This window comes from Ictidomys tridecemlineatus, chromosome 1, assembly GCF_052094955.1.
Source record: "Ictidomys tridecemlineatus isolate mIctTri1 chromosome 1, mIctTri1.hap1, whole genome shotgun sequence".
In the NCBI taxonomy this organism is placed as follows: Eukaryota; Metazoa; Chordata; class Mammalia; order Rodentia; family Sciuridae; genus Ictidomys; species Ictidomys tridecemlineatus.
Genome location: NC_135477.1, coordinates 117365075 through 117437163, shown reverse-complemented (window position 1 = coordinate 117437163; position 72089 = coordinate 117365075). Strand labels below are relative to the sequence as shown.

The 72089-nt window shown below is 37.5% G+C and overlaps 1 protein-coding gene across 4 annotated transcripts; it reads left to right on the top strand.

Moving 5' to 3' along the window:
* Window positions 1-18754: 18754 nt before the first annotated feature.
* On the top strand, window positions 18755-46120 carry Nrep (neuronal regeneration related protein). 4 transcript variants are annotated; one of them, XM_040272258.2, is made up of 5 exons: window positions 18755-18910; window positions 19302-19345; window positions 20682-20745; window positions 40315-40392; window positions 45114-46120. In XM_040272258.2, the coding sequence occupies exons 3-5, from the start codon at window positions 20743-20745 to the stop codon at window positions 45237-45239; spliced, it is 207 nt and encodes a 68-aa protein (XP_040128192.1). In that variant the 5' UTR covers window positions 18755-18910; window positions 19302-19345; window positions 20682-20742; the 3' UTR covers window positions 45240-46120. The 4 variants fall into 4 exon arrangements, with proteins under 4 accessions (XP_040128192.1, XP_077901662.1, XP_013215028.1 ...); XM_078045536.1 differs by lacking the exon at window positions 18755-18910 and adding an exon at window positions 19010-19128; XM_013359574.4 differs by lacking the exon at window positions 18755-18910 and having other exon boundaries at window positions 19150-19345.
* Window positions 46121-72089: the final 25969 nt, after the last annotated feature.

Sequence of the window (72089 nt, the reverse complement as noted above, 5' to 3'; positions counted from 1 at the left end):
TAAATCTCAGATTGTGGTAGTGACTGTTCTCATCTTTATTACTATAAACGCATCTGGAAATATCAACACAATTTTCTTGGTATATGAAGAGCCTGGTGTGCTGACGAGAGACTGGCAAGCAAAGACCATTCCCTTTTCTGGGGTGTGTGTGTGTGTGTGTGTAAATTATATTGTTATATTGTGTGCATGTATGAATATGTAAAAACAACAAATGCTACCATTATGTCAACTATAATGCACCAATTTAAAAATGTGACAAAAAAGATGGAAGGATTAAACTGGCAAAATTTGGTCTGTACAAAAATCCCATAGTTTCTGCCATCAAGTCTCAATTTCTTTGGCTTTCTTAAGCCTATTTTATTCATGGGAAAAAGAGAGAATCTATTTTGATATTTTACTGACTTATCTTTCATGTTACTAGCAAAACACTCAAAATCCAAGAGCTACCCTCCCCTATTGATATGCTCAATCATCAACCTGTGTGATGTGAGCCATCACGCAAGCCGTCAGGTGGCAGTTGAACCAGATGAAAGATAGTAATCCAACCTGCTTCCTGTTGGAATCTCACCATGCTTATCCATATCCCAGACAAATTTCCCCCTTTCTTCTCCACAAAGGCAATTTTACAAGACATATTGCACCGTGTCCTCAAAACCTTTGCCTTTTCTTTCTTGGATCACTCTAAATAAACAGCATTTTGAACTTAAAAACTGAGCTAGAAACTCTTCCATTGCTGAATACCACAAGCATACATATCATGATAAATGTGCAACTACACCAAAGCATTATTTTAGTTATTCCTATACTTCTCTCTTTCATACTCCCACTATTCCATTTAGAAGGAAATTAGTGTGTGTTTACATGCACATAGTTCAGAATTCAATTTGTACATAATGGGTCCTGGTGAGTTATCCAATTCCCTTTCCAGGGACAATCACTGCTAGTTTCTTGTGATAAATATACATGTAAGAAACACACATACAGAAAATGTAGCATAGGTACACACTGAGAGTCAGGATTCTTTTGAGAGAATTAAGCTCTCATACTCTAAGGCATCCCTCACATGTAATAAATTAACTTTTCTCCTAGGCATTAGGAATGGTATTAATTATATGCTCCATGGGAGAATTGAGGAAACAGTCACCAGTAATTTTCTGTGTGCTGTGCTTCAAAGGAGAAACTCTAGTTGAGAAGTGCTTTCACTTCACAACCTAGACTGGAGATTTTATATGCAAACATATATACATATTCGTATGCATATGTATATCTACATACTTGTTTGGGTACATATAGAGTTGCTATACTGCTATACTCTTTTTTTCTCCTCATTTTCAATATCTCTTTCCTGTTTTCTTTTTGTCCATTTTTATTGAGTTACGAATTAGAAAGTGCATTAATCCTAGGTATACTTACCTGATGAAGTTTATGTATTTATATACTCATGTGTTCACTATTCAGATCATGATGTAGGAAATTTCCATCCCCATAGAAACCTCCTTCATGCCCTAGAGGCAATCTCCAGTCTAACTTCTATCATTATATAAGCTGATTTTGATGATAAAAGTTAGGCTAGAGATTTCATATAAATGAAACTGTATGTAGATTTTTCTTTCTCTCTACGTGTCAGAGTGCTTTTCCATGTGTAAATTAATGTTTCCGTCCATTAATTCTTTCTATTGCTGAGTATTATTCCATTATATGAACAGGCCCCTATTTATTTACTCATCTTTCTGTTTATGGGAATATGGGATATTTCCAGTTTGGGGCTATTTTGAAAAAGGCTGCATTGGAAAGATTTTTCCATGCCTTTTGGTGGATATATGTAGGAGCGGACTGGGTCATGAGATAGCCATGTGTTCGACTTCAGTAAACATTGCCAAGTTTCCAAAATTGTTGTTCCAATTTTGCTCATTCTTTTTAACAGTTGCATAGCATTATATGGACTTTTCCGTGAGTTACTTAAACTAGCCCACTAATAGTGGAAAAGTAAGCTGTTTTTAAACATTTGCTTGGAACAAAAAATGTCCCAAATATTATCCTTTATCTAAATCATTTGCACATATACAAGCTTATTTAAAGGAGAAAGTATAAGAAGTGAGTTTGCTGGACCCAGTGATATTTGTAGTTTTAATTTTAGTAGATATGGCCAAATTGCTTCCCAAAGTGTTTCAACAAATGCATGATTCTGCCAATTTTGCAGTTGCTTCACCTTGTACTTACACAGTAGATAATCAAATATTTGGAACTTATCCATTCAATAGGTATTAATTATGGTTTGTTTTTGTAGTTTTTGTTTAAAAGCCTCTTACTATAGGTGATAGTATATTGTTATAAGATTTGAACATTTGCATTTCCTTTCCTGTGGCCTCTCTTTTGATACTCTTGCCATTATTCTATTAGGTTGCTAGTATTTTCTATTAAAGAAATTAAATCCTTTCTTTGAGATATGAGCTGCAAATACTTTTCCCTTAAATTGTTTGTCTTCTGTTTCTATTGATAGTTGAGGACTAATTTGGAGTATTTCCTTGGCATTGGATTTCCATAGCATATTTTATAAAGCCCCAGTCTATCTTTCTTCCATCATCCACAAGATGCATCTTGATTGTTATTAATGAAAAAAATTATGTTCTAAATACACTTCTCCGGATTATTGAAAAATAATCTTGCTTTAACACACATTCCATAAACTTAAAAGGAAGCCTGCATGTTAAAAGCAATGGTATAGGGGTTGGGGTTGTTGCTCTGTGGCAGAGCACTTGGCTGGCATGTGTGAGGCTCTGGGTTTGATCCTCAGCACTGCATATGAAAATAAATAAAATAAATGATGTCCATCTACAACTACAAAAAAAATTTAAAAAGCAATATATAAACATTGATGTGGCTGTGTCACTGTAGTATGCTGATTTTAAGTCCTTTGGCTATAAACCTAGGAGTGGGATGACTGGGACAAATGATGGAACCAGTCCAAGTTTTCTTAGGAATCTCCATACTGCTTTCCAGACTGGTTCACCAATTTGCAGTCCCACCAGCAATGTATGAGTGTACCTTTTCCCCTGCATCCTCACCAACATTTATTGTTGCTTGTATTCTTTATGATTGCCATTCTGACTGGAGTGAGATGGAATCTAAGTATAGTTTTGATTTGCATTTCTCTAATTGCTAGAGGTGTTGAAAATTTTTTTCATATATTTATTATCAACTGGCCACATCAATGTTTACAGCAGCTCAATTCACAATAGCTAAACTATGGAGCCAACCTAGATGGCCTTCAACAGATGAATGGATAAAAAAACACTGTGGTATATATACACAATGGAATATTACTCACCCTTAAAGAAGAATGAAATTATAGCATTTGCTGATAAATGGATGGAATTGGAGAATATTTTGCTAAGTGAAATAAGGCAATCCTAAAGAACTAAAAGCCACATGTTTTCTCTGGTATGCAGATGCTAATTCATAATAAGGTGTGGTGGGGAAAATGGAGGTATTTTGGACTAAATTAGTAATAACAGAGGGGAGTGAAGGGAGGGGAGGGGTATAGGGGTAGGAATGATAGTAAAATGAATAGGACATTATTACCCTATGTGCATATATGATTACATGACCTGTGTAACTCTACATTATGTACAACCAAAAGAATGAGAAGTTATACTTCATTTATGTATGATGTGTCAAAATGCATTCTACTGATATGTATAACTAATTGGAACAATAAGAAAAAGCAAAGGTAAGTAGACAGAGCATAAGTGTGGCTCCTATGTTGACAAAATTCTCAAGAAAACAAATGGCGAGTTGCATTACTAGCAAGATTTTGTGTTGGGTTATTTATTCCTATTTGGGAGGTATATGTGGCTATCTGGTGCCTCAGGCAACTCTAAGGCAGCCTACAAGTTCCAGAGTGATTGCTAGGCACTGTGCACTGCTCCCAAAATTCTTGGTCAATTTGAATTGTCCTTTAATTGAGGATTGAGCTGGAAGGTGTAGCTGAGTGTTAGAGTATGTGTGTTGCATGTGTGAGGCCCCGAGTTTAATACTCAGAGCGTGCGTGCACACACACAGACAACAGACACACACATGTGCACAAAGAGAATTGGTATAAAAGGTTAATCTAAGTAGTGATATCTCTGAGCTTCTTAAACTACTCGTGTTATTTTTCAGGAACATTTCTCGAGACCCACTGGCCTCTCCCCTTAAATGATGTCACCCGATGACATTCACTCACCTCCCCCATCAGATTCTTTGCAAACAGGGACCATTTATCGTTTGAACCAGTTTTCTATTGCTGCCGTGGCAGACCACCACACCTTTGTAGTTTCAACAATACTCGTTTTTCATCTCATAGCTCTGCAGTTTAGAAGTCCAGGTCACCAAGGCTCATGTGAATCTTCTGCTTAGTCTCATCAGCAGAAATCAGGGTGTCGGCATGGTGGCACTCCCTTCCGAAGGCTCAAGCCTTGAATCCACATCTCAGCCCTTTCAGGTTGTCATCAGAATTCACTTCTGGGGCCCCATTGCCTTGTTGACTGTCAGCTGGGATCCTCTTTCAGTTCCTAAGGCCATCTGAATTCCTGCCTAAACTGTCCACTCCATCTTTGAGCCCACAACAGAGGCTTGACTTGCCTTGACACCTTGAGTGACACTTTGAGTCCTTCTGGAATCCCCTGTCCACGGCCTCTCTCGGCACTACAACTGAAGGGAGGTTCACTGCTTTTAAAGGCCCATAAGGTTGGGTAGGTAACCCAGGATGATCTTCCAATGTTAAGATCTATAACTTCAATCACACCTGCAAAATCCCTTTTGCGAGGTAAGGTCACATATACGGTGACATTCAGAGTCTGCAGGGATAGAATGTGGACACCTTGGAGAGGTCCTCATTGTTGCCTCCTCCCCTTTCTCCTTCCTCCCCATTTGCAACACTTGGCACAAGGCTGGAATTGAAATCTGAGGAGAACTAAATGAATGTTGACTGGTTAAACGATGTCTTGGAGTTTTCTGTGCTGAGACTTTGTCTAAGTTCTGGGACTACATATTGAACCAACCATTTGTCAGGTTGTCTGTAACTTCCCAGAAGTCCACAGTAGAACCCAAGGGAGGAGCTTACTTCCCTCCACCTTTCCCCTCAGCCTGAGCGGAAGGGCCTGCCTGGTCCAGGATTGTGATTCTGTATCTCTTGCTCAAAGTTGCACCCTTTGGGTTGCCCTAAAGAACTCAAGATTGCAGGACTCTGCGGGGAGAACAGACTGAACTCTGTGACAACACAAGCTATTTGGACCTGACAGTGTTTTTAAAAAAAAACAGGAAAGAATATTGGGTACTCTATAGAAGAATACTGGGTAATAACATTGGGATATATATCCAACTTTAGATAATCTCAAACCTTGTCTTTGGTCCTCAAGCCTTCCTTGTACAGAGTAAAGAGACATCCCTGCATTAGAATTTTGACAACTTACCAGAGGCAAGTTCTTGTGAATCTTTGTTGCACAACTGAAAATAAAGTAAATAAGCATCTCCAAATTGTTTGAGCAGAAAGATTTTGACTATTTAACTCTCAGTTCTTGATTTGAATGAAATAAAATGAGTGTGTTATCTCTGTTTTCTTGGTGTGGTCAAGGACTAATAAGTAACCTCTACATATTACTTATTATTGTGTCTGTTTGAGAGAACTGGATATTTACCAGTTTTTAATACATGTTTATAATTTTATCTCTCTACTATTTTTTCCTTCCTTGAACAAGGGATACATCTTTAATCCAAGAACATAGTACAGTGCAGGGTATATGGTAATTTCTTCAAAAAATTAAAAATAAATAAAAGCTTTGAAAAGTAAACTAAAGTTCTGGGCTCTATATCTCATGCACTCTTCTGCTGTCCATTGGGTTCCACAGCTGGAGACGTAGAGGTGATACATGAACAGACTTAAAAAATGAAAGAAAATTTACATTACAGTAAAATTCTGGGATTTTTAAAACTATATTGACTTATTTGACTATAGATAAACATGGTACCTAAAATAAATCATTCAAGAATCATCATTTTGTTATTTAAGAGAAACGAAGCAGCAGTAACTATTAGTAACAAGATAACAGTATCTAATCCAAAAACTGTCATGTTATGAAACACAGAATAATTTATATTAAACTCTTATGATTAATAATACATAATAAAGAAGATTCGTGGGAAGAAACATTTTAGGAAAGCAACATCTTTCAGGTGCTGAGTCAAAGTGATAGTTGTGTTCCTCACGGGAAATTTATGACTCTCCTGGCCAAAGTCTACAATTGTAGGACAGGAGCATATATACTGGTGCATTTGGTAAGGGACTGGATGAGACAACTTGATCTTTCGTCTCTGAAGCAGTGCACCTGTTCCTTCACACAGGGCCAGACTGTGCATGCTCATAAAGTGCATAAAGATGTTGCTGCAGAGGATCACACGTTCAAAGCCAGAGTCAGCAACTTAGCTAGGCCCTAAGCAACTTAGAGAGACCCTGTCTCAAAAAAAAAAGGGGGGGGGCTAGGGATGTGGCTCAGTAGTTGAGTGCCTCTGGGTTCAATCCCTGGTACCACTGGGGGGAAAAGAAAAAAAAAGATGTTCCTACAAACTGATCCATGATTTGCTTATTGCAGCTAAACTTACAGATTTTCAGAAATTAAAGTATTTCTTGAGTAGAAATATAATTGCATTTTTTAAACAAAAGTTTTTCCGTTAATGATAAAAATATCAAAATTATTTCTATAAATATAGTAAAATAAGGATAGAAAAGACAAGAAAATTCTTTCAAAACTATTGAGGAATTTTAAAAAGTGAATCACAAACAAGCAAACATAAAACTTATCTGTCCTCTCATTTCTAATTATTTATCAGGAGTGCAAAAGTGAGGACTTTAACTAAATAACTATGTTTGAGATAATTGACAAGCCACAGCTCAAGGGCAATTAAAGAATTGCAGTAAGTGGAAGAACTCACCTGTAAATTTTCACACAGTAATTCCCTTTCAAGTTCTTAAGTTACAGAGTTTAGAGTGTTAGAACTGAAAGGGATTTGGAGAACTTGCTACTCTAAATAAACCTTGTGTTGTACAGATCATAGAATTTTTAATAATTTCATTTCCCCTAAGTTTTTTTCTAATTACATTATAATTGCATTATTTTACAGTGGCATTTATAACAAACTATCAGCTAATTGATTTTAATAAGAGATTAAAATAAATTACACAGCCATGGTTCTTTTGCTTCAATTCTTTACCTAAAAATTGAAGACATACAGAACACTCTCAGGGATTATGGTATAATTTTTAGTTTACATTAGGATAGGGAAATGCTGAATTTTGATGGCACAATAAAGTTATGGCTCTAAACGTTCTATTGGCACATACGTGCATACATAATATATACATACACATGCAATGTATATTATATTAGTGTGAATTTAAAACTTCATTGTTTTAAATAGACAATACATACATATTTACATATATTAATATGTATGTAAAAAATCTATGAAGCTTCTGGTTAGACAATGCTGCTTTTAAATTCTCTCTCTCTGTCGTCTATCAACTGTGTATGATCTCAGGCCGATTATTTACTCAGTAATTCCAGATAAGTTAAACTGAGTGATAGAAGGCTAACCTGAAAATTTTATGAAGCCTAAGGGAGATAATACAGATGAAAGTACTTAGCATAATACTTTTCAAAAACACCTGCTCAATAGCCTCTCTTTTCGTCTTTTCCTTCTTCACCTACTCCTCATAATCAGCCTGCATCATTTCATTCTTTCTGAATGAAGTATGGGTGCTCTTCTTCTAACAGGTGTAATACGAAATATTATAGTAAATATCAACATAGATTAGAATAAGTTTGAGCACTTTGTTCTTCAGGTGAAAACAAAATTTTCTATACTTAGTGTCTGTTGAGAGACACAGAGAGAGGGGGGGTTCTATTCATAAACTTTGGAAAATACTTTGAAAAAACTCACTCAGTCCAAGCTACAGCTCCTTCTTCTCTAGCTGTGTCAGGAATAATTAGGAATAATTCATTATTTTTTCTTCCTGAAGTCTAGTCAAGTTAGCATCAATTTAATTTCAACTTTGGTACTAAATTGAGCCTGATCTTGGTTAATTAAAATAAGAAAACTCATTCTAAGACCTTGAATAATTTTGAAGTTAAAAAGCTTCCTTTATAGCCTAAAGAAAAAAATTATAGTTTCTTATAGTTCTTCACAAATTTTGTGCATGTTTAAAACTGAATATTGATTGTTTAATTTATTATTTAATTTACAGTGATTATTTATATAATCACTATAAACTATTTTAAAAATCCAAATTCTTTCATATCTATACATTAAGCAGATATTTTGCCTACGTAGTGTCATGTTTTTGTGTCAGACATTAGGGAAATAAAAACACAAAATAATGATCCCCAAACTCTGCAGGTGAGACAGCAAATACAACAACTCATAATATAGAAGGTGTGTGCTAAACTAGAAGGATGCTTTCCTTTCTGATCTCGTCTTTCTTACTCTGTTCTCTTGATATCTATGTTCCAGCCACATTAGCTCATTTGCACACACCTCATCTCTTGAACATCCCCAGTGGTTCACTTGCCTTCTCACCTGGTAGGAATGCTCATCTCTTTCTTTCTTTCTTTTTTTTTTTAATTCAATGAAAATAGCTTTAATGTTTTAAATTTTTGTTGTGTGGTTATCTTCCTTGTATGTATCACTAATCTTTTTTAAAGAAGGGTCAGTATAAAATGAATAAAACTTCTAAATCTGCCTCATATGAAAGGAAAATTGTAAGTTTTTTTATTTAATTGATTTTATTTGTTTTACACACATAACAGCAGAATGCATTACAATTCTTATTGCACATATAGAGCACAGTTTTTCATATCTTTGTATATAAAATATGTTCATGTCAATTTAGTTGTTGTTGTTGTTGTTGTTTTGCATTACAATTCTTATTACACATATAATTGCCAGCTCCATTTCTTGATTCAGATCTTAGCTCTGGGTCAACCTAAAGAGAACTTCCCTGAATACCATTTCCCTGAATACCACTAATTTGCATACTTATGTCCTGAATTTGTGATTGTAATTGTAGAATTAAGTCCCATTAAGACAAGTGTTCCTGTTCTATCTTGTCCATTGCTCTATCTCCTGTGTTAGACCTTGCCTCAAATGCAATAAGTCCATACTCAGTAAATATTTATTGAAGATGAATGAATGACATGTACATGGAAGTACAGGAGGTACTGTGATGCTTGAGCTGAGGCTTGAAGGTGCAGGATTCACACAAATTTGGGACTGAGCGGAAGAGGGATATGAGGAAGTTTTCTGCTTTGATTGAGTACATGAAAGTGTGACCACTGGCATAAACAGGGAACAGAAAAAAAATCTCACCTTTCCAAGGAAGATGATGATTTCAGTTTTGGATAAGGTGAATTTGTGATGCTTGTGAGTCCTTAAGGTGGGGATGTGACATGAACAACTTCATATAAGGAAATAAGTTTGCATTGAGCTAGCTATTTCTGCTACTTTTTACCTTGCAATGCCACTTAAAATCGTTACCAACGAACTTCACCAATGCTTATATTCTTCAGAAACTGCTTTAAAACATAAGATATTTTTTGGTAGTTGACAGCACATTTTGTGAGAATCGCTGAAAATATACTTTAAATCTAGATTTTCAAAAACTTACATCTTGTTTATTCAATTAACTTGTTTTAGAAAATATGCTTATATATATGCTAAAAAAAAAAAAAACCAAAACAGTTCTATCTAATCTCAATCCAGCCTAAATCAAGTTGAAATCTAAATTCTTGACTGCCTGGATTCCTGAGGATATTTTTATATCTCACCCGTTGAGGCTTTGTTCATAAGTATTTAAATCCCTGGAGTAGCAAGGGTGTTAAAGAAAATTGCAACTTATGAAGTGTTCAAAAAGAATTCAGGACATTTAAACCCACAAAACTGTAAAAAAAAAAAAAAAAGTAAATCTGTTGACAGAGGAATGAAGATGTTTCTGAACTTACCAATCAATAAAAGCTTATACTCCTTTGATTTATGACAAATAGAAATTTTCTTCCCTTGCCAAGCCCCTCCAGTGGAAATGCACTTATTGACCCCATTCCCAAGTCTTTGGTCCTTCTTCCCCACCAAAACTGAAAACCCAGCTTCCTGGAGGAGAAAGACAGTTTGAATTTGAAGTTGTGAGGAAAGAGGAGAGACAACGTGTTCAGAAGGCCTCAGAGACAATGGGGAAGGGAGCTCCCAGAAGAGAGATAAACTCCTTTTGGTTGTGTATCTGAAGGGGACCTAGTACGTGAGAGGTAACTTGGTGAATAATAGCAAATTATCTTGTCCTATCCTCTGTGTTTGAATTTTTGATTATCTAAACCATGAGATTTTTCTAATGAGAGACGTTTTACCCTTTCAATACTCAGGAATAATAGCCAGATATTTTAAAACACTGACATGTTGGTACAAAATGAGGTAAATTCACTCTAATGAAAGCCTGATAATTTTTCTTGGAACTGTCCTGATTTCAGCTTTTAAATATGAACAATCTCAGAAGTCTCAGGGATGCTGTGTGGATCTTCCCAATCACAGTATCAAATTATTAGGATGCTTTGAAAACCAACAAGAGTTAAAATTTTACAATGTTTTAATAATGACTGGGAAACATTTTTTATTCTAGCAAAACCATTCATTTAGGTTGAAAAGATCGTACTGAATATCAAAATCAAGATAAACTTGAAAGTGCTAAATCTGTGGACATTTTAGCTGGCACCGTGGCATATCCCTATAATCCCCGGGGTTTGAGAGGCTGAGGCGGGAGGATCACAGGTTCAAAGCCAGGCTCAGCAACTTAGTGTGACTCTAAACAAGTTAGCCTCAAAAAATGACAAAGACTGGGGTTGTGGTTCAGTGGTTAGGTGCCCCTGGGTTTAATCCTTGGTACAGAAATAAATAAGTAGGAACTGTAATATGTGTGTGGAGTAAGAAAATCTGTTTTTCAGTTCTGTTTTCTGACCAATGTTGTTATTAGTCTTTGCTGGATTAACTGGTAAATAGTGTGTTTGAAAAACTATTTGTGATATAATAACCTCAAAGAATCACAAGCAGATTTAGGGACACTTTAGGTGCCATTTTCACAAATTGTTCTGTCTAAAGAACCCTCTCATTCTAGGAAAATGCCAGAATTTATGTGGTAGTAGAAGGAAGATGAGTCTTTGAGAAAGTGGAGGAGTACTAGTTAGAGAAGCAGTCACGGGTGAATAATTTAAGAGAAATCAAAACAGAAAGGACTAATTATGCCCAATGGATCTACAGAGCTCTGAGCTTTTAGTTACAGTAAGAGTGGTTCAAGAGCACGATGGTCAAGAGACTGGATTTTGCTAAACATGAGTTTTCCCATTCCAACTCTACCGCCTGAACTGTGTAAAGTACAGTTGGCCCTCTGTCTCTGTGGGTGCATTCAACCAACCTGGGAAGGGAAATATTCAGAAAAATGTCGTATCTATACTGAACATGCACAGATATTTTCTTGTTATTTCCCCCTAAATGATATAGTATATCAACTATTTACATAGCATTTATACTGCATCAGGTATTATAAGTAATCTAGAGGTGATTTGAAGTATATAGGATGATGTGCTTAGAAGATATGCAAATACCACGCCCCATAGATTTGGGTATTTTTAGTCAGGAGCCCAGGAACCAATCCCTATGGATACCAAGGGATGACTGTAACCTTCCTCTACTTCAGTTTTTTTTTTTTTTTAATCTGAGAACTGAAGATACTGATGACACAAATGTCATAGCACTGATTCAAAAACTACGGAGCTCTTAAGCTAACAATGCCTACCCATGAAGAATATTTGTTTTAAATGCGATTTTCTGGAGAATTAGGGCTTTTATGAAAAGTAAAGCAGTGTAGAGTCTCCACACTGATGATGTAGAGGGTCCAATCAGTGTTACTAACTAGAGCGGGGATCCCAAGTGACTCCCTTCATTTATTCTGTTTCCTCATCTGTGAAATAGGAGTAGTGAAGTCTTCTTGCAGCTTATAAGACATATACTAAAAGATTCTTACAAGTTAGAACACACAGTACAACAGACACGTGATATTATTGTCGAATGCATGATATTATTGTCAAATACAAACACCTTCGTTACTTCTTATTTGTGTTTTTCGGTAAGTTCCAGGGACCATACCACCTGACAGCTGAAGTTTCTGGCTGGGGGACACCTTGTGAGTCTTACCACAAGGAGAGCCTAATGTTGGAAAAAGAAGAACTTCATTCCAAAGGCCAAGATTCTCTGTCTTCCAGCCAGCCATTTCTGTTACAGGACAACCTCCTCCTTCCACCTCTGCCTCTAAAGTGAACAATACCATATTGGAAGTTAGGCAAAGAAGGTGCATAAATGAAAGTGCCCTAAACCCTATCCGTGACTACCTTGGGCTCTACTGAATCTTGCAATTGGAGGCTAAGCCCACTATAATAGGAGCCACTATAACAGGACAAAATGTTGCTCAGCGGTCTAGGTTCTTGAGTGAATTTTAAAATTAGATTCAGTATATGTAGAATTTTGTTGTAATCATGATCAGAGGATATGTAAATTTAGAGGCTTTTATGTTGTTGTTAATCTACTTCTTGGTTGAGAAAACAAGCAGTGCTTTGCTAAAACAGAATAGTATATCAGCTTCTTACAGCACATTTCTGTTCTTTTCTCAGTGTTATGGAAAACATCCATTTCTTAACTTTTAGTTGATTTTAAAATTCATATTTTCCCTGGGGGAAAAACATTCTTCATTGACGCAAATTAGTTAGCACATGCACATACATGTGTGTGCACATATGCACACACTGGGATTCTAAAATAATTTTCTTTTACTTATTTTGGAATGGCATTAAGCAGCAGTATTATTTTTGAAGTTTTGCAACAGAATTCAGGTCAGTTTTAAGGTAAGCAGAAGGACAAATTTTAAATGCGTTTCATATGCTTTGTTTTGTGTGGTAGGATAATCTGGATAAATTTTTTCTTTGAGACATTCCTTTCATTTATCTCTTTGTTTCTGCAACAGCCTCCTTGTTCTTCACCTCCAGGAGAAATAACTTGTCTTTTCCATGGATTTTCAATTGTTTGCAGATGTTGGACAAGATACAAGTTTGAAAGCACTATGGTTTTCAAAATTTCCTCACCTCTTACCTGTATCCTTCATCTTTTAACACCTTGTTCATCATTTTGTTTTGCAGACTGATGTAGGGTACAAGTCATGCTGTATCCACTTTTGTGTTCATATGTTACATTTTGCTAAATTCCCATCCATTTTTCCTTATATTGCCAACATGCTCAATGTCAGTGTTTCAGTTCTTAGATATTTTGTGTTCCTTCCTGAAGCTTAGAGAATTCTCAAATTTGAAGGCAATTTTCTGAATATATTCTCAGTGTGGGTTTCTCAGTGGCAAGGTGGAGAGTCTCTCATCAATGCTGCCCTTAGCAGCTGTGTAAATACAGCTGGAAAGTCGCAAGTGGACAGAGTCAATTGTAAATAGGTTTTCTTTCCTTTATGTGTTTTGGGATACTGCTCTGAGAACCACAAACCATGAATTTCATTTGAGTCTCCATGAATGCAACTTTCATACACATAGTTAAGTGGCCTTCTGGGTTTAAACAAAGCCTTGTCCTGGGTGGGATATATCTTCTTCAGCTATACAATATCCCAAATCTCCTAACAAACACATCTACATATTTTGTGTACATATTTTGTGCAAAGGAGGTATATTCATTTATTAGGGCTGCCATAACAAAGTACCACAGACTATGTGGCCTGGACAACAGACATTTATTTCCTTATAATCTGTAGGTTGGAAATCTGAGATCAAGATATCATCTATATAGGTTTCTATGGAGCTTGGCTTGTTGATAACTGTCTTTGCCCTGTGTCATCGCATGGTCCTCTCTCTGTGTCCTCATTGCCTCCTATTAGAAGGACATGATTTCAAATTGGCGACCAATTGTATGACCTCATTTTATTTTAACTCTCTCTTTAAAGACCTACCCTTCAAACGCAGTTACAATCTGAGGCACTGAGGGTTAGGGCTTCAGTATATAAAGTTGGGGGCGACACTGTTCAACCCGTAAAAGGAAGGAATCATATGGAAAATGGAGACAGTGATAAGAAAATTAGTCCAGCTCTTAGAACATTAAATAGGTGGGATTTACATTCAACAGATACAAAACCAAGCTCACTATTACCCACTTCTCTGCCCAAATCTAAAGTTATTCCTGTATTTTCTGTTTTATGAAAGGCCACAATCATCCAAGAAGGCACAAAAACAGAAACCCGGAATCATCTTAGATTTTTTTCTCCAGTTAATTTTCCATGTTCTATGAAGGCCACAAGGAGTTCTGCAATTCTACCTCCAAAATTAACTACTCCCCTCTTCCTTTCCATGGCTTCTACCTTAATTTGGGTTATTCATAATTACTCACCTGGATTATTCAAATAGTCATAAATAAACAAACATACACATACACACACATACATAAATTGCTCTGAGAATAATATTTTTTTTGGAAGAAAATCTGTTCATGTTACTTTCAGTTTAACTTTTAAAATAGTTTATATTACTTTAAGGCTTGCATTCAAATTTCTTAATTCAAATATACAATGTGATTCTTTCCCTTTAGTCTGATTGGTTGAACTTAGGTCACAAGCTCAGTCAGTTATCAGATCCAGGTAATTCAATACACTTATTAGCTAAAATAGTTAAGATCTTTTTCTAAGAATCACCTTTCTGGGCCTCATGGGCTATATGGTGAAGGATGGAGACCAGGACAAAATCAAGGTTTCATTAAAGAGGAGGAAAGTGCCAGAGGATGTTAGGTAGGCAACCAGTAATGTCTAGTCTATTTCTTCATGACATTTATGGTCTAATGGTGAAGACAGAAAAATAGAGTCAACGTTAGAGTCTAGTGTGATGAATGCAAGTGGAGAGTTCTGCACAGGGTGTACTGTGAACACGAAGATTCCTTCCTAAGTGAGATTAGGGGCTCAAAGACAGTTTTCTAAAAGAGGAATGCCTATTTTTTTTTTTTCCAGTGCTGGGGATTGAACCCAAGAACTTGTGTGTGCTGAGTCTACCACTCAGCTATACTCTCAACACTTAAGCTAAATTTTTGAAGGAGCAAAAACCAGCAAGTTGAAGAAGGGAAAAAGAATATTCCAGTCGGGGGATCAGCTAGTGAAAAGGCCCAGGAGTTGTGCAACAGTGTGAGTCACTGGGGAGCTACACATCATCCAGCTCACCAGAGAGGCAGGAGCTGAGCAGAGGGAGAGGCCCAGACAGACCATGAAATATCTTGTAAGTTTTATTCTAGAAACCTACCTGTAACACCTATTTTTATCATGTATATAATGCTATGTGCCAAGCACTGTCCACAATTTCACCTAATACAATACTTTGGTACTGTGGTATGAACCCCAGTTGAAAGATGAAGAAACTGACAGGTTTCTGTTAAATAACTTATCCAAGAGCATATAGACCCAGATGTAACTACTTTTCTACATTAGCCTTTTGCCTGGAACTCAAATTCATGGAACTTGTTACCCCAAGCAATGACATTGACTGAAAATTAACAAAGTTGCAGGAATATATATTTATGAGAGTTTGGGCTATATCAGGATACTTTTGAGAATATATTATCTAAAGGAGAAGTAAAATCCTATATTTATAGTACATCCTCTCCTTTTGCCCAAATAATGAAATATTCTTTTGCATAATTGCCAAGGATAGAATGAAAGGGTCAGATTCTGATCCAGGATTTTAATTTTTTCATACCACCTGGATATTACCATCATCAGTCAAATCTCTTAGCTCTGTCCCAGCTTCTGCTTGAAATGCCCCCTTCCCCCTTCTTCAATTTGGTGATTCTTGCTTATTCTTCACAAATTCAGCTTAGGCATTAGCTGCCTTAGGAAACTTCTCGAATCCCTGGTTTGATTTAGAAAGGAGCCTTTGTATTCACCGACTACCTTCCACAACTGTCCTTATTACACTTCACCATGACTTTGGCTTTGGCTCTCTTTCCGTCCCTTCACCCTAGACTACAAACACAATGAAGATAAGGACATTGATTGCCAGCTTTTCCTCTTTCCTAAGAAAATCCTGATTTCATTCAGGTGTTTGTCCCTCCATGTATTCCGTAGATTCAAAGGGGACCAGCTGTTTATACCACAAGGAATAGACTTGATTAAGTCAGTGTTTCTCAGCTGGGATGAGTTTTCTTCTCCAAGGAACACTGGCAATGTCTGGACACGTATCTGGTTGTCACAAGTAGGGATTGTTACCAGTGGGCAGAGGCCAAAGATACTGCTAACCATGCTACATTGCATAGGACAGCCTCCTCCCCACCTCAATCCGTGTCCTATCAAATATTTATTGGGCCCCAAATGTCAAATATGAGTGAAGGGTTAAGATATGCTGGTTTGACTCAAAGTCAATCTTTGAGTGACTTTGCTTCCTGACTGGTGATGGTCTAGGGATGAATATATGCCTTCAGTGCAACCAGACTAAAGTGAAGGACTGATATTTCATGATTGGGAGAGAGATGGATGAAAAGCCTAGAAAGTTAAGTCTCTGTCATAATTGAGGCTAAGTGTGACCTTTATCCTGTAATGGAGCTGGGGATACCCTGATTAAAAAGCACTTTTAGGAGAGTGAGTCTACTGTACAATTCTCAGACTAGATGGGGGAAGAATAGATCATAGTAGTTAAGGAGGACTGTGAAACAGCTATTGCTAGAGTTCCTGAGTCAAATGATATGGTGTGAGTTCCTTATTATCCTGCAGGTGTTGGAACAGGCCCCTAAACCTAGAAGGGACTCAGGAATATTTCTTGGGTAGTTGGAATATAGCTGTTATCTGGAATATAGCAGATGAATAGGCTCTGATTCTAAGCCAGTGTTGATTATTAAAAACCTATCACCTGAATATATACAGTTCCAATGAAGAAAAACTAACGTTTAAAAAATTCCCAATTTTCCTGTTTTGAAAAACATCTTGGGTAAGCTTTGCATAAACCCTAAAGTCCACATGTCTGTGTATGTTTCCTTGTATAAATAACTTTTGAACAAATACTCCTGGGATAGATTTTGGTGGTCTTTTCCAAACTTATGCTGAGGTGACAAAGTTCTCCAGGTGGAAGAAGTGGAAGTGCCTTTGACCAACTTGTTAGGATTTAGATAGGAGAAGCTGCCCTGGACTTCACCTTCTTCCACAGGGGGCCTGCTCTTCACATTTTCCTTCTAGCACTTCCCTGCCAGGTGAACAATGGCCCTGAAGGCATCAGGGAAGTTTGTTGAAATTTGTTTTTTCCTTTTTTTAAATTCATGATCCCCAGGTAAAATGTTTTGCAGGAAAATGATAGAGATGTTTTAGATGAATTCAGAGAAACTCCTACTGGGCTCCTCAAACATCACACCTGGTGTAGTCTAAACAAGTACCTGTGGCTACAGTGACTTGTAATTTGCTAGGCAATCCTTTGTCCTGTAATGGGCTTATAGAGAAGTTAATTTATTCCTTTTGAATTATGAGTGTAAACTATTGCTTTTTAAGGTTTGCTATTTCTGTACTCAATATGCTTGAATCTAAAAAATAAGACATTCTGTAAACATATGTCTAAAAATTGAGTTTTGTAAATTTGTCTTATTTTCCTTGACTGTTAAAATGGAAAACACTGCTTTCAGTGACTAGGGATAAAATGTGGGTAGCAAATTTAGAAGATATTAGGATCCTTTATATATTTTTTCTTGGCAAAGTAATTTAATTAGGAAATAATCTTTCCCTCTAACATCTGACAGTTACCATAAAACGATATCCTGCCCTGTGGCAAAAAAAGCCAGTTCGAGTTCTTTGCAAAAATTTGAGCTATTATTGTACTATGAAAAGATAGATTTTAAAGAAGACGAGTTTTTTTTTAAAAAATCAGAAATAGCAAAGCTCGCTATTTTTTTTTTTTAAACCAACCCTCAATTTTAAAAAGTACAATTTCAGAGGGGCAGTGGGGAACGTGTTAAATCCTTCCTGGAAGGAGAAGTAGCACCAGGGCAGTAGGTCTTGGGCTGATCACGCCAGGCCACGGCTCTAGCTCTATGTGCTTGTGCTTGTGTGCACGAGTGTGCCCCAGTGCTCTCTTGTGATTGTGTGCACGTGTGTGCACGCGCACACTGCGTGCGCAGCCACACAACCTGAGCCCGGTTTTTAGGGGTGCTCCCAGCCTTGGGCTTCCCCATGGGCGGGAGTGGGCGCGCGCACTCAGCCCAGGCGGCAGAGCCCGTTCCCGGCCGTGAACAAACGCGTGCAGCCCGGGCTCTTTGTGTACGGTTCTACGCCGCCGTGGGCACCATTTTCTTCTTCGCTCAGGACAGGCACATAAAAGGGAAGGCGGCTGCCGCCCGTCGCTGTCCTCTTTCCCTCAGATGCCCTCTGCTGCAGGTTTATTATTACAGTACCGGCCGCGCCGCCTCTCCCCACTGCGCTGGCGGGCCGCCGGGCTGTGCAGCGCCCTGGCCGTCTTCACGCCTGGCGCGCCCCCAAACCACCTCCTCCGCCTCCTTATTTGTCTGAAAAGCAACCGCACGTCGAGGCGGAGAAGCCCGCCAGGGCGTGGGAGGCAGGGCCGGGGTGTGTGCGCGCCGTGCTCCCGGGGCGGGGCCGGGGCGGCGCGTAGATCTGCGGGTCCGCTTTGTCCCCCAGGGGCCCGGCGCGGCACAGTGGGGGCTGCGCGGCGAGCTGGTCGCCCGGGGCACGGGCGTGGGGTGCTGGCAGGGCGCGCGCGCGCGCGCGCACGCGCGTGCTGGCCGCTAGCCGACGGGGCCCTGAGCCGCCGATTCCTGCCGAGTAAGCAGTCTGGCTCCTCGGCGGCAGCACAGTGGCAGCAATGCTGGGGCGCTGGCGCCGAGCCAACTCCATCAGAATTAGCTCATTGTTCACTAGTACACTAGCGGGAGGGAGGGCGGGAGGGAGGAGAGAGAGAGAGAGGGAGAGAGAAAGAGAGGGAGAAAGAGATTGATTTAGAGAAAGAGACACCAGGCACACTCTTGGAGAGAGCGCGCAAGGCAGGGAAACCTTCCCCTCCTTCTTTTCCAAGGCTGCACTTCTTGGAAGTGAAGCCGGTTTGGGTTGTTTCCCTTCCCCCTCCTCCCTCCTCTTCCTCCACCCCTTTCCCCTCCCCCTCCCCCCAGCTGTCTTTCTAGCATGATGCCCTTTTTCATCCACATTTGTGTTTCAGGTGTAGAGAGGAGAGAGAGTGAACAGGGAGCGGGGCTTTTGTCTGTAAGTATATGCCATTCTCATCCCCGGCTGGGAGCGCTGCTTTCTCTTTTGTGTCGATTCCTTGCCGTTGCTCTTAGCTGGACCCTTCAACCCTGCAGAGTTCATGCTTCTTCCCTCTAAATTTTAAAGAGCTGAAACAGATACCTTGGAGAAAATCTAGCATTTTGGTCCTGCTGCATTAAAGGCTAGAATTTAACTTGAGCTTTTTTTTTCTTTTTTATGCACAAGTTAAGAGGGAGAAATGAATTCTTTTGAGAAGGGGTGGGGTTTTGCTTGCTTGTGTGGGTAATTTTGTTCTTCTTGCTCATAAAGCATTGTTAGCAACTATTTTGTTTCTTTGCATTAAATGCACTTTGTTGCATACAAGCTGCCCCCCCCCCAACCCCAATGAAATGAATTTGTGTCCTTCCATCTGTGCACTTGATTACTCTTTCCTCTTTCAACGCTGCTGCCGCTGAGGGTCTTTTCATGCTTTCAATCTTGCAACACTTTTTTTTCTGCATTATCTTATAAAGCATTTGAACTTGGGGTGGGGGGAGCTTAAAAATACATGACTTTTTTTCTCTTGGTGATGATGATAACCTGATTTGCATTTATATGTATCTATAATAACATTATAGGAAAACTCCAAGAGCTTATGACACCCTTTTTGAGAACTTTAAGTTTTTCCATTCATCTTAATTTTTGCCATAACTTATATTAACAAAAGAGCTGTGCTCTGATAGCATAAAGGTATAAAGGTTGAGGGAAGATCACTATAGATTGTACGTTAATGTTTGTTTGGTTTGGGGAGAAGGGCATAATGGTGTATATTCCTGACTTTTTTCCCTGTGTAGGTTTTTTTTTTTTTTTTTTTTGTTAACACGGAAGGTTATGTAATGCAGTGCCATTTCCAAAAATATCCACTCTGAGGCATTACACTACACAGTGGAAGGCTGATTCCTATTCTGCCGTCTTGATTGCAAATATACTGCCAGTAGTATGTCTGGGAACAAAGAGCAGCCAGAAAACAATCTATTTTTATCACTTGATTCTACTTTTGAGTTGCTAAACCTTTTGAACTCCTCTAATTTAAAGATGAACCAAACACTAGGAGTAGCCCAAGGCTCTGCAGAGCCAGGTACCAGGGATTCCTTTGTCCCTTATTTAAACCTATAGACCACTTGGAAAGCTCTTTCTGAAACCCCAGTAGTTACTGTAATTTGCATGTAACTTATCTTAACCTTAGAAAGTGGTTGGTTGTTTGTAACCTCTAAAGAGGCTTTTTTTTTTTTTTTTTTCATTTGCTGACCTGTGGTGAGGCCATGTGTCTACTGTGTTTAAACATATTTTGCAGGTTGGTCTCCCTGGACTGAAGAGAGGGAGCATAGAAGCCCAAGACTATTAAGATTCTCAAAATGGTAAGAATTGGTCATCAGAGGAAATTCTCAGTAGCTTCTTATCAGTCTTTATTACATATAAATATCAGCCACCCACCTTCATCTGCCACAACCCTTCATTGTTCCTACCCCAGCTGACCTTTAAAAGGTTCTATCTCCAGCATGTGGGAGTTTTGCAGTGCAGCAATTTGTGTGAATTGGATGTAGTGAATTAGATCTTTTGACTTGCAATCATTTTAAATAGAAAACGAAAATTCCTCTTTCAGAGTGAAGATTTATTCAACGGGAACAACAGAAAGTATTCTGTTCTTTAAGAATGACATGTTGTGATGTTCATGAAGGGGGTAACACTGTGTAGCATTCAGACAAAGCAATGGGTCTTATATTACAGATAGCCAGAACTTAGCCAAAAATTATGGGTCTGAGTCCAGCTCCAGTATATGCTATCTTTAAGAGCAATATATGAAAAAAATGAATTTTGTATTAGTATACTGTATCTGTTGTAATTCAAATATATTTGTGGAGTTTTGTTGTTGTTGTTGTTGTTGTTGTTTTTACTGATTTATTACTGTATTTATAAGAGACATCTACTCAGTTTTAGAAGTCAAGCATGTTACCTCTAAATAAAAGTGCAACTATTTCTGATAAGGATTATGATCCATAGAGAAGGCAGTTTAATGTCTGATAACTGATGAAGTAAAGAAATAGAGGGAATGCACATTAAAAACATCTGAATTACTATATTAAACTTCTTTGAAAGATTCTCTCCTTGGAAATAAGGTTGAACTAAAAAAACAATAGAAATGTTATAAAACTTTTCATGAAATTACAGTATGTCTTAGTGCAGATGTTTGTACTTTTTAAAACACCTCTGCCACTTAGAATGTGACCCTTCAGAATTAGTTTTAGCTGTTTCCTTTAAAAGAGGGTGGAATTTAGTTAATCAAAATTGAATCTGATATACTTCATGTTATCTTTGAGAACAACCAAAGAATAAACTTCTAAGGAGAAAAATGAATCAGAGGCAATTAAACGAGTTCAGATTGACTTTTATTAACAAGTAAACTTTTAAAATTTTTTATGTTTGCCTCACCTGTCATTTCAACAAGTGGATATTAAAGCACTAAATAAATAGATCTTACTTGGGCCAGTATGGTAATGGCCAAATTAGGAAACCTGACGTAGGAAGACAAAAGAAGTTAACATAAAATTAAGGTAATCAATGGGTTTCTGCAAATGGTTTCTAACTTCATATTAAATTCCTTACTGGCCATTGGCATAGAGTAATAGGATGATATTAAAATAGACTGCTGTGAAGTTTTTGTTTACTTAATTCTTCTACTGTCACTGAACAGACACATCATCTTGCCTCTGGTTTTGTATCCAGAACCGTACCATGGTGTGTCACTGCAGCTAGACCACGAAGATTTTTATGTTGCAATATGTCAGGTGATGATTTTGGTTAAATGTAAATATGACCACTGACCCTGCCATACCACCCCTATAGGTCAAGAGCAAAGAGCAAATATCATGTTTCTTCAGTAGTGAGTGGAATGAGCTTTAAGAAGGCAAGTATGCCTGCCAAAGCCAAGAATGAAAGTTAGAACCATTCAAATGCAGAAAAGCAAATGCAAATTAATATTACATGTTAATTTCTTACAGTTGTCATTTATGTATGGTGGCAGAAAGGGAAATCACAATTTGTTGCTCTTGGAAAGATTTTTACTCATGAAAAAAATTCTTACAACTTTTTGGTGATCCTTTCATCAAGATGTCAGTCCCTTTTGGCACAAGCCCATTGCTTGAAATTAAACCACTGACAGTTATTGTCTGTGGGTGATTCCAAGTAACTTTCTAGCAATTCTCTTATTCTGAAAGTCTGAGCTCTTAAAAAGTCTTTGCACATATTAATGTAATAAAAAAGTTTCAATTTTTTAAAAAATTTATATTAGTGAACTTATATTTTTAAGAACTTTCTCCTTTTTGGCAAAATGAAGTTAATTTTCTTTTCCTTGATTAAAACTGGAATTATTTTGCAGATCTCTATATCTGTCTTACTTAGAGACTTAGCCCACAAACAATAGAAACTTTGTGATGGAAGCTGATTTAGCTCCTGACCACCCCTAAAAAAAAATATATATATATATATATATATATATATATCTGTACATACACGTGTGTGTGTGTGCGCGTGTATGATATATATGTGCATGGCTTTTTTTTATCAAACTTGTATTTCAGTTAATATAATATAAAACACTAAAGAGTTCCTAATTTTAGTGTATTTAGGCTGTTTGGTAAAGGGTTTATTTCAAATACAAATTAATAATCAACTCAATCCAGTGTAAGAGACTTATCAGTAAGCTCCAGAATTCTAAACAGTGATTCAATATCCAATTTTTTCATACCCTAAAATGGTAATGTTTCACAACAGAAATTTGGTAACATGTAGGAATCCTACAGTGCCTTTTGCATTATCCAAAAAAAAAAAAAAAAAAAGACACCACTTTGTTTACCTCTGAGGCACCATTTGTATTGTCTTTAGTGTTTGGGCCCCTTTAAGTACAACTGCAGGGGGCGCCATTCACATAGATTATAGTGTGTATGGTAATAATACCTGGGGTTGGGCAACCTTGAGTAAAGTGTTAATTTTGAGTATAAAGTTTACTGTATCTTAGTTGATCCTTATATTCTTTTCAGTAACTTCTTCAACATTTTCAGTTTCTAGGGAACATGCTCCTGCCCTTAGTTTCTGCAACTGGTAGAGTCTGCAGAGTTTTGCAATTATTGTGAATCAGTAGAGATCTTCAGCATTTTTTTCATTTATATTTTACTTTTTTCCTATATTTTAATTTGTAGGACTATATTTTTACTTAGGTATTTTATATTAAAGGAACTAGACACAGGTATGTCAATAAGAAGAATACACTTCAGAATGAGCTGATGATCCTATTGAGTAATTTGAAAAGCTAAATTATTTAATCCAAGGTTAAGTCTTGATTTTCAACATGATTACCCTCTACACAGTAAACTTGCCTCCCAGTATGTGTGTACTGTGGAATCACCATGGAATAAGTAAGGGCTCATTATGTTTCAACAGAGACCTAGGAATTAGAAAAATTTAAGTTCTCTTTATGGCTGATGCTGAGCTTTTTTAAAAGATGAGTTGACTCCATTGTACCATTCATAGAGCTCTGCTTTCTGCTTAGTCTGTGATTTGGCATTCATGGGCTTACAAGAAAACTCTTTGCAATAATCTCTCCATTAACATAAGGTTTCCCTGTTTAAAAAATACACATGAAGATTGGAGAGGGCTGAGGTCCTGTTTGTAGCCTGTGCCATTGAGTTTGGAATGTAAATTGACAAGTTGCTCTGGTAGAGATGCTGAAGATAGTTTCATGAAGGTAATTTTATATGGTACTTTATTCTGTTTCACCAAACCTTCCAATGCACTGTGAGGGGGAGAATTAGGAATTGTTTGGGGAATTAGGACAGTAGAGAAAATCTATCTGGGTTTAATTTCAGTCCAGCTTCCTCTTGAGCTATGTAGATAATTCAGATAGAAGAAGATATTTGAGCAGAAATCTTGGAATAAATAGCTATTCAAACTCCATTTTAACCTGATACTGTTCTAAAACCTTAGGTATAAATCATGAAATATGCTGACAAATCCACTATATTTTAAATCTTAAGATTTCTTTTTTAAAAAAATATTTTTAGCTGTAGATGGATATAATACCTTTACTTTATTTATTTAGTTTTTTTAAAATTTGTTTTAATTAGTTTCACATGACAGTACAATGATCTTGACATATCATACATTTGAATCAGATGGGGTATAATTTCTCATTTTTCTGTGCCTCACACATGCCAGGCAAGTGCTCTACCACTGAGCCACAACCCCAGCCCTAAATTATAAGATTTCTAAAATAGGAAAATATGCTTCTATAATATAAATATTTTGTTAAAATAAATGAGTAACCCCCCAATATGAATTTTGCATGTTTGAATGTTCCTCTAGCTGGTCATATGAAGACACAAAGTACATTCAGGTGAATCAGAATGACTGGGGAGCTTGGTAGGATATGCATCGCTTCCTTGGTCCAAGTTTTTCCTTGGTGCTGTTCCTGGGTGGAAAGTCTTTTAAGGCCATATCCTCAGAGCCTAAGTGAAATGGAGGATCAAAATAATTATCTGAATAATTATGCTTTAAAAAAAAGGCCATGATTTTGTCTGATTCATCTTGGTAATTCAGAATGTTGCTGGAGTGATGTAGGAGTGGGAGGGATTTGCTTGAATTATCTACATAATTCCTGTGCTATACAAGAACAGACTAGTGATAGGAAATCTTACCAGCAAATCCAATTCGAATATACCAGGGGGAAATGAATCAAAAATACTTGGACTGTGTCATCTTTGCTGATCAAGATATATTGCAAGATTCCAACTTTAAACTCCTCTGCTTTGAACTGGAAAACAGATTAATCATTAATCTGAACCCATATCTGTAGAAATTATGATTGCTAAAAATATCATTTATCAGATCTAAATTTATCTGAAATAGATATTTCTAGAAGTATTTTTCACCCAGAGAAGCCTCAAGAATACTTCATCTCAGTGATTGAAAACATAGCAATGATCCTGAAATATCAATTCCATTATTAGAAGTAATGACATGGTATTAATCTAGCTGGCATTATTTGTTAGATGAGTCTTATGCATTTCTTTGACCCAACTGAATTATAGCCTTCCCACCCCTGCCAGAGAATTTTTGAACTTCATACACAGTTTTAGGAAAGTATTAAATACGTGATAGAAACAATAAATATTTGGTGTATGCATGCTAGTATCTATTGTTGGAATTTTTATTAGGTTTTAGTGAGTTAATAATGATTAATTTTTGTAAACTAGAAGTAATTTGCAGCCTTAACCTCTCCTTCTAAACAGCCAGGAAATGGAAAACAAATGTAATTTTAGTTTACACAGCAAATTATTTCCCATTATTTATTAAAAGGCTAAAAACCTTTGTGGTTAAGCTGTAAAGTATGGCACTTGCCCAAAAAAAAAAGGCTTGTGGTTGCTCACCTTTACCAGCTTTCAGAGCTACACTGTGGGTAATATGGTGAGTGCTGCCTGTCTGGGTTTGATCCAGCTGTGGTGCTCAGAACTCACAGCAGCCATAAAAATCCCCTTCTGAATCCAGGAGGAGATTTGCTCCTCATATTGGAACTTTAATGCTCTCACATATTTCTAATATAATCTGATTCTGTGATCCTCAAAACACAAAGGCAATATACCTGAAAATACTGAATCAAATGAGAAGAGTTAGAAGTAGGATTATATATACCTTGATTCTCATGTCTGTTGAGCAACAAGTGTTGTTTGGACATTGTGTTTTTCTTTGCATTGCAGAAGGTACACACTTGGCCCCTGCCCTCAGCAGATTTATATTTTAATTGTGGAAGGAAGACAAACATGCATGAGAAACTTAAGGCAAGACAATATAATCTCAGGTAGAGTTGGTAAGAATGCAGAAGAATGATTGAGGACAGGCGACTGGAGATAGCAGTGGAAAACTTTTGTTAAGAAGGTACAAATGAAGCTAGAGCCAGAGAAGGCAAGAATATAGCATGCCTGCTACCACTCACTCCTACTCCGTGGCAGGTATTGCTAATCAGCCTTGACACCCATTATTATTATTCACCCTGAATATAATTTCAGAACCCTCAATATAGTGTTCCAGGAAACCATTCACAGTTGATTGGCATTGACACAAAATTTCGAACCTAGAAGTGAACTGTTTGCTCCTTGAGAGCAAGTACAGTGTCTTATGAAGCTTTTTATTCCTTCATTATGGACTTAACACTAGTCCATAACAAAACATTGAGTGAATGCAGAATTAAGAATATTTGAGTAGATTTAGATGAGAGAGGAGTATTCCAGATAAAAGGAATACATTAGAAAGTGATGCTTGCAAAAATGCTTCCTCTCTGTTCAGGGTCTCTGTGCTGTCAAGGATGGACCTCACAAATTAGACCTAGATGTCAAGGATTTGATGTGCTAAGGAGTAGGAAGCCACTGAGCAGTCATCTCAGAAATTACCCAGTGTTCTCATAGCTTATCAAATTCTTTCAGGTTCTTTGCTTTTTGATTGTGTCTAACAGAAAAGAACATAGATCCTCACTCACATATATTTTCTGATTAAAGATAGAGCTTACTTTATTTGCTACCTCTCACTCCCATTGAGGTGGTGGGAAAAAGAAGGTCTCTAACTAGAAAGAACTGGGAACTTCCCAGGAAGAGGCAATAGCACTTTCACTAGGAATCCCTGCAGGTTCAGCATTGTCTGCTTTGCCACAGGGGGTATTGCTGCTGTGCTGGTCACCCAGAGGAGGCACCATGCTCCTTTCAATGAGGCAGACTGGGTGCAGGCATGTGCTAACCACGGGTGCTCAGCCGCCTGATCCTCTGTGTCTTCCTAATGGGACATAGTGAGTTGCACTCAATGTACAAGCCAGAGATGAGCATCAATCATAATGAAACAATTTACAACTTGAGGCCTACAGGCTGTTACTCATGTAGTGAAAGAATTTGGCATTCTTTTCCTACCAAGTGGAAGGAAATCCAAACCTTCATTGACGTATTCTAATGGGACTTTGGAATGGATCCCACATCTGTGAACCAGTATGATCTCTGCTTCCATACCTAACCAGGGTCTGGCATATCCCCAGTGATCAATGACTGCCTAAATGTCTCTGGAAGAAGTGAATGAGCCAGTGGCCATGAGTACCAGACAATTTGTTGTTTCTGGCCAGAACCATGTGGCCTAGTTTGGGATTCAAAACCACCAACAGCCTGACCTTTGTTATAATAGTCCAAGAAATGAATAACCACATACTGAGTATAAATTCACTGCTCAAATCCCCTCTCACTGAGTATTTTAGAAGTGTCAGTGTTCGGAAGGTAAGGAGGAGAGAGCTACGTGAAATCAAAGCTTCCTACAAACACAGCTCCTGAATTTCATGTTCCCTTCTTGGTTGTGAGAAAGTTCAGAAAGCTAGGTTTGTATGGGCTTCTGAAAGAAAAGTGTCAGCTTAAGGTAGAGTCCCACATTTCATCCAAAATGTTGGCTGTGGAGTGCCATCACATACTAGGTTATTAATGGTATTTTTTCAGCAGGCGGCAGTTTGTCTCTCAGGGTCTCATTGAGGCAGTCTTGACAGTAGAGCAAAGTCTGCTCTGGTTTGACAAGATAATGAAATCTTTTTAAATAGAATTATTGCCTTGTTAATGCTTTTGAATGTTTTCTAATCTAAGCTTCCCCCACTCTCCTTAAAGTGTTAACTTTACCAAGCTGGACGTATCTAAAAACCCTTGATCTTAGACTCTTTGGTTCAGTGTTCATCTTTACCTTCATAGAGTTAGACATAAAAATAACTTGAACTTGAGAAGAAGGAAAAGATCCATAAGAAGAGAGGGTAGCCAAAGAAAGAAAGGTCTGTTTGCCTCTTTTAAGGCTGAAATGGGGAACCCAGAGCCATTGATTAGAAAGGAAGGAAGAAGAGCTGAACATTTTGTTGCCAATAAATAAAATATTGAGCCAAAACCTCACCAGTAGGTAATTAGAACAAGAGGGGGATTCATAATGTGCACAGAAGTGTTGGTGTGACTGCCTGCTTCTGGCTGATCACCCCCTGCACTCAGATCACCATCACACACCACTGTCCTTTGATTACTGGGGCAGGTAACAGCCTTCCTGGCTGGACTGAGTTTGATACAAATCCAGCAAGGAAAAGTACTACAGTCCAGTGACTGAACAGAGAGAAATTTACAGAAGTTGTTTTGTTTAAAACAGGTCCAGGCATTTTGAGGACACTTTTATTGGCTAAAAGTTGGTGTGTATATAAGGAGCCTATTCCGAGGGAAGAGTAGAAAGGAAGAGAAAATGTTGCTTCTTTGACAGCCCACATTCTGAACTGTCAAGGAAAAGCTATGGTCAGTACTGAGATGGATAAAACTTATTGACTCAGATAAATTTGACCCTAGTAGGGATTTGGTATGAAGTGCTTCCTCTGTAAGGTACGGCTTCATGCTCTTCCCTAAGTCATCCTAGTGAAAAAGATCCCAAAGGCTTAGTGGGACCATGATCTCAGAGTCTGTCCTTATGCACATCTGCCAGGTGGTTGCTGAATCTCAGTATTTGTCAGTGTGCTGTGCAGGTTTGGCAGCACATTTTCAGGCACTTAGCCCAGTGTCTGCTACTTTGTAAGAACTCAGTTACAACTCGCTGAAAGGAGGAATACAGTGCAAGGGATTCACCCATGGTTTGAAAGCTTGCACTATCAGGGCAATTCAATTGTATGGTTAAGAACATTAGGATTTGAAAAGATGAATTGTATTAACTAGCCCACCTGTCTCCTGAATAGACCTTCCTAGGATTTGGTGGCTTGGGTTGTATTTATTTATTTATTTATTTATTTAAATGTGCATATGTGTATATGTGGGTGGTTGAGACAAGGTTTCACTAAGTTGCTTAGGGCCTCACTAAGTCACTGAGACTGTCCTCAAACTTGTGATCCTCCTGTCTCAGCCTCCTTAGTTACTAGAATTATAGGCGTGAGCCACAATGGTAGTTTTGTTTTGAAAAAAACATTTTTTTGAGGGGATTAAAAGTTTTCTTTGCTCCTCTGACAATTCCAGCCCAAAGTGATGGGACACATTCTTTGATAAGATGCTCACTCTATAGGGTTACAAATTGTCTACCAAATATCTAATACCTCAAAGAAAGTAAGTACTTAGTAAATATTTCTTGGGGTAATTGAGATTATATACCTAACCACTTCAGGTAATACAAAATCAGAAGTCGTGCTCTTCTCTTCTATGAGCTCTTCTTATCTTCATGATTTTAGTTCTTAATTACTTGGATTTGTCTTTTCCAAAGCCTAGGTGCTACGAACCAGAACTGACTCTCCACTTCTTACTGCTCTGTGGAGACTTGGGTCTAGTTATACATTTTAAAGTGCCCTGGCTTGCATATGTTTTTTTCTTCTTGATAATAGAATCTTGAATTCTTCTGATCTTGTTGTTGTGGTCTGGGAGCCAAGTCTCCATGTCTTTTCATTTAATCTTAATCTTCATTAAGTAACCCCTCCCACCTTTTTTTTTTTTTCTGTGAAGACTGCTTTTTAAACTTAATTTTGTTATCTGAGTCTTGGCTATCTACACTCACAATCAATTCAATCAGAGATTCAATTAAATTTGTTCCTTGGCCTCATAGAAACAATTCATCTGATAATTAATGTTTGAGTTTTTACTGAGCTGTTCTTTTGCTGTTTAGACAAAGCTGGAGGGATACCACATCTTTGAGGCTGAATAGACCACTCTGTATATAATCTGAGGATCAAATATGGTGTACTTCATTGCTGGCTATTTGATATTTTTGTGATGTGAGTTACTAATAATTGGGTTCTTACTCCATCTGCATCATTCCATTAGTCTGTCTCTAGAACTGTCTAGATTTCTAATATATTCATTTAAAGTTTCCAAATGGAATCAGGTTAAATTTATTTTTCTTTGTGAATTTACCATTCTTAGTAGTTATTCACTGCATCTCTGTTCTAATAAGTGTTTATTTTCTTCCTTTTCCAATTAGGATCACTTTATATTTTTATGCAGTGTATGGTTTGTGTCTCTGCACATCATTCATAAAAGTGAGATTTTAATTCTCTTCTCTTCTAAGCAGTTTGTTTTTAAATTGATTAGAATTTTGAAAAAGCAAAGTTATAGTGAACATGATTCCAAATGTATTTGATGACAGATACATGGAGTTAGATCATCTATTGGTAGCTCATCTGAGGAGGAGCTGTTTGAGAGTTCATTTGGGGGTCATATTAAAACAATTTGGTTTCTCAGCAAATGCCTTGTATAATTAGCTGCAGTGATTGCTAGATATTTGTATTTGCTGAACATTTCCTTCCAGGGAATACTGAAAATAGACAAAACTGTGATTACCATTATTGCTTGGGTTTAATTAGATCCAAAGTCTTAATGTAGCCACACCAAGGTTGCTGCTCTCAGACTAGTCTTTCCTCAGAAGCAATGCAGCTCTTGAACACTGGAGAGCATATCCTCTGACAGTGTCCTTAAATGTGACTTTATTTTTTTTTTAAGGTTTAGTCATATTTGAAGGGTGGCTATTGGAAACAGGCAAGAGAACGACAGATAATTTGGAGAAAATTACACTTGACAGTAGGTATCAGAAATCTCTCTACATTTTATCACAAGAGCACTAAAAGGAGATGCTCAGCACCTACTTGGGGGATGGATAATAGGCCTCAGCTTTCCAGGGGCCTCCTGGTGACACTCCAAGTGGCTCTGGGGAAACCCTAGTATAGATCACTTCTGACAGACAATCTTTGAGAAGAGGGGCTGAGTTTGTCTTCTGTCTTCTCTGTTTCTTGGTTTTGTGACCTTGAGCCAGTGCTCGCTCTCTCTCTCTCCCATGGTATTCTCATCTGTGGAATGGTGAGGAGGATGAGCAAAGATCCACTTTGGTGTCTGATCCTATCACCAGCACTTTACATATATTGGTTCATTTCATCCTTGCAATAAAACTGTGAGGATTAAATTAGTGCACCAGGAAAGCATGACTAAAATTTTAAAAACCCAAACATTATAGGCTGGGCGTGTATGGCTCAGTGGTACAGTGTGTGCTTAGTGGTTCATCCCAGTACCCCTGGCAGGGGAAGCCAACCCTTCCCCCATCATTATAATGGATTCTTTGATGCTTTTTTACAGAGAACTTCTGGTCCCCAAATATACATATTATGCTTGTGTGAGTTCCAACAACCCACATGTATTGCACATAGCTCTCTTCTTTGGGGGAAGTGTAAATTTGATGTTTGGTTTACAATGGAAGAAAGACTGAGGGGGAAAAAAAGTAAGTATGAGGTTGAAGTCTTGTTGAAGACAGCATTTGGATGAAAGTCTCTAGTTTCCAGTGCCATCTTTTTCATGGTAATAAGAATACAGATGATTCCTTTTCCAGGGCACTTCCCCCTCTTAATTTGATGTTCTTTTTGCAATTACTTTCACGACTCCTGAAGCATGTACTTCTTCACTGACTCCTAGCCCTGAAACATCCAGAGGTTAGGGGCTCCTCCCTTTGTTCTTTTGTGCTTCCTATGCGTGAAAGGAGCCCTCATCCAAGAGAAGCCTTTGCACAATCCAACTTGGCTCTGTCAGTGGGGTTGAAAATTCAGGTGGTATATACGGCAGTAACACATTCATTCTCACCTTATCCAATTTCTCTTGTAGTATTAGTTTTTTTGCTAGTTTTTCCAAAGAACAGGTTACAGGAAGCCTTTTAGTGGCCTCTTTATGACCTGAACATTTGTAGCATGCTGATAGAGATCTGGATATATTTTTCCTTTTATTTTTTTTAAAGGTCAAACTTCTTATAAGAAAAGATATATCCTCCTGCAATAGAAATCACTTTCCCTCCAAAGTTAGTGGTCTGTTATGATGCTATTTGCTGCTGAAGAGATATCAGTCTTTAAATGACCAGGACAGTGCATGACAAGCATTGAACTGTGAAATGACTTTAGCTGAATGTTGAGGACTTTGTAACTGCCAGGAGAAGAAAGTACATTAATGGAAAGAGTGAGTAGTTTCTCTTGGAATGAGCATTTGTGGAGAAAATGCAGGCTTTTCTGGAAAGCTTAGTTTTACACATGTCAAAAAAAAAATGCTTTGGAACTTCTTTAGACTCTTCAAAAGCAACTGACTGTCTTATCCCACCCAGACCATGGAAAATTCCAGATTCTATGTATAGATAAGTAAGTATGATCCCACTAACTTTTGACTGAAGGCTTTAACAAAAGAAATGGGATTTTTAAAGTAATCCGTGCTGGTGAAAATTTTTCCACAAGATTTTAATGGTTAACAGTAATTTTTGGACAGGAAGAAAGAAAGCATTCTTGGTGACTAGAAATCAGGCTTATAATAGTTATCTGAAGGTGAAACCTGGGGTAGCATATGTAAAATTATTCAAACTAGCTAATAAAGGCAAGTCTGGATGTTTCCTATTAACCTTGGAATGTGTTGGAAAAAATCCTACTATCCAGATGTCCAGTATTGGAAAGCATAGCAAGAGCGTTACTCTCATTTGTGGTAGAGAATACTGTTCTAAAATTCACAATTGTGGTTTAGTGTGCTGGGGCATAAAATAGAATTAATATTTAAGCATCCTTCCTCTTTTTTTCTTCTTAATGTACCTTAAAATTAGGGGAAACAGCACAAGATGTAATGTTTCTTATTTCTTGGTTGCAACTGAAAACCAATTTATATAACGGAATAGGTGGTCCAGACTTAGAACTGAGATGTGTTAAGTAAATATTTACTTGAGAGGTAAAAGATTTTATTAACATATTTGTTGGGGTCATGGGGTAAGGAAAAGCTTATGCTATGCATTTATTAAGTGCCTGAGGGGCCTTTTTGCTGCAAGTTGACAAAGACTATTTTTCCTTTCTTTCATTTTTTAATTTTTTTTTCTGAAAAGAGCAAATATCTTCTATTATGGCCTCTACCTTCTTATTGTTCATTCAAACTACATAATCTCAAACCACTTTTAAAAAGCTCCTTTATTTTTTTTCCTCTTTGTTTGGAAAGTCTTCTTAGATATTACTTAGGAGATTTGTTTCCAAGCTTTATTCTTGTACTATTTCTCCTGGTTTACTTTGGGCTGTTATCAGCTATTTGAACTTTGTTTTGTCTTCATTACTGAAGAGAAAAATAGCCCATTAAAAATCAAGATTTGAAATGTTGAACTTACTTCCTTGAGTTCAGTCCACAGTTTGGCTCTGATTTCTGTACCAGGCTGACCTCCAGTCCAGGGGAGGGTGCCTTGGCAGAAATCTGAGAATTCCTCGATTGGAGACTCCCTTTTTTGGATTTTTGGAGTCTTTAGGTGGATTGCTTTGTGCTGAGCATGTTCCTATTGGACAGGAGCGAAGCTGAGATGAGAGGAGGAGTTTGCGCAACCTAAATATTTGCAGTTGACCTCAGAGTTCACCCTGCTTAAATAAGCCAGTGGCTGCCGCCCCTGGCCTTGAATCACACACCATCAAAGCCCGGAAAACTCACATAAGGAACAGTTTTAAATAGCGGTGAAGAAGAAAAGTCGAGTACTGTTGTCAACCTTTTGTGGCTTGCCCCTGACTTGATTTGTTGCTCCCCTTGCAAGTCTTTGCTGTTATTCTTAGAAATCAAATTTTAAAAGACTCAGCAGCCAAACAAACAGAATATTCTATCGTGGAACAGAGTGACTGGAAGCTCTTTGTGCTGAGGATTAATTTCACATGTAAACACTTTCATTTTGTTGCCAGTGAGGAGATTTTCATTTCCTTTCTCTGCCTCGTTGAACTCTAGAAATAAAATTCCACAGCTGTCAGTTCCCACATATTCCTCAGCGTCCTCTCAAGGTGGCTTCACAATGAGCAGAGTGAATTTAGAGGATTCCACGATTAAAGTCTACGCAGCTTGTTTCAGACACCACAACTCACAAAGCAAAAAATTAATCTTTGGCCTGCCTGACATGTGAAGTTGAACAGTAACATAATCTACTGCCCAGTGTGACTAAAATGTGAACATTCCCTGGGTTTATCCTGGGGATATGCACCCAAAGCGAAGCTAATGCCAATGGGTTTAATCAACTTGGGAGCTCTTATTGTCTTCTTTATGAAATATAGTATCCTCCTCCCCCCGCCCTACACTATTGCTACATGTGAAGGACTTGTTAGACCAGGCCACTCTCTCAGGAAACCCTGAAAGTGTCAGCAAGGTAATGCAGCACAGTCACAAAGGCCCTGCTTTCTTCCTAGCAGGAGCACATTTCTGGTTATTGAGCACAAGAGTCAGGTGTTCATTCGTGACTCTATAATTACCCATTGTTACCACAGCCAACTCCTGTGTCTGTGTTTGTTTAAATGAGGTCAGTGCATATTTCATTTAGTGTCCAAGCAAGAATGTTTGCCAATTTAGGCACTAATGCTTTTATTCTGCTTTCTAGAGTGTGCAGAGATTACACACATCATCTGAATGGCCCCGTGTTCTGTGTACTTACCTTTTGTCTTCCAGTAGCAATGGTTTCCCCCACTGTGTGCTTCTCTTGAAGAACATTTTCTAGGCTAGGTGGATCTCTAAGATTAGGTCTCCAGAGGGACAGCACAGCGCATCATCTTTTGGCACCATCTGACCTTTGATGTAATGTTGTTCAGAAAAAAAATGATCCTTGCAGTTCATTTATGGTTTCAGTTTACGTTCTGCCCTCACATGACCAGCAACACTTGGGAGCTGAGTGGCTTTTCAAGAAGATTCTTAATAGTGTTACTTCAAAGGGTGTTTGCAGAAATGAAGTACATGTATAGGTACATATATTCTTTAAATGACAGGTTTCACAACATCTTGGCCAGTTATGCAGAACAGAACATGTACATATGTGGGTACACAGTGTTTAATTGGCTGAGAGATTATGAAATACACTCCTTTATTACACAAAGAATTAATTATGCAGGTTGGACACCTGCTGCCCTTAGCTGCTTTCTTAATTGCAGGGGATACACCTATCCTTGTTAAGTCTAAAGGGGCCATGTGTGCACATTCTTTAAATTCACAGGACCCCATCAAGGACAAAAAAATATTACGATGAGGATCTTGAGCAACAAAATTATGCATCATATCTTTATGTCAGATTTCTTTGAAGGCGTGTTAACCAATTAAGTAAGCAGCATTTATGTATATGGTATATTTTTTATCTGAAGAAAGATATCACCCTGCCTTTGAGGGTCATTAACACAGGACAGTGAAAAGAAAGATTGGTAAAGATGGTAAATAAATAGGAGTGAATTTTGAATTTAGAAAGAGATAATAGATACAATTTGAATTTTACAAATGGTATAACAGAATCCGTAGGAAACATCAAAGCACTTTTAGATCAATTCTGTATATGAACAATGCTGTTAGAAAATACACAGCAAGTTTTGAAACAAAGAGCATACAGAATTTAAGCAGTAATCTACTTACACATGTTTTTTAGAACCTGGAAGAGAGGTCTCTGGTTTCCCCTACATTTTATCTTTCTAATTTGGAGTGCTAGTTGTCAGCTATAGTTCATATCAAGTAACGATTGCTAACAAAATAGTTGCCTTATAGGCTTCAAAAATGAAGTAATTTCATTTTGCACTGTCCAGAGAGTAAAACAAGCCTCAAGAGAAAGAACATTTTATATACAACTTGTATGCTATGATGGAGTCTCTACCTGCAAACACATTTAAAAGTATCAGTAAGAAATAGTGCATTTTCACACAAGCCATATTTAAATATATAGTAGGTTTAAATGTATGACATGCACATGAAAGCAACATATTTATCATGACTAGTGAATTTAATTCAATGGGTTCTTCACATTGTTCTGTTATTTTTAAAACTAATCATTGGTGAGATAAAAGTACCATTGTAGAAAAATAAGTATTAACTAATAGATCCAGTGAAAAGTATAAACATATTTTCCCAGAATTCAAGAAAAACGTTTACATAGTCTCCAAGTAGAAATTAAAATTTCCTATTCCTCTATATTTACATAAACCTTCATATTTTCTTAGTTATTGAGGGTATGGCTTCATTCTCTCATTCCCTATATAACTTGTAAAAGAATAGTGTTCTAGAGAGTTTTGAGGATTTTATTTGTGCAAGAGCAAACAGTTTATTTTATACCTGGAAGATAGTTTTAAAAGAATGTATACTTGTGAAGATTAAGGCAAACTCTGGTTTAATAAAACAAAACAAAACAAAAATCTAAGGTATTTTCATGTGTATTACCCAGAACCTTTGATTTCTGAGATGCAAACCACTTGCAACAAGAGAGAAGTCATTGAAATATTAAAAAAGAAAAAGTTAGTTTAGTTGGTCTTCATGAAAAACACCAACTTGACTACAGAACAGTGAGTGAATGGGACATAGTATAAGCCCCAAGGTCATCCTTGGAGCATCAGTTGACTGACACCAAGAAGAGTAAGCAACTTTCCAGTCCAGCAAGGACAGAAGGACAGGGAATTTATCTCTGTTTTCTGACCTTCAAATTGTCAGCATTCAAAATCCTTGGTCACAAGGCCATTGTCAGCTCTGAGTCTTCTGAATGAGTAAGAAAGGTTGTGGGTAGCCATCTTACATGGTGTTCCTTCCCTGTGTCTATACCTTATTCTCTTCTTGGAAGGATAGCAGTCACTTTGGATCTCAGCACACACCGAGAACATCTTTTTAATTTACCTCTGTAAAGCTCCTCTCTCCAAAAACATTCAGATTCTGAGGTACTGGTAGTTAGGACTTCAGCATATGAATTTGAAGGGATACATAACACACACTTTTAAGATTATCTTTGCATGGGTTGGTCACCCCTCCTTGGCCCACTCCCGGAATTGAGCTTCTGGACAGCAGGAACTCTATTTCTCTTCTAATCACCACAGTGTCTGGCACATTACAGCTATTTCATGAGCTCTTAGTGAATGAGTGCATGGAGATTGGTAAGAAATTTGGAGTTGAAAAGTGGCATGGTGTTCCTCACTGCCAGTGGTAGAGCCTGAGTAGTAGTCGACTAGATAATATTCACATGGGAAATTGAGGCAGAGAAAACACAGTGCACTCAAATCAAGACACTTAAATGGAACACGAGTGCTTATTGCTGTGACCTCCTATTCTCTGTGTCCAGCACTGAGAGTGAAATGACAGTTGAAGCTCTCTCATGCAATCCCAAAGGTCAGGTCTGAGTCATTTGAGAGCAAGGAGAGTGATTGTCAATAGATATTTTTTTCCTTAACTTCTTCATTTTAGGATCTCAAAATACCACAGGTTTAAGAAAGAATAATAATATATAATAGGTAGTATTTATTTCCATTGCCTAACGCCTTTTCCCCAAAGCAGCTTTATTTAAGGGACAGAGAGAAACTGAGAAAAAGAAATTTAAATAGACCCTTTAGATACTCTATCTAGGGATCTGTACATTCTTAGAGACCAGCCAAGCAGGTTTTAGGGATGTATCTGAGAATCCTCTGTCCCTGCCATTTTTGGCTTAAGGTCCTGACTTTGAAAGAGATTAGAAGTCTTTACCTCAAGGCCAAAATGACATTATTTTTTCCTGTAGTATACAATGATTATTTTATGATTCAAATACTAAACAATGCCTAATTAGAAATGTCTTTGGTACATTTGTGACCAAATAAATACATTGCAAAAGAAGGAATACATCTGAAGCAAGTAAAAAATTTTCTTTAGTTGTGGGTTTTGCTATCAAGTACTAAATATTCCCAAGTTCAATGGCAAAAGTCATTGGCCATTTTTCTTAAGAAAAGGAGATTCCTTTGGAAAACATATTGTTCGAATAAGTGTAATAATTTCTGAAAGGCAAGTTATTTTGACTTATAAATTAGACTTGAGTTATTGATGCTTTGAAACTAGAAGTTAAATCAAAAGCATGGTGATTTCGTTAAAATGGTATCTCAGAGAAGCACAAGAAAGAGAAATGACAACATTTACTTGACTTTGCATATCATTGCTTCCATATACTTATTAAGTTTTTACATGAACTTTTGTCAACATTTTTGGCTTCTAAGGAAACACTAATAATATTTTAAAATCATGTTTAAATCATGTTTCTTAAAGGAGTAGTGTTGGAAAATGATCATTTTATACTCATTTACATTAAATGAACTCAAAATTTGGGGTATCCTAAAGTTAAACTGGAATTCTATATGTTATGACTTTGGTATATGCCTTGAAAAAAATGTGTGCGTATCTTTTATTGTAATTTTGTTGTCATTACCCATTCTGGGCTCAAGAGAATGTCAGGAGTGATTGCATGTCCCAGAGCAAGGCAGATGGTGTAATATTTCAAGAAGGAGCTGGGCAGAGGAGGGGAAATCTGTGGAAGAGGAAGGTGGATTAGGTTTGAGGGAACCACTTGGCTCAGACAGTAGACCCGGTACAAAGTAAGAAAATAGCATCAGTTCTTGCAGGATGAGCTCTCAAGTATGTAACACTCACTGTGGGTGGTGACCGTGGACTTGTGTAATTTTGAGGTAGAGGTGGTAGGCGATTTGCATTCTTGGATAATGTGAGGGCAGCAGGATAGTGGAAAGAAGAGGGCTTTGAATCTAGAAACCTAGTATGAGTTACATTCCTACCCAACATGGTCTGTGTTGCTTTGGGTAAGTTGGTTGACCTTTTTGAGTTTCAGTTTCCTCATCTGTATAATGATATTAAGACCAACTCACAGACTTATCATCAGGATAATTATATAATGTATGCAAAATTGCTCAGTAAGCTGGGATGTGCTATAAACATTACTGGTGAAGAGTGAAGATAGTTGCTGTTATATTATCCAAAAGAGTGAATGCAGTTAACCACCCATATTTCCTACTCCAGACCTCCTCTGAACCAAATCGATCTGCTGGGACATACAAAATATTACATTCAGCGCAATGATTAGTGCTTTTAAAACCCAAACTGACATCTAAATCCACTTGTTCATCTATTAATGAGGTGTGATTCTTAATTGTTATTTATTAAATGTGGGACTTATTTATAAAACTTAGAGAATCAGATCTGGAGGGAATGTTACCTAATTTCATCCCTCTTTTCCAGCAGGGCTGTAATCAAATGTGAATTAGCCCTGACAGATGGTTGTTGGATTCTGTTCCTAAAATTTTTAAAGAAGATTTCACAGTTTTCTTCTAAATTCTTTTAGTAATTGAACAATTCTTGTGCCAAGTTCTTTCTTATAGCTGACCTAAATCTGTAGTTGTAATTTTAAGTCCTTTCCCCCACTCCTGTCTTTACTGGAGATGGAGAACAGCTGGTCAGCAGCTTTATGCTAATAGCTCTTTGTATATTTAAAGAAGAGTTACTCAGTTTGCTTCCCTCTCTCCACCTCCTCCTACCCTCCAGAATCCATCCCCTAGTATTCTCTGAATCATTCATGACAATGCTGCCCAACTCCCTACCCCTCTCTCAGATGCTTGGCTGTTTCATCCAGCTGGAAAGAATGTGTTAGTGGCCACATGGCCCTGGAGACAATCAGGAAAGCTCCTGCCCACTACTTTGTGCATAATCTTTACCCTAATAAGAAATGATTAGAATAACTCCTGACAGTGTTTGATGGGTACCCAACAGACACATTTATGTCATGAACATGGACCTTTGCAAGGATACTTACACACAGGTTGCTTTGCAAGTTAGGCCTCCCTGGTGACTTGGTGCACCTGACATGCCATTGAGCTACCACTTTGCTTGCTAAAGATAACATTGATTGATATCTCTGCTCCATTGGACTTGATCTTAGAAGACATTTAGCTAACACTCCTGAGAATAGTGTACATTCAGAAGCACACTAACAACTGGAAAGAGTTAAAGGGTTTCTCCAGCACTCTTAAGTTGCAAATGGGGGAAATAAGTGATCATTGAGAATTGAGCTCATTAAACTGATCCCAGGTGATTTCAGGTGCTTTTAATCTGAACATGTGTATTTTTATGTCTCTGTAGGTTTACTACCCAGAACTCTTTGTCTGGGTCAGTCAAGAACCATTTCCAGACAAGGAAATGGAGGGAAGGATTCCTAAGGTAAGATCCTGATCTACCATTTTTGATGGGTACCTGACAGACACATTTATGTGAACACTATTTTCAATTTAGTGGTATTTGGGGAAAAATGTTATTTCTTTTTCATTTTAATATCCATTATATGCTACTGTAATGGTCCATTAGCATGATACTGTGATGACCTTGGAAAGAATATATATTTTTGAAAACATAACGTAAAGTCCTGTGACTCTTATAGTTCACTTTATCTTCCCTTCTTGCCAAACAAGTAAAAAAATATATTTTTATGTAAGAATCATGGAATCAATTTGTCACATGTGCATTTTACAGATTCCTTGTTGGACAAACTCAAATATGATAAACCTAAAAACTAAAAGAGGTGGTTAGAATCAAGGGATTTTTTTTTAGTTGTAGATGAATATAATACCTTTATTTTATTAATTTATTATTTATGTGGTGCTGAAGATTGAACCCACTGCCTCCTATGTGCTAGGCAAGCACTCTACCACTGAGCTACAACTGAAGTCCCGAGGATTTCTTAAAAGTGTGAAATGATGACCTTTTCTTCTGCTAATAATTCCTGGTGTCTGATAAGATTCCCTATGAAACAAAGTGGGAAGAACATAAAAACTGTTTTATTCATTTTCCTAATTTTTAAGTTGAAAAAAACATTTTATATTAATATGGTTTTGTTGCTTTGACATCTTAGTGTGACAATTCTCTGCTTTAAGAAAATTTTTAAAAATTTATATTTCAGCATCATTTTAAGACAAACAAAAATTTTTCAGTTTTTACCATAGATACCTTTAGACTTTGCCTTTTAAGATAGATATCAATTTGACCTCAGGGAGGAGGATTGTACTTTTTATCACTGACACTAATTTTTCAATGAATAAAGAAAAAGTCTGTTGGAAATAAAATTTATATTCAAAAGTTTTATATGTGTCATTGACTAATGGTAAAGCCTTCCCCCAGAAAACACTGGTATTTCAATGTTTAAGAAACTCTTCTTTACTCTAAAAAGTTTTAATAGTTGCAGGAGTTGAAGAGATTGTGTCAACTGGAAGTTCATACTGAAAGAAAACAATCCTAAATCATTTTTAATCTTTCAGGGAATTTCTTAAGGTCAAGGTTGAAGTCATTGGCTGAAAAGTAGAGGAACAAAACAGCTTAGGCCCTGCCTGATCTTCAAGGTCTTTCAGGATTCAGGCCATAAGCAGTCAGACAAAAATACTCATCTCTTCCTTCATCATCCCATACATAATGGTCCCTAAAGACTGAAGGATTTGAGTATTCAAAAAGGCTGGGAATGGGGTAGGGAAAGGATGCGTTCAGTGTCCCCCATAGACCTGCTCGTCTAGTGTTGAAGAGAGCTAAAATACTAGAGCTGTCCACCTACAGCAGCAGCACAGCACTAGACTGTGTGTGTGTGTGTGTGTGTGTGTGTGTGTGTGTGTGTGTGTGTGTGTGTGTGTCTGGGAACCAAACCCAGGGTGCTCTGCCACTGAGCTACACTCCAGCCCTTTGAAAGATATATACTTTTCCCCTAGACATTTTTATTGAGCCAGATCAGGGTATAATTCCCCTGAGGCAGCTTAGGGTGAAACAGAAATACAAGCATAGCCTTTTCCTTAACTCTTGCTTCCTTAGGCATCCAAAAATTCTTCTGTTTGATACTGGTGACATCAACCAGATGGGTAAGAGCAGATGAAGCTCCTCAGTGAGGTCAGCAGTGTCACCCTTAACTCTTTGGAAAGCCATCAGGGATCAGATCTTGCACACACTGAAGCATGCATGCTCTAGGGGGTGGGCACAATGGATTGCAAGATCCACACCTCTGCCATTTTAAGTTGCCTCCTCTCTAAATAAATGAGTAATATTTTAAGCATACACTATTTTTCTTTCTCTAGCAGTTTTGTTTTGACAAAGCACATCTTTGCATAATTGAAAGGAAAATAATCTTGATTAACTTGGTCCAAAGCACATTATTGAGTAACTGGGGGCTAATCTTCTAGTAATCATCAGAAGGGAGGGCCACCTACCAGAGACATATCAGCTGTAGTGACATCCAGGAGAGTAGGTCTGTGGGGGACACTGGACACCTCCATTCCCCACCCTACTCTTAGCCTTTTTTAAAAATATTAATCCCTCAGTCTTTAGGGACCATTTTATGTGGGATAATGGAGGAAGAGATGATTATTTTTTTTTCTGAATGCTTATAAGGCCTGACATCTGGAAAAACAAGATGTCTTTGTGTCTATTCTTCCCTCTTCAAGAGGCCTCCTTCCCTAGTTGTTGAATCCTAAAACTCCTTTAGTGTAACAGAAAGACTATTCTTTAAGACAGAATGGGTGAGGGATAAATGGGAGGCAGACTAAAATCTAGTAAGTCCAAGGTTCTAAAGGGAAAATGCACAGAACTGTGCCCACCCCCTACCAGGACCTCCTCTCCTTGCAGGCATGTTAGTCTGTGGGCCCTCAGGGTTGGTCCTTCAACAGCACACCTCCATTCACAACTAACCACAGTGGGCTTGCTGGTGCCCCATTACTTGGGTGTCTGTCTCCCATTGAGCAAGTTAATTATGAGCAGGTTGGGCAGGGAATGTTTTTGTTTCTGTTTTGATCTCTGTGGGCTTAGAATCTAATAGCGCACTCAAGCACTCACAACATGAATAATGAACAAAAAAATGCGTGAGTATTTTTAGGACCTCAAAAGGAAGGGGGAAAAAAGTAAAAATGTTAAATACTCTGCTTCCCTTTTTTTTTTTCTTTAAAGAAGTACCTCTTTCCAAATTACCAGGTTTTCCATTTCATTTTCTTGTGTATTTTTCATGGAGGTGAAAGGGTACTAAGACTGAAACTTGTGTTCAGAATGCAATTGTTCAGTAAGATAATTTTTATGAACTTTTGATTTCCCTTCCTTGCTGGACTGTTGACAACTAACAGCTATTGAACTCTTCCTTTGTCCAAAACCTAAGTTTGTCATGTCCTGACTATGCTAACTGATCGACTGAGGGGGAGGTAGTGAGTATGACATTATTTTAAAAACACCAGCAGATTTCTCTTTTTTTTTTAATTTTTGGATTAAAATTATTTTCACAAGTACAAGGAGCTGACAAATATTATAGCAATTTTATCTTAATCCTTAATGGTATGTGAGTGATGAAATATATTTTAATTTAATTTTCTGGGTTTTCCCATTGGTAGATACTCAAACAACCTCTGAAATCACAACTTAAGCCCTGAAGCATTAAAAGTCTATATTATGTGGATTTTACATACATCCTACAAATGTTATATGCTTTCAAAGTCTGAGGTATTTAAGCAAAATTTAGGCACACCAGTTGTTTCATATGGAAAACCTGTTCAGTAAATAAGACTTCTTAAAGTTCAATTATCTGCTGCATTTTGTTCAAACTGAGGTTGCTGGAAATGTTTATTCAGTTTTGTGTTGTTTAGAAGAGGTTCTCAACTTCTGAATTCTTAAAAATAAATTCAGATGTGATAATTTAAAGATAACCAACTAAGAATATCACTTTAGTCCAAGTCCTTATATCTAATCAAATTCATTTTTATTAAAACACGTCCTGTTAGTACCTGTGACCTGAGCAAAAAGCAAAAAGAGAGAGAGAAAAACCAGATCCTTTAATAGATCCTTTAAAACCACAAGGGACTTTTTTTTTTTTCCAAGAAAACTCCAGCAATTAATGGCTTAAATAAAAGACAGTCTGTTGTCAAGCTTCAAGCTTTAGTATATTCATAACTGAACAGTCCTTGTGTGGTTAGTTAAGACTTCTGTATTGCTTGGGTAGTGGGCCTTATTATCCTGCTCTCTTGCTGCCTGGTTGGGATGGAGGGCTGCTGTCTACTGCTGGCCCCTTCAGTGTGTCAGCAGAAGCTGTATGGTGGATGATCATCAGTCACACTGAGGTTGGATCATTGTAAGTCAGAAACACAAAACTTTGCTCATCAGGTTTAGAAAAGCCCCACTCAACCCAGACCAACTGAATCATGCACTTATCTGGCCTTGTTTTCCCACTGTCCTCCTCTTTCCTACAGCCACAATTCAGGCTCCCCTCACATTATTTCCTTACCAAACACTTCCATTCTTGGTGTCCTCTTCTGGTTCTGACCATTAGGGCCCACATAGAAGGTGCTAACTGCTTATAGAATAAACCACACATAGAAAAGATTTATGCAAGTAGTTTTAAAATATTTTTGTTATATTTTAGAAAGCAGATCATTACTTCTCACCACACCACCTGCTGCACTTTAAAAAAAAAAAATTTACCTATGAACACTCCTATGAGCACCTCTCATCCAGCCTGACGTTGGGTCGTATCTGACACTACCAAATATCCCCAGAAATCTGACTCTCAGGAATGCTGCCTCACACATGGCTGGCCACCACCACCATTAGAGAACCACTTGATTGTACTGAAGCAAAGGCGGTTAGTGTTTAATTGCTTCATGCCCCCACAGACCTAATATTTACATTTGGGTGAACTGTGTTTAATATGTAAACCGTTTGCAGAATAGCAGGAGTTCAAGGATAAAAAGTGGGTAGGAAGGTTGGGGATGTAGCTCAGTGTGGATCCCTTGCCTAGGATGTGTGAGGCCCTGAGTAGGTAGGAGAAGCAGAATTTAAAAAAAAAAAAAAAAAAAAAAGATGGTTTCAGAAGCATGACTGTTTGTCTTTTTTCTCTCTGTGTGTGTGTCTGTCTGCATCCACCTGCTTTATAGGGAAGACTTCCTGTCCCAAAGGAAGTGAACCGCAAGAAGATCAATGAGACCACCGCTGCCTCCCTGACTCCACTGGGCAGCGATGAACTCCGCTCCCCAAGTATCAGTTACCTCCACTCTTTTTAATCGTAACACCTCCATTTGTATTACATATGGTGTATGGGTATTGATGAGGTCATGGTATCATATATGGGATTTTTTTCTGTGTAAATCATCAAGTATACGAAGAAACTATGGGACTCTGAGCCTTGCTTTAGAGAATTTACAGTGGACAAATAGGTATCATCAAACCAGTTTTTAATCATTCTGACTCAAGTGAAAATGCTCAGAATTTCACACTGTGAATCCACGTTTACAATCCCCCTACAGGTGGGCCTTCAGGCCTGGTTCGCTACAACAGTGTCTTCCACAACTCAAACTCCCACTGCTCTCACACAACTGGTCCACTCCTGCCTTTTCACTCACACAGCTCCCGACTGCTTCTTGCAGAGGCTGAGAGTCCCCATTTTTTTTTTCATTTAGATGTAACAAGCCTAGTAGTTTATGTTCATCAATTGTCTGTATATCTCTATATTTTATCCATGTACTCTTTTGATGTATAGAAGTAGTTTGAAACTCATTGTTTCCTTGTGGTAAGTGACCGAGATGCTGCCACAGGACCTGAGACACTGATGAATGGTGCTATTTTGGACTTTCAACATGCTCCTTGGCGAGGTAGCTCTGATGGAGTTATTTTTTATTTCCATGTTCTAAGAAGGTGTTGGTACTCTGTTTCCCTGAATGTTGTTCTCTAGACTGGATTGACTTGTTTTCCTTGTGTCTTCAGTGTGGCTTTCTTCCTCAGTGTTGTAGGTTGAGCGAATGCTACCAAGAGTGTGAGAGACTGTCTTGATGGCTGGCACTCATGGATATGCAGTCACGGTAGTGGGAGCAACCACAAAACTGTAATTTACTTAACAAATCTCTTCCAATCCGTAGCCTCGCCTGCCTGACTTACAGAAAGAAAAGCAATAACTTTACAGGCATTTTGAGATGTCTCTTTGGATTCTTTCTTTTTGACCAGATAATTTTTTGGGGGGGTGGGTGAGGGATGGGGGTGGGTGGTAGTGGGGTGTGGGGAAAGGTCTACTCTTTAAATAAATGCCATGTGAAAAGAATCCAAAACATTGGCATCTGTAGGAATATGAAAATTCCACCTTTCCCAAGAATTAAGTTGAAAAACTGTATTTACAAAGTAATAATAATGATGATGATAAAAGGCAGAGCAATGTTTTTGGGCAGTTTTGACAAGCAAGGGTAGATTTTACATTTTTGTCCTTGCTCCCAGTGAAATGGATAAACAAAAATAAAATCAGATAATACCATCTACTCATGGAATGTTGTTGTGTTAGCCAGTCTGAAAGCCCACCTTAATTTTTATATAACTTTGTCTTTTAGCTCTTCCTTTGACAGGGCAGGCCTTGTTCTGAACTGTACCGCTTCTGACTGTTAAACACCGATGACGCATGCGCTGCACTTCGTTCTCTTCTTGCGCCCCCATTGGCCTGAGTTTCTTGTGCTTTACTCCCACCCCCCTCCTTTGTTAGAATAGGTATATCAGCTGTGTAAATAGAGCAAGAAAACAGTATTCTGCATCTGTGGCATTTATGTAGAGTTGCAGTTGTGTACTGCTGAAAATGCAGGCTTTTGTAACAATGTGATCTTTACTGATGCACTCACAAGTACCCAATGTATTTTAGCTATTTTAGTAGTATTTGTTCAATAAATATGCAAGCTGTAAAGGAATTGTCTGATTTGGCTTATCGTTGAAGAAGAGTCCTACTTTGGAATGACTTCATTGGAGCATGCTAATTTTTGTGTTCCCAGAACCCTTCAAGTCAGGCCTGTAAACCCAGGGGCACATATCAAAAGAGAATCAGTTCTGCCTTTCATGCATTTTCCCTTTTGAGGGCTTTATGAGATTAGGAGCTGGGCAGGGCCTCATTAAGATGGTATTAGCAGAGCTGCCTCTGGACACAAAAGAAATCAGACCAAGATCCTTTTATTTCTTGACTCTTTCTTCCTTTCAGGGCATTCCCACATACCTCAAAACTTGTTCTTTCTCACTCCTTCCATTAAGACCTACTCTGTGGTATTCTTTATCCTTACCAAAAGATACCTGACCTTGCTTCATGGAATATTTGCACTTTTACACAGACAAAAGGCTTAAACTTGTAAGAGGATAGAATTTTGAGATAGAATTTTAAGTCACTTCATTTGGATGTACCCAGATACATGGAATTCAGCAGATGATAGAATGGCCTCTCCAGAACCTTCTGGAGGTCTCATGTGACCTTGAAACCTGGCAACTCAGGGGATTCATACTCCCCAAATTGGGAAAAATATGCTGGTCTCTTCATGTATTATGGGAGTGAGTGGAACTTTAATTTGTGTACAAATCACTAAACCAGGTGATTGGGTTCAGATATTGAGGGATCACCTGAACAGAGGCTAAAGAATAGAATTCTGAGATAAAAAGCCAGAGGGGTAAGGAAGAGGAGCTGAAGAATGAGCATCAGATGCTGTCTGGTAAATCTTGGGTTTTTGATCATGCATGTCAAGAGGGACTTCTAATTTGCCGGTTGCTGAGTTTACTTTGAAATTAATACACATCTCAAATTTTGATTGAGTTTCCTACTCACCCTCAACTTTTAATCTTTTTAAGAGAAAGTATCCTTAGGGAACAACTAAATCTCAGGTGCCTACCACATAATCGGATTTTTTTCAACCTGAGGGGAAAATTCTTAAAATAAAGACACCCTCACTTCTTTGTAATCCCATCCAGAAATGGATACATCTGGATGTAGGGGAAGCCCTTCTTATATTTGATTTCCTTTAAGCTTATAAACAGTCCTATTTCCCTCACCCGCCAGGCTCCCATCGCCTGTGGGATTGTCAAGTTGTCAGGGAATAACCCCTGACTTCTTGCCTTGTTCTGAGAATAGAAAAAGGTGATGAGATTGAGCCATGGGGGTGGAACAGATGGATTGCTCCTATCTATTTCCACATTAAAAAAAAAAATTCAACCACAATTTGCATCTTGGAACAATGAAAGTTTCACATCTCAAAGATTCTGTTGATCAGGAATCCAGGAACAATTTAACTAATAGTTATTGCTCACGACCTTGCGGTTGCAGTCAAGATGTCAGCACGGACCACAGTCCTCTGTAGGCTTGACTGGGGCTGGAGAACCGGCTGCCACTATGGCTCAGTCCTGTGACTGTTGGCAGGATGCCACAGTTCCTCTATTCATGGGCCTCTCTATAGAGCTGCTTGAGTGTCTTCTTAAGTTCCAGCTTCCTCAAAAGTAAGTAATTCAAGAGAGGGCTAGGAGTAAGCCAAAATGCCTATGATCTATTCTCACAATGCACCATCATCTATCATTTTCTGCTCATTAGAAGCAAGTCATTAAGTATAGCCCACACTAAAGGAAGAAGGGAATTAAGCTGTACCTCTTGGAAGAAAACCAAAGAATGTTTGGACATATTTTTTAAATCAACACACTATCTGAAGTTAAAGCACTCCGGTAATTGTAGAGCAGGGGTCAGGTATAAAAAGAGGTAAAACTGGAATCATAACTACTTCTTTCTGCTGAAAAAGTTTTCCAGTCCTTTGGAGCTGAGAGACTAAAGGTAGAAGAGGACAGCAACCAGGAACTATATAATATTTGGGTTGCACAGCCTCCATTTATTAATCGTTAAGTGCTATCAACCCCACAAAGGATATTTATAGAATGTTATTAGAAGCTTTAAAAACAAGAAACCTAAAATAAAAGACGTTTAAAGTTCTCTGAGCAAATCGTGCACTGTGGGATTCACTGGTAACAACTCCCTTGATCTCCAAAAAGTTTGAAATATTAGATGATTGACCCTGCAGTGCTCCTTAAAGGTACAGAAATCATGGGTGAGGATCAGCTATAGACTTGTTAGAGTAAATAACTGCTGAAGCAGAGCTAAGAATTGGAACTGGCTGGAGTCAGAGACCCCAAACTGCGTTGTTCTTTCACCAGAGGCAAACATAACACCATGTTATGTTTGGGTGGAAATTGCCAACCAACAATCATGGACTACGTATAACCTATAGGCTTGTTTTATTTTGCTTACAATGTGTTTTATAAAAATATTAATTTATTTGCCATTATTGACAAACTGGAAGATTTTGCATGAAAATATGGATTGAAAATGAGAGATCTAGGAATAGTGGGATTGGAGCTGAGATGAAGTCTCTTCCTTTGGATGAGGCACGCCCCCTCCTTGATTCAGCCCTCACCACTCTTTTCTCACACCCTGCCTGCTTCATGCACTTACATCACTGCCCGCCTCTGTTGGTCTGGCAGTTTACAACACTAATCCTCTGGTTCTAAGGGATGGTGATGCACTTATTTTCACCAAAAAAAAAAAAAAAAAAAGACTAGGAGACTTATACTCTTTGTTTTGATAGTTGGAGCACTTGGAGTACCGTGGACAACAGATTGGAAACAGAGGCATCTTAATGCTGATTCCAAAACTTGTCTGCTGCGATCTCATTTGAGCCTTTCCTGGGCCTTTTTGAAACTATTAAGTCATCCTCCTCCCATGGTAAAAAAATCTTGGATGGGGTCAGGCTAGGCTCTGTATGGGTAGAGTAGATTCATGATTTTCAAACTGAAGTATGTGTTCCTAAAGGCATGCAATGTTTTCCAACGACTATATGCTTATGGATAGTTTTAAGACCCTCTGTATAAACTATATTCTTTCCTAAAATTGGTTGTTGAGAACAAGTCTAGGTTTATAATAGTTCTTTCCCCACACACCTTTCTTATAAAAAAATATATAGAAGTTTTACCCATCCCAAATTTCAGTATGATACATCGTCCTTAACATGACACCCAAAAACCCAAGTGTAGCATACTGAAAATTTCCTCTAATGATAATAATTAATCTGTAGAGCTTGGGGCTCTCCTTTCTGAAATACATATTAAAGGTGAATATGATGTTAATAAGGTAGAAATGGGGCTTTTGGACTCCCGTGTAGGTTTTCAAAATTCAAGTATGGTAAAGTGAAATGATGGGCATTTAATTTTGATTTCCTTTTCTTTCTCCTGATTTTTATTAAAGAATGTGTTGCTCTTGAAGGAAAATCCTGAGAGAGTAATACAATGAGACATTTGTTAAGAGACATCAAATACCCCAAATGGCTTCTTTGTGTGATTTTTTTTTTAAGTTGTCAATGAACCTTTATTTATTTACATGTGGTGCTGAGAATCGAACCCAGTGCCTCCACATGCTAGGCAAACGCTCTACCACTGAGCTACAACCACAGCCCTCTTCAAGTGATTTTTAAGCAGTTGTTTTTCACTATTTCAATATCTATCCCTAGGTTGTATCTTTACTAGGAAGAAGTTACTAGAAGTAACTTGGAACAGCTGAATCAGCATAGATTTGCAATGCTGATTTATTTTAATTAATTAATTAATTAATTTTGAGACTGAGTCTTTCTATGTTGCCCAGCCTGGCCTCAAACTCTCAGATTCAACCTATCCTCCTGCTTCAGCCTCCCAAGAAACTGGGACTAAAGGCATGCACCACCATACCTGGTTTACTGATTATTTTACATGTAACTAGTAAATTTTCACAAAATACAGTGTAAAATGTGTGTGATTTGGTTAAATCCAAGGATTAAAAAAAACTTTCATGTGGATTCTTCCATATTTGATGTGCATTAGTTAACAAAATTGTCAAAACCTATTGTATCAACTAATGGCATGAAATTTTTATCCAATTACAGTCAATTATCATCATCTTTTCTCTTCTAAAATGTTTATTATCTTTTTCATAATTGCAACAAAAAATGTATGTGCTGTCAGATTGATTAGAAGCCTAGAACTTTTCTATGATTAGTGGAGTTTCTGATTTTTACACTAGTTCTTACGTAATTATTGTTCAAAGGTAGTCAACAGTGTTCAATAGCTGCACATTATTTCTCTAGAGATAGGATGTACTTTGTATCATTTTTTTCTTGTATAACATGAGGGTATATTGATCATCTAGCTTTTACAATTTATTTAAACATGCAAAAATTATTAGATCTGTATTATCTTGATTTTTATTGTTTTTAGTGATCAGTTTTATAAGATATACTTTTAGTTTTCATAGATTTTTAAAATAGTCCTTGAAATAGCTATTTGAATTGAAAAATGGAAGTCAACCTTTTTTTTTTCCACATAAAATGTATGTGATTTGGCTAACCAGTGTGACAGTGAAGATTAACCTTGCTGATGAGGGTTTTTTTGTTGTTGTTGTTTGTTTGTTTGCCAAACATTTCCTATGAATGAATTTACTCTGTACTCCAAAGTAGAGATAATATATTTGAAGCAAGAAATAAGATAAAAGCAGGGCTGGGGTTGTGGCTCAGTGGCAGAGCACATGCCTTGCACATGTGAGGCACTGGGGTTTGATCCTTAGCACTACATAAAAATAAATGAATGAAATAAAAATATTCTGTCCATGTATAACTTAAAAATTTTTTTTAAAAGATAAAAGCATTTTATAAAAAGCTATTGTTTAGGCAATAGCGTTACCAAATTTAAAATATATTTTCTGCCTGAAGAGAGAGAGTTTCAAAAGGCAGGTCTAAGTGAAAGTATTATTGTACAATTAATAATAACTGATAAATCATAGTAAAGATCTCTTGCTATACTTCTCAGAAATTGAGAAAGTGAATTATTCAAAAATCGGAGAATAAATCTCTTTGCTAGTCAGGTGCTTTCCAAAGTGTTGCTTTAAAAAAAAAAATATATATATATATATATATATATATATATATATATATATATATATATATATATCACCTTATCAAGTAGTCAGATGACAGAAAATTAAAAATATTTTTGATAGTAGGTCATCCCATGAATTTTGACATATAATAGAGTTCCAAGAACTGAATTTCATTGCTATAATAAAACATTTTAAATTTATCCAGCTTACACCTATGAAAACAAAAAAAGTAGAAATAGAATTTATGTTGCCCTCCTGTTCACCTAAGCAATAATTATATTCATCTACAGATTCAGGAACTAAAAAAAACCCAAACTCATCTCATTGAGATACATTTTTGTGATATAATTTCACTTTACATGTTAATGGTTAGTTTTGGTTTTCATGATGTTTTAATCAGTGGTGTATTGAGAACAGTAATAATTCAATCACACATTTTTAATGCTTAGAGCTTTACAGTCAGAGAAAATAAAAGGACAAGTTCAATTTAGATAGATTTTAATTGCAGATAAATGTGGTAGGATGGTTAAATACATGCAAACAAGAATCATATTATATGAAGGTAAAGTTCTTTGGAAGAAGTGAAAATAAAATTTAAGGAGAAAAAAGGAAAAAAGCCAAATTTCTGAAAGTTAAAAAAATATATATTTATTTTTAAAAAATGGAATAATGGTATGTTACCCATTGTTGTGGCATTTAGATTTAACCACATATATTTATTCAAGAATTTTGGCTATCATTTTAAAGTAGAAACATTTATAATATGCCCCAAACTACATCCTTTGAAAGTATTTAAACTTAAGATGAAAAGCTTTACTGTCTACTTAAAACGTGTACAATGGTACATTGCTAAGAATATTTTTAGCAGGTATAAGAGCAAAAGCATTTGAAAACCTCCGGGTTAGACAACAATCTAGGTGTTGTATTTTGAGGAACTTGCTTTTGGGGCCAGACATACTTCCCACGTAGCCACAATGCTTGAATATCCCCCATTATTCTTTCCTTTTCTTTTCAGTACTGAAGATTTAACTCAGGGTTGCCTTACTACTGAGCTGCATCCCTAGCCCTTTTTGCTTTTATTTTGAGACAGGGTCTTGCTAAATTGCTTAGGGCCTCGCTAAGTTGCTGAGGCTAGCCTTGATCTTGGGATCCACTTGCCTTGGCTTCCTGAGTTGCTGGGGTTATGTGTGCGTGCCAACACACTCAGCCCCTATTCTTTTAAATATATATATATATATATATATATATATATATATATATATATATATCTAATTAGATATATATATATATATTCTAATTAGATATATATGAGAGCAGAATGAAAAACTTAACACTGTATTATTTTTTTTGCTAGAACTTTTGAAGTTCATTATCATATAGTACAATAGGGAATAAGACCCTAAGGGAACCTAATACCAGTAATGTTTTTGTGGAGAAGGGAGGAAAAGGTGCAGATTACCTTTCAGTGCTCTACTCGGGTGAGCTGCAGGGACCACTGACCATATGGGGCAATAGTGGAGGAAGGTCCTAGAAGGCATCATTTTGTCTTACACTGCAAACCTAATGACTCTGTAAGAGATCACCAACCCTTCTCAGAGCCTTTACTTAATTCCTTTACTGATTCATGTTGTTAGTGAAAATATCCTTTTCCTTCAGATTCTTCATTATATCTCTATATAGCACATAAGAAGTGCTAGTCCATGATCACACTCATGGAATGAAAGAACCACAGTTTGCTAGAGAAGTAGGACTTTACATTGGGCTCCAATCCTTTAGTCCTTAAGACCCCAGCACCCCTGAGGGAAAGACTGTAGTGCACCAAGTAGTTCATAAATCTTAGGAAAAGGGAGTTATTTTTTCTTTTATTGCATGTGTCCATTAGGCTTACCTCTAAACATAACTGTACAGAAGGAATACAAAATTAATCTATTCCCTCACACAATACACAATGCCATTAGTGCACAGCTTAGTTGTTTCACCAAGAGACCCATGTGGCTATGTGAAAGCCTCATGGAAAGAGAATTTTAAGAATGCATTAATTTGTTGATTCTTTCAAGTTGAGCAGCTTTAATTATTAGTTGAGACCTTTCTGAGCCCAACGCTCCTATTAATTTCCACCAACACATTGGTCCTTGCTGAGCTCTCAGGCTGCACAGAGAGCTGCCTCTTTCTTCCATGCAACCACATTCTACATCCTGTTCCCTGGTCTTTTCTCCTCCAGGCTGAACTGCGTTGGTTCTTTTAGCCAGTTTCCCCCTGATCCATTTTCTGGGACTTTTAACACCCCTATTGCCTTCTCATATAAACCCTGTCTGTGATGGACCCAGCTCCTTTTTAAAAAGTGATGGCTTCCACTGAAGAAGCACATTGTGTAATGCTCTGGTTGCTAGGGCATTCTGACATAGCTAAGCAGAGGGAGTGAAGAGTGAGAGTTAACATCCAAACAGCTGCTGGAGAGCCCCATGTGCTGTGCCCCACTTCATGCTTTGGGCAGCCCCCATCCTAAGTGAGATCTCCACTGCATTCCTTCCTCTAGTGCTGTTCCCACCGCACCCTGAGAAAAGGAGAGATGTTCACTTCTTTTCTTGAAGACTCTACATCTACGCTTGTTCTCTCCTTCCCTGGACTTTGTGACAAAGCTGCAGGATATCTGGGAGAGGGAAGCAAGCAAGAAGCCTCATCAGCCCTTCTCCGGAGATGTCTCCCTGGCTTGTTCCATAAAATACCAAGGCTAGTCTCTGAAAAGCAAATGTTCCCCGCAGAGCTGAGGGACATTGCTTTCTAAGAGATAGGGGTAGCTGGAACACTAATTTGTCATTAACAGCTGGGATCTGCTTTGTCAGATGTGATAATGAGGGAGTATTTGATGTAAGTTCTTGTGGAGGAGGAGTATTAGCTCAGAGGGACATTTTTAAGAAATGTGGTAGGCAGCCCCTGGGAAGAGTGTGAAAAATAGCCACTTGCTCATTTTATGTGTAGGACATTTGAGGGATTGTCACATGTATCATTTCACATATGGCCCCTCCATAACACTATGAAGTCAGCATCATTATCTCATTTGAGGGATAACTCATTGCTCAGAGTGAAGTGTCTTCCATGGTACCCCTTTAGGAAACCTTACTATTTCCAATTTCTCTCTTTTTTTTTTTCATGTTCTTTCTCACTTCTTATATTAGTCCAGAAGAAACATTAGAAACTAAGAAAATTAGTACCAGAGAAACAAAGTCAATTTGTTTATCTACATCTAAGAGATCTATTATCAGGTATCAACTCATACAGTTATGAAAGCTGAAAAGTCTTATTCCCACTATCTTAAAACCAAAGACCTGGGAAAGAGTATAGTTCAAAACTCTGAGAATCAATGGTGTGTATTCCGTTTTTGATCTGATGTCCCAAGACCAGAAGCACCAAGCTCTGAAGATCAATGTACCAGTTTAAACAGTCAGCCTGAGAGAGAATAAAGCAAACTTCCTCTGTTTATTTTGTTCTCCTCAGACCCTATGTGGATAGGCTAATGTTCCCTGTACTGGGAGGTCCATCTGCTTTTCTCAGTCCACTGATTCAAATACTAATGTCTTCTAGAAGCACTCACAAATAATGTTTAATGAAATATCTGGGCATCTCATAGCCCAGTCAAATTGATGCATAAATTAAACATCACACTTCTCCAATATGTAAATTTTCTCTTAAAAAGTATAGTCATTTTGACCTAAGAACTTTAAATGGCTAAAGAGGTGTCTTAGTTTTCATGAGTATATATGAGGTGAGATGCTGAGGTTTCAGACACCCAAGATGGGAGATGAGGGACGGAACAGCATTTTCACACCTGCATGATGTAAGACTCTTATGGTCTTTCTGAGCCTGACTTTCAACAGGCTGATGCCAGCAATTTGTTCTTGGGCAGCAACTCTTTTGCAAAAATGCTTCCTCCCCTAAATTCCACATTTCTAGAGTCTCTTTATGTGTATCGTCTGGCTGGAACATCTGCCACTGTGCTAATCCCCAGGGTTGATTTGGCTGATCTGACTGGCTGGGTGCTGTTTCCTTTCTCCATCATTATTCCACACAAGTGCCTCCCAGAGTTGTGTGGCAATTAGAAATAGACAAAGGCTGTTTTCTAGAAAGGGACACTTACCAGTTACACACAGAAAAAGTGCTCTGGCCTGGTTTGTTGGTTGAAAAATTAACAGTGGAATGGAAAAAAAAAATGACCTTTTACTTTTTGGTGGATGAAAGTGACAAGTGACAAGATTTTTGTTCTTCCAATGGCATGACAGAACAGCCATTCTCAGAGCTGACTCCACCTTTGATGTGCTATCTGGGGCTCCAGCCTCCCTAGTCAGCCTTTACCTTCCCTGTGCTGAGGTTGGGGAGGGACCCAATCCTGTTAAGTGACTTGGCGCTTCTTTGGATTTTGGCACCAGTGCTCCAACTTTCACCTTAATCATCTTCACAGTCTTGGACCAGTGGTTTTCCTGTCACTTCTCTTTCTATTAGTGAAGAGTCAAGAGCAGGAAATTATTACGTAGCTTTGCCAAGTTCAGGGCACTCAAAAAGAGTCAAAAGCTCTAATCTTTGCATAATTTTAAGAAATATGAAGGTAATTTAGAATTTGAGAGTCATTTTCATCCAGTAGTTTTCCACCCTGGCTACATATTAGAGCTGGTTGGAGAAACCTTGTAAAAAAAAAAAAAAAACATCTATGGCCAATTTCATCATTAGGAGAGTAGAGTAACTCCTCCACTCTCTCCTCCAGGACAGATCCTGGGTGTTCTTATCCTAATTTTTTCTTCAAGTGATTTGGAGATCTGTCAATCCTTTCTCTATCCATGATCATATATAGTGAAAAGTTACATAATGATAATTGGGCCATCTAATGAAGGCCAAATAGAAGGTACTGATTAGATAAGGCAGCAGGTACCACCATAATATAAAAAAGATAACTAGTGGGAGGAATTATCCCCTTTCTGCAAACCCACAAGGCTCAGGTCAAGTCAAATGACATCTTGGTTTTAGGCTTTGCCCTGCTCTTAACCAGCTGCTTCTTTATCTTGACATGACTTAGTTTTCTAATTTGTTATATGGGAAGAATAATACCTACCTTGTTAATTATAAAGAGATGCTGTGAGAATGAAAGGCACTTCCTTGTGAGTGGTATGTGGGGGGGGGTTCTTTTTTTTTTTTTTTTTAAGGGAATGGCTATTTTAAAAAAGGAGAATGAATAGAGGACAAGTATAGAAAGGGGTAGAAAGCCTGTGGCAATCATCTAGGAAGACATCCAGGGAGAAGTAATATGGAAAAATTCAAGATGGTAGAACTTGCAGGAACAGAAAGGAAGGCAGAAAATGGTTTTAATCAAGGTACATTGTATGTCATCTTTGGGAGACAGGGCAAGGAGGACATGAAGGGCAACAGATCTGAAGAGGCATCCAATTTTGTCCCAGTAAGTACATAGAGAAATAGACACAGAAGGCTAAAAGCAGAGTTAACTTCCACAAGGTATTAGAGTGGAGTGAGGGGGGGAATAGATGGTAGGAAGATGCCCCGTATTCCAGAGAAGGTGCATGTTGGGATGATGATCCACAAAGATGTGGTATGGAAAGCCTTGTTATTTCCAGGTCAAGTTGGTGAGCCCTAGGGACTTACGTTTTGCCATTTTATTCCTAAAACAGAAAAAAATTGAGGAATATCTCATTTCAGCAGGAATGTCAAGTTCACTTTGAGCCTTAGCAAGAGAAATAGGACAAGAATTTTTGGCAGAACTGTAAAGGGAGCCACTGAACAGAGTTAAGCCAAAGCTCCAGGAGTATGATAATGAGTTCAAAAGACTTTGATTATCCCAGATAAACCATCTCCTTAGGACCAGTAAAATGTCTGGCCACAAAGGAATTCAGGTCATGCCAGTCATGAAGAATTCATTCCAAGTACATAAGATCAAACCACAATAACGGGGCAGTAGATATGACTGACATCTTCAAGAACTTGACATGAAAGAAGAATTGGAACTGAGTGGGTTAGCTGCACCCAGGATGTACAGAAGCAACCTAGGGTGGTAAAAGAAGCAGAAGAACTGAAAGAACATAAGGGGAAAATATATATAGGAGCTAAAAATGATTAATTTCTTGAATTGGGTGAAGAAAAATTTTAAAAGCATTAATAATGGCAGAATACCTACAAAAAGATCAGTAGTAAATCTCAAAATAGAAGGTGGCTACTGTTGAAGAAAGAAGATGGGAAATGTGAATATCAAATCAGACCTACAAGGGAGTAAACCAAGACAGTATTATGTGGAGAAGTCAACTAAGACTGTGAAGAAGATGGTGAAGCTGCCCTAATAAAAGTTGTAGCATGTAGATTGTCAGGCAGAGGAGTATGATAATGAGTTCAAAAGCATGTAGATTGTCAGGCAGAGGGGGCCAATTAGAGAGAAAAGAAAGGAGAAACTGCTCAGCTTCTGGAAGAACAGAAGAAAAATGGCATGGTCACATAAATTGACACAGAAAAATCTCAAGAGTACTTTAAGGAAAAAAAAAGATTTAATCCTGTGAAATCAAAGGAAAATTCAAAAGAGAATCAATATACTCAATTCTGTCACCTATATTTGGCATTTTGTTGTACACTATTTAATATTAGCTCTTATCACATTAAAAGCAGGTAATAAAGAAATTATTACCCCCAAAAAAGCAGGAATTCAATTTGACAGAATTCAATTCAAAACCCATTCATGAAAAAGTTCTTTAAAAAACAGGAACAGAAGAAAATTTCCCAAAATTGATTTAAAAAAATACAAAAATTTCAGCTAACAGTACACTTGACAATGATAGACTGAAATTTTACCTCCTGAGACTGGGAATAAGATAAGAATGTCTGTTGTCACTACTTTTATTCATCATAGTGTTAGAAGTTCTAGCCAGTGCAACAGGGCAAGAAAAGAAAAGAAAAAGCACATAAGCTGTACTATTTGTATATGATACTATTGTCTATATAGAAAATCTCAAGGAATCTACACAAAATATTCCCACCACTAATTGAATTCAGCAAGGCTGCAAGATTCAAGAAAAACAGAACAAAATCAATAGTGTTTCTGTATATCAGCACCCATGGACACCAAAATTTATCTATCTATCTATAATAAAATAGAGATGTATTTATATATGTGTATATGTGTATATACATATAGATACACATAATTTATAATCACTCAAAATAAAAAGGAATATTAAGGAATAAATCTAGCAAAACATGTATAGGACTTTTATGATGAACACTAGAAAATGCTAATGAAGAAATCAAAGAATTTTTCAATTGTAGAGACAGGCTATGTTCATTGATTGGATGACTCAACAAAAAAAAGATGTCATTTCTTCCCAAATTGTTATATAGGTTCACCACAATTTTTACCAAAATCTGAGAAAATTTGTTGTAGATATAGACAAGATTATGCTAAATATAGACAAGATTATGCTAAAATTTTATGAAAAAGTGAATACATTGAAATAGTTAGAATGATTTTTAAAAAAATAAAGTGAAAAGAATCAGTCTATTAAATTTCAAGACATTGTACAACTACATTAATTAAGATTATGATATTAGCCAAAGGACAGATTCATAGGTTAATTGGAAAAAACAGAGAATCCAAAATAGATTTACATAAATATGCCCAAATAATGTTTGATTAATATGGAAAGTTATTTCAATAGAGGAAGGATAGTCTTTTCAACAAATGGTATAAGAGCAATTGGGTATCTAGAAGCAAAAAATAAAAGAGAAAGAAACTCTGTCTGATAATATATAAATATTAATTCAAAATGGATCACAGGCTTAAATGCAAAATGTAAAACTACAAAATATTAGATAAAACGTGGGGACAATATTCAGAGTCTAGGCTTAGACTTGACACCAAAAACAGTGCACAAAAGGAAAAGTTGACAAGCGGGACTTCATTAAAATTAAAGAATTTTCTTCTATGATAGACTCTGTCTAAAGGATAAAAAGATATGATATAGATTGGGGAAACAGGGTTGCAAATATCATATTTGAAAACTAATAGTATCTAAGCGGGTAAGAATCTCTCAAAGCTAACCTATACAGTCATACTTTGATGATGATAATGTAAAGTGGTGAAGCAGCTTTGGAAAAGTTTAACAGTTCTCCAAAAATTAAACAGAGTTACCATAGACACAGCAATTCCACTCCTAGGTATTTATACAATAGAATTGAAAAGATGTGCAACAAAAACTTGTATAGGAATACTCATAGCATTATTCATAATAGCCCCCATGTGGAAAATACTGAAATGACTGATGAATAGATAACAGAAGGTGGTACATTCATTCATAAAGCAAATATTCAGTCATAAAAAGGAATGAAGTCCAGATATATGCTACAACATGGATGAACACTAAAAATATATGCTAAGAGAAACCATTTACAGAAAAACATATTACATGATTCCATTTATATTAAATACTCAGAACAGCAAATTTATAGAGAGAAAAGTAGATTACAGGTTGCCAAAGGCTGAGGAAGGAGGGAAGGAGAAGTGATTGCTAATGGATATGGAATTTCTTTGGGGGGCTTTTGAACATGGTTTGGAGTTATATAGTATACAATCATTTTACAACCTTTCGAATATAATAAAAACTACTACTGACTCATATAGTTTAGAAGGGTGAATTTTAAGATATTTGGATTGTGTCTCAATTTTTAAAGGTTCAATAGTAAGAAAACAACAATCCAATTAGAAAAGTACAAAGACATCAAATGACCAAATTCACCAAGGAGAAGATACAGATGGCAAAGTAAATGTATGAAGATACTCAATATAATTATTTACAGAGAAAAGCAAGTGAAAAGCCACAATGACATATCACTGCAAACCTATAAGAATTGCTAAAATAAATCAGTAACAATACTAACTGCCGATGAAGATGAAAAAAAAAATTGAATCACTCATACATGGCTGGTGAGAATGCAAAATAGCACCATCCCTCTGGAAAATAATTGGATAGTTTCTTACAAAATGGAACATGCTGCTAGTGTATGACCCAGTAGTTGTACTCCTTATGTTTAACTTCCTAGATGCATGGATATTTATATCAGCTTGATTCATAATAGCCCCACAGTAGAAACAACCCAGATGCCTTTCAATGGATTTGCAAGGAACTATACCCCTACAATGGAGTACCATTCAACAATAATAAGAAGTGGATTATGGACACATGCAACAACCTGCATACATCTCCAGAGAATTATGATGAGTGAAAAAAAGAAAGAAAAACAATCCCAAATGGTTACATACTTTGTGATTCCAAGCATATAATTATTTTTGAAAAGGTGAAATTGCACAAATAAGAAACATGTTCGTAGTTGTTGGGGACTGGAGAGGAGGTACAGGAGGGAAGGAACACATAAAAGTGCAACATGATTGATCTTGGTAATGATGAAAATGTTCTGCATCTTCACTGTATCAATGTCCTGATTGTGATATTGTACTGCACCTGTATTTTTACACGATGTTCTCAATAGGAAAACTAGATAAAGCTTATATGTAATCTATGATCATTTTTTACAATTGTGTGTGAATCTACAAATATCTCAAATAGAAAGATTAATTAAAACAAAGGAAGAAAAAAATATTGGATGTCTGAAAAATATTCCATGATGGAACAATTTCTTAGTTATTGTCTACATTGAACATTTAAGTTGTTTCCTATTTTTTACCCCCTAAGTAAGGCTGTGATGAACCTCTGTGTCCCCAAAGCTTTATGTTTCTGTTGTGTTTTCCTTTGTGTTTTGTCAACCTGCTTTCCCAGAAGTTAGTATTGAGTTGTTATGGTTCATTCAGATGTGAGGTGTCCCCCAAAAGCTCACGTATGAGACAATGTAAGAAGGTTCAGAGGAAAAATGATTGTGCTATAGTCTTAACCTAATCAGCGAATTAATCCCTGGTGGGATTAACTGAGTGGCAATTAGAGGCAGGTGGGGTGTGGCTGGAGGAAGTGGTTCACCGAGGTCGTGGCTATGGGGTATATATTTTGTATCTGGAGAGTGAAGTCTTTCTCTGCTTCCCAACCATCATGTCAGCTGCTTTGCTTGGGCATATTCTTCCTCCATGATGTTCAGCCTCACCTTGAGCCAGGAGGAGTGGAGTCTGCTGTCTATGGATTGAAACCTCTAAAACCACAAGCCCTCAAATAAACTTTTCCTCCCCTACAATTGTGTTTGTCGAGTCTTTCAGTCACAGCGGTGAAATAGCTGAATAAAACACAAGTTGAACTCTTATCAATAGAGTAGACTGGTGTCTGTTCTAGGATACTTTTACCAGATGTGAGATCTCTGCTAATTTTGTACGTGGATTACAAAAAGTACTTCATTGTTTCTACTTGCACTTTTGTATTAGCCAGGCTGAGCATCTTCAAATGCTTACAAATCATTTATATCATTTTATGATTAATCTGTTAAGCAGCAACCAAGGGATTCCTCTAATACTTCATGCATGACACAATGGGCACTGGAAACGTTCTGAGCTGGTTAAAAATTAATTGTAATTCGTTAAAATTACAGACATATTTGGGTGTTAGGGGAATCCTGAGGTGAATTATAACCTAGAAATTGGAGGGATGAGCAGTGTACCACAGCAAAGTCAGAGGTGAGAACCAAGACACGATTGGGCTTGGGGGAAAGTCAGGAAATGATTTCTATATGGATAGTAGTACTACAGCAGAGACCTCACAAGTAAAGAACTAGGTATAAGCTTCTGGTGGAAGAGGAGCAGAGAGGTAGATAAATATACAAAATTGTGCAAGAATCAAATGGCATAAAAATACAAATGGCAGAGAGCTTGAGAGGCAGTCCAGGGCACAATTTAAATTCCAGAAACAAGGTCCTATTGTTTCAGTGGAGACCAATCCCATAAAAATAATGTGAGGTTGGGATTGATCGAAGATGAATTGTAAATTGGAGAATGCAAATATTTTGGTAGATGTCTTTGCACTTTTACCGATGAAACATTATTCACATTGCTTATAACAGGAATAAAAATGCAGTGGGAATGCTTTTGACCTTTTTTTGTTTGTTTGTTTTTGGAAAAATGGCACAGAGTTTGAATGAAGAAACGAGAAATATAGACCAATCCGTAAAACTATAAGGCCAGAGAACCCTCCTGTGAATACAAATGGAAAATTATTAAGAATATAAATTATACCTAGAAGGAAAGAAAATGGGCCAATATTCCAGAATCTGCATGTTGCAGAACAGTAAAGAAATTTCTCTATGTCTAACCCTCTCCTCAGCAGGAATCTCTTCTGAAACATTCCTAACACCTTGAATGAATTCTTCTTGGACAGTGCCCTTGGATAGTGCCATTTCCGATTTCTGATTCTCACAGGTAGATCTTAACCTTCCTTCTGGAACTACACAACAATAATAATAATAGTTTATATTTAAAAGTGCTAACTATGTGACATTATATACATCATTCCCTTTAATTCCAACAATGTTAGCAAAAGGCAGTTTTTATTGATGCCTTTCAGATGAAGAAATAAAGTGCAAAAGAGATTGTATAGTTTTCCAGGCCAGTGCAAGGGGACAGCCAACATTGAATCAATGCCTATGTCTCAGGCTCATTTCTCTTAAGCATTTTGTTAGGTTCTGTTAAACTGCCTCATCGATCTAAACTTGTGTTTTGTTTTGTTTTTGAGAGTTCTGTAAGTTTTGGAAGCAAGATGTCCCATAAGAGTAATAGATTTCTGCCACTAATACAATGTCACATCTGCCTCTTGTGATTTCCTTATGAAAATATGGTCAGATTACACTAAAGGAGAGCTGGGATTTCAAGTTGTGCAGACTGTATGGGGTAATGATGCTCATTTAATAAGCGTCTGATAAACTTGTGGCAGAATTTAGTTGGAGACTTGCTTTTGTTATAACGAAGTAGGGACTTTGTAGAGAGGTAAATAATCTTACCCACCACTACCTATTATCTATCCAAACTATCTACCATCACCTGCAAAAACAAATAAAGAAAAACCTCAGAGTCAGTGAATGATCTCCCTGCTCAGGAAAGTAAGCAACAATTGGTCTCAGGCAGGTTTCCAGGAGTGAGCATAATGGGCCAAGTGATCTGATCAGTGTGGAATGGTGGAAGGCCATCAGTTTTCTCTCCCTGGACACTTCTTCTTGCACAGCTTAAGGTTGCAGCAGTTCTTGTCAGACTTTGCAGTGACCTCCAACAGGGCTATGAGGCTTGGCCTGGAGCTGGGCCATTTATATTCTTGCTGCAGAGCCATCTCCATGAAAGCACAAGGTGCTGAGTTTTTTTTGTCTCATCCAAAGGTAGCTTTTCCATGCAGAAAAGGCTATTCAGACATTTGTTTATTTCCAGAAATTTATATTCAGTTTATTAAAGTCACCAATTTTTAGTAAAGTTCAATTTATAAATCTCTAAGCCTAGCAATTTCAGCAATCACAGTAATGGCCTTTGAACAATACTTAATCCTATTTTTAAAAATAGCTAATTAAAATACTCTCACATATCTCACACTGCATTTGTAAGTTTAATATATTTTATTTCCCTTTAGGGTAATTTGATTGCCCAATTGGCAAACTTTCCCAAGTAATAAGTAATTCATATAATTTAATAAATTAAGTTCATAAATATTGTGAGTGCTGAGTTCTTTAAGTGTTACAATTTCCATTGTATATAATGTTAATAAGAATTTCACTGTAAACCACTAGTCTGAATAAGTTACTTAATTAGATATGTAAATTGAAGCTTCACTATCAACTAAAATATAATTCCTAAATATTACAAGTAAATAAAGCATTGAATATTGTTTCCTTAATTTTAAAATGTTAATTTATTAGGTTTCAGTTTTCTAAAAATATTTTTCCACTTAATTATTTTTTTACTTTTTTAATTGATTTGATTATTTTTTAAATACACAACAAGTAGAATGCATCACAATCCTTATTACACATATAGAGCACAGTTTTTCATATCTTTGTATATAAAGTATGTTCATGTCAGTTTATGCCATTATATATATACTTTTTTTTGCATTACAATTCTTAATACGCATATATACCACAATTTTTCTTAATTCTGAAATTGAATGATATTTTCCTCTTAAGGACAATAAGTCTCATTCTAGTTAATCTAAGTTCAAATAATCAGTTTTGGGTCTGGACACTGACAGAATTCAATAAATTTTACTTATACAGGACTGATAAATTTAAGGGAGATATTTCATGTCGTCTATTTTTAAGCCATTACCTATTTCCTCCTGGATCTATTCATAGAAATCCACTACTCCCTAGTTCTTGCCAAAGGGAATTACATGATTGATTCTCTATCTCTTAAAATATGGAAACTTTTCCCCACCCTAAACACTTTTGATCACGGCTAGCTTGCTACATTCTTTTTTGTTGACTTAATAATATTACAAATATTAAAGTGAATTTTGGATGTCTCCTATATGACTTAAAGGCACAGTTGATATTAAATTTTTACTGATAGTCTTTTTGAAAAAAAAATAAAATTAATATTTCGTCTTTATCTGGTTAGGCTTTGATAAGATCATTTTGGATGCTAACTCTGCTCTCTTCTTCAGTTTCATTACATCCTTGACTTTGATAAAGTTCTCCTCCTTATCTGGGGCTTTGATAAAGGTCTTGACTAGAACAGAATCCCGCATGGTATTTTGGAAAGTCTCTGTCCAGTGCTTCTTTGGTCTATAAAGCAGCTTCCTTCAGGGATGCCACACCTGCCTGAGCATGGGGCTCATTTGGAGAGCTCACTAAAGCTTGACTTTTGCACTTCACTCCATAGCCTCAGGGGCTGCCACTGGAATCTTGGGCTGTTTAATAAGTTCCCCCAGGTGACTCTTAAGCAGCTGTTCTGGCATTAGTGCAAAGACCAACTTTCAAAACTTTCAAGACAAAAATTTCTGTCTTGACTATAAAGACAGAATTAGGCACTGTCAAGCGCCTTGCTTGGGTCCAGACTCACTAGGTCCCCAGCACCTCTGTCTATCTCAGGAATAACCATAGCCATAAAGACAGCAGTCTGGCAGGACTTCTCCTTGTGATACAGATGGGCTCTGAACGATCATCTCCCATCTCACCAGAGCTCAGGACTCCCCTGAGACCGAGGTTAGTTATTTACCATGTTCAGTCTTCAGAATCTGCATTATTTGCTCTTTTTAAAAATTAAGTCCTTTGCATTCTGCTGTCATATATATAAAAAAAAGAAGGAAGGAAGGAAGGAAAGAGAGAGAAAAGAAAGAAAGAAAGAAAGAAAGAAAGAAAGAAAGAAAGAAAGAAAGAAAGAAAGAAAGAAAGAAAGAAAGAAAGAAAGAAAGTCCTTTCCTTTCATTTGGGTCTCCCATTCCCATCTGTTCCCAGTGATCATGGTTGGTGTTTTAGCAATTACTGTGGGGAATCAAGTTACTAATGATCAGCTTTCTCTTATCCATGAATGTATGTTTTCTAGGCCTGAAGATAAAACCACAGAAAGTTATTTTGGAAAAAAAAATACAACAACAAAAACTGTCACAAGCCGTTCATGGGCTGTGTGTGTGAACCATATGCATAGTAGCCATATGAGGGGACAGGTGTGGCATTGCACACTGATTGGGCTGTGTGATGCAAGTGAGCTTCTCCTTTTGCTCTGCCTATGATCCTACACAGCACCTGAGATGGGTGTGACTTGCCAACATGTCAATCAATCTGCTGACCACAAAACATCACGAAGGAAGACTCCACCCTTGAAACCTTATCCCCTGCCTTATTTGGTGAAGAACATTCTATGGAAACTCCTTTGTGTGTCCACCCAAGAAAATAAAGAGATTCCGGGTGCACGCTCTTTTTCCAGCTCTTTGCAGCATGGAAGCTGACTTTTAAGGTCATAGAGCAGTCCCGCCCTCCATATGAAAATCACTGCTGTGTCCTGTGCTTTTTCACCATTTTCTTGGCTTCATCGTGCGCCACCACTTTTGAACCCAGTTCATCTCATCAGCTCAGGTCTCTAGTGAGAAAAACAAAACAACAAAACAAAAACCCATATCAAAGAGAATTTGAGTAAATATATACAAATTAGATTCCCAATCAACAACTCTGGTCATCTCGGACACTTGAAGAATAATTCATCTGGTCTTTATCTGAATAGCCCTTGAGTGAAGTGACCTTCCTGCATTTGTGACTGATAATCACTTGGTGGTTTCTGCTGTTCTGTTTGTGTTCCTATTTTGTCCAGTTCTCCCAAAGCTGTGGCCTTCTCTTACACCATGGCCTAACCTTACTGTCTTCTTTTTCTAATTATTCTAATCTAAACATTTATCATAGGGATGCATTTTAGCGAACATACTAGCACCAGAATATTACCTCTTGTGTGAATCCCTTTTCCAAACCACACTTACTTGAAGAGTCATCCATACCTAACAGTCTGAGGAGCATGGCTGAGTGGCTACTTCTTTGACCTGGAGAAAGAGTGAGGACTTCCTTCTGGAGACTAGCATAAGAACAGGAGCTGGAGGACCTGCATGACAATCTGCTAGGGATCCTGGTGGTCTTAATGTTGGTGTACTCCCTAAGTTCCTGTGTTCAAATCAGAGCCTTAGAAGGCAAGGCCTTTCAGGTGGCTCCACTTTCATGATCAGGATTAGTGCCTTTATAAAAGAGGTGGAAGGGAGCTGCTTTGCCCATTCCATCATGCGAGGACTCAGCATCCATCCCTTCAGCTCTTCTGCCACATAAAGGTGCTACAACAAACTGCCTCTGAGGAATGGACCTCACCAGACATTGAGTCTACTGAAGCCTTGATCTTGGACTTTGCAGCCTTTAGAATTCAAGAGATAAATTCAATTATTGGTAAATTGCCTAGTCTGAGATATGTTGTTACAGAAGCAGGAACAGACTGACATAGGGATCATGAAAATTTCAGCACTCATTAGTCTGTGCATAAGAGATGTGAAAGAGGTGGGAGTGTGGGGGCTACTCTGTGAGGTTGGGTCTTGAACAGGAAGATGTTTGCCACATTCCAGATATTTCCAATGAGAATTCTCTGATAATCCAATCACCTGAATCCCTTCTTTCTTTTCTACCTCAACTGTGGAAACTTTGCTGACTACACTGAAAAGCATTCTAGGATTCTGGAGAAAGGGAGGTCATTTTAGGTACAAGTCAATAGCACTAAGTTTCTGTAAATATTACAACACTAAACAGAATTTTTCAAAGTTTTGAAATCCTACTCTCATGGCAGCAGAAGATATTGTATGCAGAGATTGACAGTGTTGGAAATGAGATTTGAAGGTAAGAACAGCAGTGTTTCTGAATGTTGAACTAAATTGAAGTTCTGAATAAGTAGATAATCAGATTTATTATTCAGTGGTAGAGGCTTCGTATTACTGCACAAGGTTTAAAGTTGTCATTTTGTGGTTCTCAGTACAATAGTGTTGTTGACTAAAGCAAATAGAACTGCATCCATGGAAGAAGTATCTATAAAAACCTGTCCATTAGAAGATCACTGTTGAGAACTTAATGCATCTCCTTGGTCTCCTGGAGTGTTTGGTTTTTAGCAACCTGCAGGAGGAGAATGAGGTTGGCAACTGCTATCCATCACCCATGCATGCACACAAGCCACCTATTTCATAACACCTGGAGCCACCCATAGTTTCAAGTTTAGGGAGAATTTTTTTTTCTCATCAAAAGGAAAGATATCTAGAATTTTAGCATATATTTGCATGTTGACTTTTAAACATATGGGATCATATACTAAAGTAAGTTTGATTGCATTTTTACTAGGCCAAACTCAATTCAAGGGATTGGCATGTGTAAAAAATTCTAAATTGATTAGATTTGGGTGTATAGGAGAAAACACATTGGGATGCATGAACTTGAAGTAGAGAAGTCATTTTAGGACCTTCCTAGAATCATGAATAGTACTTTAAAAAACAAATTTAAACTACAAACAATCTAATCAAGTCCACCTTCAAAATATCTCTTTGTTTAATGTTACCTGCAGTTCAATATTCAATTCAATAACAGAAAGGCATTTTTTTTCTTCACTCCTTCTAGAAATTCTAGGAGATTTCCTCAAGTTTATCATCAAGCTGCAACAGCACCTGAAGCAAGTTAGATGTGGACAGTAGGGAAGTCTTGACATTACTAATGTCACGAAGAATGATTTGTATGTTACGGCTGTCACTTTGTGGAAATGAAGTACAAAGCAATTGGTTTTAAAAAAATTATCAAGAGGATTCTCCCTCCTTCTTGGCTTTTAGTTTCCTCTGAAAGAAGAATGTGTTGTGTTTTGGTCTCTTACCAAATGCCCTTGATTGACCTCCCTCATTTCCAGAATTCACATAGCAACTGTTGCTATATTTTTCTGAAGTAGGATTTTTTTTCTTTCTTTTTTCAACTCTAAAGGCAAAATATAACTGAAAACACAAGTTCAAATGTTCAAAGGAGGTAAAAATGTCCCAAAATCATATAGCCAAGGGAAAACCTCTTTATCTTGAAGATCCTTTTGCTTGCATACAGAATTTATACATACATCATGATTTTATTTTCAAAAGTAAAATTATTTTAAGCATATTAAATGCAACTTAGTGCTTTCTTTTTCTTAGCAACATATTGTGAACATTTTTTATGCCAGTTTATGCATCTCTCTCTCTTCTTTTGCATGTCTGCTTAAGTATTCTGTTTTTTTAAAAAAATATATTAGAATTTAATTAATGAGTACCATATTGGTGAACTTTTAAATTATCTACACTCATTCATTATTACAGATAATTCTGCAATTAACATATTTGAATAAATATTCTTTGTTCCCATGTGTGGGTATTGCAATGGGGAAGGAAAGTAAGGTGTCTTAAAAATGAAATCATAAGGAAAAAGTATGGGTAAAGTTAAGGTTTTCAAACTTTTTGCCGAACTATCCCCCAGAGAGACTGCACTAATTTATAAAACAACCAACAGTAAATGCCAGAGATCAGGAACATTTCCTCAGGCTTCCTGCAAATGCCACAGTCTGGCTGGGCACAAATCACGAGCCACTGAAGCAGGAACAAACTTTATTTTTGAACTCCACCAGCACACTCCACACATGCTCCCCGGGAACTCGCCCAAATGCCACACAGCTCCTCCAGGAACCACCAACTGGAAATCCCTCCTCTGGAAATCCCTCCTCCCGCACTTCCCCAACCAATGGGAACTCTCCGGGAATCCCCAGGAGAACTCCAAAGTAGTAGGCCAAGGTGGACAGTAAAGGTCTAATATACAATCGAATCAATCCAGCATCATCTTAATGGCTTGTCTCACAACCAATTCTATTGGCAAAATGCCAGGGGCCATTCCGACTCAGCTGTGGCTCTCAGCAGCTTCCTACGAATAGGTCCATTGTGCTAAGCCACTGCAGATAGTATGATGTGGCATCATAGTATCTCATGACATATGGAGCTTCATCCTTACCCCACACAGTTCACATGGCCACATGAACTCAAGTTAGTAAGCTGCAAAAAGGGCAAATACTTCCATGACCTGGCTCAGCAGCGGGCTCTATTGACCTTTACTCAGAACCTCTCGATCCATTTCACATTACTGGTGAAATTCCAAACCTGACATCTCAGGAAACTTAGTATTTCTAAGGTGGAAGGAGGCCAGAATGGAGGAGGATGTGGTCTATTTCAGGAAACCCAAAGTTTAAACAGTGCTCTTATTTTTCTTCATATTGACCTTTATTAAACATTGTAGTGTATATAGCTTTCAAATGTCCACATACATATGAGTGCACACATGTGAACATACGTATAGACACATGGAATCTGTAAAGAATATTCATTCATTCATTCATTCCCCCTCATCCAACAAACACAGAATTTCTTTGTGCCAGGAATCTTGCTAGATGCTGCGAGACAGGCAGAGTGGTGAACAAAGCTTGTGTCTAAACTGAATGCTGTGAGCCCATCTCTAGGGCCAACCAAGTTGGTTAGTTAGACAGAACCATTTTTTTTTCTCTGCCACCCCTATTTACATGTCTTCTCTAAAGACATTTTACCTCCTAGAATCATCTTTGAAAATGTTAGAAGCAGCACAGAAAATTACTGTTAGTAGTTCAACAAGCATAGGAGACATGCTATGTTCAAGGCATTAAGCTTAATATTGTAGGAATATAAAGATAAGTAAGACACAGTCTCTGTCCTCAAAGAACTTATCTTGTAAGGAAACTGACAGGCTTAAGACACCTGAATTACAGATACCTAAACACAGTGTTACAACTTAATAGAAATTAAACAGATCAATTCTTCATTAGGCAATGTAGTGAACAGAATAATGATTCCCCCTAAAGTGTACATGCTCTAACCCCTGGAACTGTAAATATGTGAATTTTAATAGTAAAAAGATTGGTAAGTGCGATTAAGGATTTACAGTGGGGAAATTTCTTGGAATATCTAGGTGAGTCCAATGTAATCATAAGGCCCCTTTTAAAAGGGAGGCAGGGAGGACAGAGGAGAAGACAATTAATGATAGAAGCAGAATAGAATTTAAAAATACTGCCCTGATGCTTTTGAAGATAGAAAAAGGGCCTTAAGGCAATTCGGTGCAGATGCACTGAAGTAGATGAAAAAGGCAAGGAAATGCATTCTCCTCTAGTGCTTTCCCAAGTAGCATAGACCTGCTGATCCTTTGATTTTAGCCCACTGAAAGCCATTTTTGTTGTTGTTGTTGTTTTTACTTCCTTAAATGTAAGACAATAAAATTTTCTTTTCATTTTTAAATCACTACATTGTGGTGGTTTGTTACAGCAGCAATTGAATACAGAGCATTAGGGAATGTTAAATGGGGAGTGATATTTCAGGGGGATCTTGATGTATCCCTGGGATTCTGTCGGCAGGAATGAAAAATGGAATTACAGGCAAGAAAGCAGCAAGGGCAAAGGGGCAGATGTGAGAAAGTACAAGGCGTGCAGATTTTAAAAAGCCTGGGAGCCTCTCGAAAAAGGATAAACCTGGATACTGACTCAGTATCCAGGATGGCTTCAGAGTGAGGAGTGAAGGAGATCACTTTTTCTTTCTTTCTTTCTTTCTTTCTTTTTTTTGGTGGTGGTTCTGGGTATTGAACCCAGGGCCTTGTGCATGTGAGAGAAGCACTCTACCAACTGAGCTCTATCCCCAGCATCCAG

What these genes read in the sequence shown, in the direction of transcription:
- Nrep (XM_040272258.2), top strand. An exon ending in TGGAGGGAAGGATTCCTAAG is followed by an intron (nt 40,393 to 45,113) that starts GTAAGATCCTGA and finishes CCTGCTTTATAG; the next exon opens with GGAAGACTTCCTGTCCCAAA.